Below are 72,089 nucleotides of genomic sequence, written 5' to 3' on the forward strand. Positions count from 1 at the left end.
TTCCATTTTTTTTTTCTTCTTTCCCCCGTTTTCTGTGTATACGATTCTAGAATGTATTGGTGTTAACGTGTGTTACAGAGTATAGTAAAAAAAAAAGGGATCAGACGCCTAGTAATTTTATTATCATTGAATGCTGTTAAAATGTTTGTTTTTGTGATGTCAAAAATGTATATGTCATATGACTTATGAAAAAGGACAATGTCATTGTCCTATTTGTGCGCACGCCAGAGAATGAGCGCTTGTTAAAACGCGCAGAGTTAAGCAAGGCGCATTTGCCCAAGGGAGAAATCTTATTGGTTAAAACGTCTTAGATGCTACTTCTAACAAAAATTCCTATTGGATATGATTATTTGGGTGGGTGTGGCTATCAGGACTTACAACACCGTTAAAACGGTTCTCAGAATACCGATTTACGACTGTTTTAGCGGTGTTGTAACTCACAGACTTACAACAGAAGTTACAACAGAAGTTACAACATAGATAAAACGGTGTTCAGAATACCACCCCTAGCAACGGGCATCACTGACGGGGCAGGGAAATCCCAAAACTAAGGATTTCAGTAAACATGGATTTTTTTTTCTGTTGTCATAGGGCTACTCCTGAAATTTTCTTAATTTGAAATGCGCTGTATAATTACTCTGTATGAAATATGAATTTACACAAGCAACAATATTACAGGCCTTCAACATTTAATCGGAATGTACGCGTTTTTGTCGTCATCCATCAAACCAGGGAGTTGGGATCAAACCTCCTGATCAAACATAGTGCATGTTGTACATTATCATCATGATATAGCACTTAACAGTCATCAAACTATATAGTCCCCCTTCATTAAAGTCATTCGATTGAATGAATCTCAATTCGATATCTTCATCCAACAAATCATGATACATAATACAAAGTACACAATTTGTCAATTCATATTGTTTACTCTCTTAAAAAAAATCGAGTGAAAATATTCACTCTTGAAGGAGTGAATACAAAAAAGAGATAAATTAAGAGTGAAATTGGAGTGAATTTTGTGTGAAAATGTTCATTTTCACTCGTTTTAGAGTGACCTCAGGGATCACTCCAAAAGCGTCGAGTAATCGCTGCCGTATGAGGTCACTCCAAAATGAGTGAAAGTGAACATTTTCACCCAAAATTCACTCCAAATTCACTTTTAATTCAATCTTTTTTTTTTGTATTCACTCCTAAGAGTGAATATTTTCACTCGATTTTTTTTTTATTCTTTTTTTTTTAGAGAGAGTAACAATCTTAGAAAAATACAAGAAGTACAAAGAAGTTCCTTACAAACACAAACTAGAGTCTACCATGCGTCTAGGTCATCGGATCGTCCATGGGGCATGCTTTCAGCCAATGTCCAATCATGTTACATGAGGAGTGCTATACTATATTGCTGATAAAGTTCGCATCATTTCAGGAGACGGAAGTTGATCTGGGTCAGTTGCGTATCAGCTGTACTAACCCATCGTGGAGAGAGTTTCGCAGTGAAGTCGGGTAATCATCCCTCCCTTTGAAGCTGAAGACTTGACAATGACTGTTAACTGTTCTAGGACAACTCTACTCCTGGACAACTACCCCGGACCCTTCCCCTGACCCCAAACCTAATCCTAATCCTGACCCTAACCCAAATTCTTACCCTAACCGGCTAACCCTAACCCTCACCATATAATCTTTACTCTAACCCAATCACTAACCGGTAGTTGCCCGTGGGGTAATATTGGTCGGGGGGGGGGGGGGGGGGTAATTGTCCTGATACGGCTGTTATAGGTCCCGTTTACCTTTGGGAGCAGTGATTTTAATATCTCAGTATATCTCAATTCAATATATCACATTTGATGCATATGCGTATAGGTTTGTTGTACCACAAAACATCCTAACATAATATATATATATATATATATATATATATATTTTTTTTTTTTTTTTTTTTTGCAATAAAGCCTAAAATATAAGGAGATTTCAGTATTTTTCTCAATAAACCGTAACTGTAGACGGTTTAGTCTGGAAACATTTTTATTATAACTATTGTTCAAATTTTGTATATTTGACAATACTTAACATCGATTTTACTGATTCTACAGTGGTTGTTTCTATCCCTGAAGATGCAATAACACATCGCCGGTTTAGATAGCGGTTCATGGCGGTTCAGCAAATCGCCGTGCTCCGCCAAAGACCGTGTTTACACCGTACACAAACCGTGGTCATCCGTCGCTCATCCGCCATGAACCCCGAGAACCGCGGGGAACCGCGGGGAACCGCCAGAAAAATTAAACATGTTTAATTTTTCGTGGCGGTCTTGGCGGTTTGAAATGGACCGTGTTCACATCGCCGTTCATCGTGTAAAGAACGGCATCCTCCGTGTTTGCACCGAAAGATCCATGATAATACCGTGGTAACACCGCCATAATTTTCAAGAAAAGAAACAATAAACTTCAGAGAGAATAATGGCTCCGGCGACACTTCGTGGCGGAGCAATAAAAAATGGAGAAAAAAAAAAGCAAAGATGAACCCATAATGCAAGATCGGGTAAATATATTGTTCCCTTACTTCTTTAACACATATACAGCAACAAATAAAGTTTAATGTTCAAAAAGTTGTTAGGTATGTTGAATAGTACATCATTTACATTAAAAGGTAAATTCATGATTTTATTATACAAATGATGCACAGGATAGAGTGTGTTAGTGAAGGTGCGGCGCGCTCGAGAGTATTGACAATGGTGCGACATGCACGAGGCGCAGCCGAGTGCATGTCAATACTCGAGAGTGCGCCGCACCTTCACTAACGCCACGAAATAACCCTGTGCATCATTTGTTTTATAAAATGGGTCGAAAACTAACAGCATTATTCACGTACCTTTGTGGGTCAATACCAGTCAGCTACATGTAGCACTCCCTCAAAAGCCAAGATATCCGAAGTTCGTCCCAAACATTAACGCACGTCGCACTCGGAAATCCCGCACATAAGTACTGTACGTACGTATAAGAGTATACGTACGCCACGTACTGTTACGCACAAGAAAGGCCGCCGGCTGTTGTGGCAGCCCGCGGCCCGAACTAGAAGTTGTTTACAGGATTGACAGCGCGTATAGTGGCGCGTGACGCACTTGTAACAACTGATTGAGTGCGCACTGCTAGTGTAAACATTGTGACGTACGTCAAGCCAGGGAGGTGGAAGAGAGACTCTTCTTAGTGCATACCTGAAGAAATTAATGCACGCACACGTGACTCATTTCAGCGCTTCCAATTGGCTACATACCTATGAACCCATTTTATAATATACAAATGATGCACAGGATAGAGTGTGTTAGTGAAGGTGCGGCGCGCTCGTGAGTATTGACAATGGTGCGACATGCACGAGGCGCAGCCGAGTGCATGTTTGCAACCGTTGTCAATACTCGAGAGAGCGCCGCACCTTCACTAACGCCACGAAATAACCCTGTGCATCATTTGTTTTATAAAATGGGTCGAAAACTAACAGCATTATTCACGTACCTTTGTGGGTCAATACCAGTCAGCTACATGTAGCACTCGCTCAAAAGTCAAGATATCCGAAGTTCGTCCCAAACATTAACGCACGTCGCACTCGGAAATCCCGCACATAAGTACTGTACGTACGTATAAGAGTATACGTACGCCACGTACTGTTATGCACAAGAAAGGCCGCCGGCTGTTGTGGCAGCCCGCGGCCCGAACTAGAAGTTGTTTACAGGATTGACAGCGCGTATAGTGGCGCGTGACGCACTTGTAACAACTGATTGAGTGCGCACTGCTAGTGTAAACATTGTGACGTACGTCAAGCCAGGGAGGTGGAAGAGAGACTCTTCTTAGTGCATACCTGAAGAAATTAATGCACGCACACGTGACTCATTTCAGCGCTTCCAGTTGGCTACATTCTTGAACCCATTTTATAATAAAGCTTAACAGCTTTTAAGATGGCCAGCAACGTGAACCTAATAAGTTATACACAGAAGACTTATGTAAATAATATGTTGGGTTCTACTAAGTCTTTCGTGATTATGTATGCCTTTTTGTAAGACTGCATGTTGATACAGATAATATAATGTTGAAACTTAAGAGAGGAGGGGGAAAAGCAATGTTGAAACATGAAAAAAAAAAAAAACACCCACCATTATGTTACGTGAACCTGTAAGTAAAAAGTAAACTATGCACATATACTGTATATGTTTCTTTGATAATGTATAATTTACATACTTCTTTTTATTGACTGTTGTTAAAGATATTATCATCACCATGACCGTTCATATAGTAGCGCATAATACCTTTGGCAAGGTCTCTATGCGCTTTAGAGGGGGAACAAAAAGATAAACAGGAAAAGGTAATTTCAGAAACAGTAACATGCTGCATAAGTCATCATCTACAATCACTATGTTACTATTTTAACAGATAAGTTTTTAAAAACATTTTGGACTTATTGATGGAACTTGCATCACTTGGGATGCTGTTCCACAGTTCTAGTACGGCATAAACTACGTTTGCCATAGTAGTTTGTTGTAACGGATCGAGGGTATCACATACAGATTCCCCTTACGATTTAAGAACTCTCATAGGCTCATATTTCACAAGGAGCTCTGAAAGGTAAGAAGGAGCAATTTTGTGAAAACATTGATAAACAAGCAACAAGATTTTAAATTCAATATGCGAAATAATTATGTGAAATTTAATTAAGAAAGAGTATAAAAAGAGAGATGTTGAAACAAGCAAGTACATCACTACTCGATGTACTTGCTTATAAACCTGCAAATGAACAGGAAACTTTGGAAACTATGTTGGATTCTGCTTTGATATGTATGTCTTTTTAATGACAGTTGATACAGATATTTTAAAAATTAAAGGAGAAAGAGAAAAAGCACGTTGAAACTTGAAGATAATTGCTTGTTGCATCACTTATATCAATCTGTAAAACACAGGAGGTTACAATGTTTCATAATTTCTTAAAATTGTGTTTACCTAACAAAGCAAAACGCTCCTTGTTGAAACCCATTGAGGACAAGTGAAAGGGCTCTAATTGCATCCAACTAGATGGGCTTGGTATGGACTCCTCCACCTTCCGGGGAGATCCGTGTTACTACCAGTGACTACCGCGTCAATCCGCGTTTGCTCCGTGTTCAAAACGTGTTGAGAACATATAGTCACATCGCGTTTAAGTGCTTTCCGCCACCATTGGGACACGGTTCACGGCGGTTTGAGAACCGCCATGAACCGCCATCTCAACCGGCTATGTGTGATCGCCCCTTTAACTCATATTTTAGAACTACAATGTATTTTAAAGCACTGATGCTGGGTTTTGGTTTCGTCTGCAAATGGTAAATTATGCCTTTAACATAGGTGGACTTCATCGGGCCTCTGGACCCTCTCTACTCTGTCTATAGTGTCAGTTTCTCCTAAATGAGTATAATTATCGCACTGTTGAACGTTGTCCATTCAAGAGGAATTCCAGTCTGAAAAGAAAGTACAAAAATCTAACGAGTACAACAGTGAAAATTTGATCGAAATTGTATGAAAATTAGGGAAGTTAAATGAAGTTGTGAGGATTTGCTTATACTAAGCATTGAGTAATTCGGTGCTTATTTACGTCGATGTAGGACAATATTGTCAATCAGTTGCAAACATAAAAACAACTCGACATTAATTTGAATAAGTATACCCGCTGCATGCTATCATACGGATTATAAACAGCACTGCATGGCTGTCTGGCGGAAGCTCGGTGGTTTAGTGGATAAGACGCCTGTGCGGTGATCAGTACGTCGTAGGTTTGAATCCTGCCTGAATACATGTCCATGATTTTAATCATGGCTACCACTAAACACTGATTAATTCGGTTTTTATTTCCGTCGATGTAAAGAAATTTGTAAATCAGTTGCAAAAGATATCGGTACAATTAATGTGAATATGAAAATGAGTGAGCTGATGATGGCATCACCTCAATTTTCCTTTTATCTTGTAAAAAAAATGACATAAATTCAGTGTTGCTGCTATTCAAGTGTGAATTATAACCTCCTTGCTGAATAACTTCAAAATAATGATCAGCTATAGATATATCAAGAGTTGAAACTGGGACGTAATTACGTTTGACATAATCACCATAAAACGTTGGAAACCTCAAGACCCATCTCAACCGAAACTGTACTATCCCTTTAAACTCGACTCAGAGCGTGTGATTTAACTCGGGTGGAAATCAAGAAATATTAGAAGATTCCGGAAAAGTGTGTGCAGATGAGATCTGGGGATATCTTTATGTGCAAAGAAGATTACCTTCGATTAGTTCTGGACAATAACATATTTAAGGATGGTTCTCATGGATTGAAAAAAAAATAATTCCATTGCGTCAACAGTCGAATAACATTTTTGGTGTTTGTCCAAACATAGTAAAAATTTGTTTTGATTGTCATAATTTCACATCAGTAAGCTGGCAGCTGAGGATAGTCGTAAGGAGGAAGGTGACCCTTCGGGGTGGCGATGTTTTTTTTTGCGTAAGAATCTTGAAATTGATTTAGAAAAAAAGCTGGCACGGTTCCTTTATTATAGTTGATAAACCTGTTATTAATTTCCTGGTTCGTACAGCGACTGTGTGATCTACAACCTGCACTTCCTCGTTTACGATGAACAGCTATAGCTGTTGTTCATAACGTTCGATGACTATGAATAATTTGAGAACAATCTTCAGGAACCATATCAATTAAACACAATTGACCGCGCACAGGTCGAGTGACAAACATGATTATTTTCCCCGCAGCTCATCAGGGACTTGAAAGAAAATATTCCTTGAAATCATAGCCCTAATAAGTGTGTTTGTATTCCGCCTCTAATCCTTTCACTTTCATTTCTTATCTGCTCGACTTTTCGCTGTACGGTAAGGGTAGGTCTCTGACTAACCTCCTTATTTGGTTTGTTGGAGTTTAAGTTGTTGGTGTGATGTTATTAGAGAAACGCAGTCTTGCACTATTTATCATTTGCAGATGAAAAAAAAAAACAGTTCTAGTGCTTCAAAATAGTTCTAAAATGTGAGCTAAGGATATAAACAACCATTGTAAAATGTTAATCAGTATAATTAATTATTGTGAGTATTGTTAAACATACAAAATGTGAACAATCGTTTTATCAAAATTGTTGCTAGAATAAACCGTCTACAGTTATGGCTTAATGAGAAAATTAGTGATATCTCTTTATATTTGCGGCTTTATTTCCGGATTTTTATATGGTATACAATGGATAGGATGCGTTGTGATACAACTGAACTATACAAATGCATCGATGTAATGTGATAATTTGAACATTTTCTAATCACTTCTTGCTCCAAATGGTAAACAGTGGCTTTAAAGTAAAAAATGAAAAGGGCCTCTATGGGAGGATGTCTTGTGTGTGTGTGTGTGTGTGTGTGTGTGTGTGTGCAGTGCGTCCTCAGAATTGAAATACATATGATACCCAATAATAATAATAGAATAATAAGGTCTTATTTACCCATCAGGGTAGCCTCTTCAGTGTTGCCAGTGCTCTACCTGAGGGCCCTGTTGTTATTATTATTACCATAGCAATAATGAACATAAGAAGTAATATGAGTGAAAAAAAGTAACTCGGCCTAAATAATGGAGGAAGGCGAAGCGAAAGTTGACGCAAGAAAGTGGGAGGCGCTGTTGATCGCGGATATATGAGCTGTATGTTTTTATTCTCCCGTGTTACTTCTTTCCTGCTCAGACCGAGGGTAGACACCTAGGCACAATGTTGTCTTGCTTACAAACAGATGCAAGTTGTTAGACAAGACCCTGCTTCGACTAACGGTTGTCATCTAGCATACCGTTCTGGCAGAGCAAACTCCAAGACTCCGTTGGTAGCTAAAAGTTCCGACTTCAATCAGGATTCAAGATGGGACGGTGCTTGAGGACTGCTGAAATTTTCCTGTGCTTCTCCCTCGGATTGTTTTGGAGAGATGGCGCGATGGGTTTCAACCTAGACACAACGCGCCCGCTATTATTCAGCCATCCAGACAGCCACGGTCAGTTCGGCTTCGCTTTCACACTCCATCAAGTTGGAAACGACTTCAAGTAAGGAGGCTTTCCTTTACATACTTTAATACTTTTTTTTTTCCCCGTCAACTTTCTTTTCTAGAAGACATGAGGTAGACCTTATGTTTTGTAAGAATGAAATGGAAGCAGGAGAATGCCTCTGCCAACACAGAAAAGTGTCTGTTATTGTAAAACTTCATTAGGGTCTATTAGTTTTACACATTACAAATTACACTTCAGTTTACTTAACTGCATACGGCAAAGCCAAAGTAAAAGGAAATGTCTCATTATTTCACGCGAATTGATGTCACAATTTCACGCTCTGAAAACAAACAGACAAACAAGTAAACAACAAAAACACAAAAATATGCAATAAGCCGCAATGTGACAACAGCAGAAGAAAAAAAAAATCTAAATAAACTTTAAATATCGCTTTCGATCAAATCAGGAAGATAGAAACGTAGAACCTTCAGTGTATTCTAAATATTCTGAAATGTATCTTTTTTTATGTAACATGACTTTCACTACACATAGAGTTATTTACAGAAGTGAGATGTTTGGCGAGCCGAAAAACTATGCACTGTATTCGATGACGCCGGAAATACCACATAATCAGGTGTCTTTCGGCTATCAACGAGCAATAATATAACTGTACATAATATGGCTCTATACTACACAGTCTTCTTTAGCGTATAAGCGCCTATGGATGTCTAAGAGAACGTTACGACAAAAACAAGTTTTTAGCTTTGCCAAAAAGCCCTAAAAAGATTAGAACGAAGGCGGAGAGAACAAGGAAATTTCGAGAGACTGAGAAGAGAGATTGTTGAGAGATTTTAGTGCCATTTCTGTAAGATATTTCTTCCGCCTCATTGCAAGAGAGTCCTTGGTTAAAGGTCCGATGAACTTCAGGATTTGACTCAGTTAACGAGGACTTAATTCAGAGAGTGTGTTATTCCCATATACCTGCCCGATTTTGCAGTTTCAGACGATCAGTGTGCTTTTCACAAGAGGATAATCCTTAAATACACTTAGGTCAGCAAAATCGAAGAGAGGAAAAATCGATGTATCAGTACAAGGGCCATGGCAGCTGGGGGGGGGGGGGGGGGATGGAGTTTCTGAGCCCGCCCCCTCCTCCCTCCTCCCTCCCTCCCCCACACACATACATTCTTTCGGCTCTTACCACCATCACCACTACCAAAACCTCGAAAGAAAATGATAGCAAACACAACAAAAAACCCCATCACTTTCCCAGGCCAACGGTTCTGCCCCAGTCGGAGGGAGCGGGGGAGGGGGTGAATGGCAACCACGATCACTGTCCTTACCAGTCCCCCCCCCCCCCCCCACACACACACACACATACACTCAAAAACGTTTTGCGCCCCCTGATGTTGTAAACTCATTTAGGACTATAAATGATTTATTTATGTGATACATGTTGAAATAATTGCTACGCAAATACTCTTACGAAAAACCCTCAGAAGAACAGGTTAATGGTATAGCCTTGTGCAAAATATACACAAGGTTAAATCTGCTTTATCACAGTTCAACAGTGGGCCAACTACATCTCAGTACTTTAATATGTAACTTTCGCTTGATGTAACTCGATAATCTTTCACATACGTAGATAGGGAAATTACAATGTGACGGACACCATGGGCATGCAGTTAAATTGCGATTTCGTCATCCGTTCAGTTTTGTTTTTCACGTATGAACATCCTTCCGAAGCCAAAGAAAGGCATGAATCGTCTGGCTCTTCTGATGAAGAGACAATCACAATAAACAGGAAAAAAAAATCAAAACAAAAAGACACGCAGGTATCAGTTTGTGATCTGAAAAGTTAACAGGAAGAAACCAAAGAAAACAAATACACACGATAAAAACTCCTCATACTATATACTTTGTGTAAAGTACAGATGACTTTTAGATGACTCTTAGTATAAGACTGTTCATTCCTCTGAACTGAACATGCCCGAAAAGAACGTTTCACTATGTGAGCATGGATATCAAGTAGTTGTGAAGGGAAGATATTATGATGTCAAACAATGAGCAGAATACTTAAAGGGAATGCAAACCCAAAGACGAATGTGAATTGAGTGAAAGCAGTAACATGAGTAGAACACATCAGTGAAAGTTTGAGGAAAATCGGACAATCGATGCAAAAGTTATGAATTTTTAAAGTTTTGGTGTTGGAACTGCTGGGTAAGGAGACTACTAGAGGTTATGACGTATGAGTGGACTACAATATAAAGAAAAAATAAAGGGAATTAAATAAAAATTCATTTTTTCATGAAAATTACACATTCCATCAACTTGATACTGACATATGTTAGGGGTAGCACTTATTCCCCCTGCTTTCTGAAAGCGGTTAATCAAGTACTCTTTCATTTTGCCAGAAAAGTGAATTTTGTGGAATTCCTTTCATATTTTCTTTATATTGTTGTCCACTCATACGTCATAACCTCTAGTAGTCTCCTCATCCAGCGGTTCCAACACCAAAACTTTAAAAAGTCATAACGTTTGCATCGATTGTCCGATTTTCCTCAAACTTTCACTGATGTGTTCTACTAATGTTGCTGCTTTTACTAAATCCACATTGTTCTTTGGGTTTGTGTCCCCTTTAAGCCTCTTCTGGTGAACTTACGTCCATTTTGCACCGAGATTGAGCGACTTACTGATCCATTTTTTCCGGAAGGTAGACAAGTGCAGAAATTACAGCGAACAACAGGATTTACGAAGTTTAAGAACACTTCACTTCACTGTGCATAAGCATGGAAAATCTGATCAGTGGTTGTTGTTGTTGTTGTTGTTGTTGTTGTTGTTGTTCTTATTGTTGCTGTTGTTTCAAATTCTTTCGGATTTATCTTTGCAAACGCCTCTCAGAACTTCACAGAATGCGCTTTCAAGTTTAACTTGCCAAAACGGCCACTTATCATAGTGGCTTTAACCACTATCTCCTCTTCACTTACCGAGAAACGACGAGCTGTAGTTATTTAATAGGAAGAGCAAACATGGCATAGTATAATATTTGAAACTCAAATATGATGTTCATTTCTTTTAATTGTTCTGACAATAAAAAAGTAGAAGACGTTCAGGTAAACATGGGTAAAGTTAACATGTTTTATTATGAACGATGCTGAACTCCTTTTTATCAGCTTTATGATCATATTTACCTGGCATATTAATATTTCTGTTCCCCTTGTGCTAAACTAAGTGACAAAGAGGTCCTCTTTGATAAATACAGAGGAAGAATATACATTTTTCGCAAATATCGCAAAAATGTACATAATATACAAATTATAGGAACATAGGTCGTACTTCATGGAGCAAAAAGTTAATAGAGGTGGTAATAAAACCTTTTTAACATAAACTCAGACATCTAGAATACTCGTATAGATGTTTTCAGTGCTTCGAGAGTAATTATATAATATGCAAAAGAAAAAATACAAGAAAATGAAGATGAAAACAAAATACTGGAAGACCCCAAAATATTTATCAAATATCTTTGATATATTTCTTTCTTTATTTGATATTCCGTATGAACAAAAGTTGTAACCATAAAATGCAACTCTCAAAATCATACTTTTTATCCCCTACTTGATTGATTAATTAATTACTGCAAATGGTCTGCTACGACGAGGGAACTATTGATGGTGATGACGATGTCTATACTGTATTTTTAGAATAACAAACAAACAATAGTTTCACAAGTTGCACGCTCACTTTCAATATCACACTGTACACTTCCTTGTTGGATAGGTTCCAAGCACTATAGCAAATCAGACATGCTTTTGTTTGTTTGTTTGGTTTGTTTGTTTTTGGGTTGTTGTTGTTGTTGTTCTTGTTTGTTGTTGTTTTTTTATAATAACATGCATCTCTGACTTTGGACCTTAATAACTGATAACGGCGACGTGTCCAATTATCTAACAATGATAACTTTCAAAATGTCATATCTGTGGCTGTCAAATGATCAGTGCAGTCAATAGCCTCTTACTCACCATTGATAGATATATTTCTGTGAACACGCACATAGAGTTAGGTACAAGTTTTAAAAAATCAACAACTTTAAAGGGATGGTACAGTATTGGTGAAAATGAGAATTGGGCTTTTAACTTTTTGCGAGATACCAAGAAAACACTTATGATATAGTACAGAGCATACCATTTTAAGAGGAATTCAAAGTTTATTTGATGAAAATCGGGTTTGGAATGACTGAAACATCCAAAAACAAAGTAAAACAAAGCGATCGTAATAAAGTGTGGGTCCCACACTTTATTAGAATTGCTCATTTTTGGATATTTCAGCCATTTCAAAACCAATTTTCATCAAATAAACGTTGAATTCCTCATAGAATTACATGCTCTTTCATATTTCATAAGAGGTTTCTCATTATCTCACCAAAAATGTGAGAAACCTGAAATTAGGTCTCAACCAAAACTATACGATCCCTTTAAAGTGAAATTTGTTGAACATGATACAGATTCAACAGAAATCTGATTAGGAAGAAGGAAGTTACTGAATTTTAAAGTTCTACATATTTTCGTCGAACACAAGGAAAATGGAAGAGGCTATATTTTTCAAATTCATGATTTTCTTCCAAATTCATGAAATTTTCACAAAAATTTCACAAATTCATGATTTTCTTTTTTATCATGGCTACTACTAAAACACTGATCAATTCAGTGCTTATTTACGTCGATGTAGGGCAATTTGTCAATCAGGCTATATTTTTGTTTAAAAAAAAAGAAAGAAATGTTTTAGTCAGTGATTTAGAAAGTAATACCACATTAAACTGAAAGTAATCTTTGCAATCAGTTATAAGATGACTACAATGATTTGATGATGTTTGATTATGTTATTTTTTTTTTACATTCCATGTCCCCTCCTAAAAATGAGGGTTTTATGGGGGGATTTCAGGAAACTTGTTAGGTGATGACATCACCATACAAGCTCTGTCAATTTTAATTTTAACTATACTATCACAGATTTGATCAAAACCCTACTACTGAGTATTCTTTCATCTGATTCCATTCAATTTATAATATCCAACCCTTATCTTCTTAATGTCCCCGAACCAAAATGATCATACGGAGATATAAAGAGCCTGTTGTTTTTTTTTTTTTTTTTTTCGTTTTTTTCTTTTTTTTTTGTCGGCAGCTTCCTGCAGCGTAAGTAAGGAACAGATTCCCAGACTCAGTGAAGGATTGTTAGACTGTCGCTGACTTCAAAAGAAAACTAAAAATGCACATTTTGGACTAATACATTTTCTTAATGATGAACATGCTGCACCTGTATATTATGTGTCTATATGTGTCACTTAATATCACTGATTTGAAGAATTCTCACCTATTCTATTCATCTGATTTTATTCTGTTCATTAAAGCGAACTCAAAGTTTATAATGTGAGATATGAGCTGAGACCTTATAGGAAGCTTAAGGAAGTATCGCCACGATCGACAAACTCGTCATGATTATGTTTATATATGTGTGATATATGATCTATGTGCTTGATTATATTATGTATCGAGATACTCTCAAGATAAACTATGATAACAATAGTAATGATGTACCAATTTCTAAAGCAAATACATTTTCCTTCAAAAGCTTCTGATAATGTTTGACAGTAATGCGCATTAAAATGGGGAAAACAAACAAGCAAACAAACAAACAAAACGTGTTTGGAGTCTTGATTAAAGACTATAGTTGGGAAGTTCCAGATTTCTAACGGCAAATCATTCCACAGTTTAGGAGCTGTCTCATCAAGTCATTTTAATTCTATGTTAAGATTGTAAAAGACGAGTGCCCATAGAACTTTGCAGATTATGAGTGTGTTTGTGAGGACTAAGTATTATAGCAGTTCAGTTGTGTAACAGGGGCTTGACCAATCAGTGCCTTGTATACAATAAGCAAGATTTCAAATGATACTCGTTGCTGAATTGGAAGACAGTGTAACTCTCTCAAAAGGAAAAAAAAAATGATTATTTTCGAGGACAAATCGATCAACATATTATTTGTTCTTCTTGAATTTGTACATCGGTATTTCCGTGGCTCATAAGTATAAACGCACACACACACACACACACACACACACACACTATAATATATATATATATATATATATATATATATATATATATATATATATATATATATATATAATAAGTGCATCGGTATTTCCGGTCGGGACCCATTCTCCCGCTCTTAATATATATAATATATACATATATATCTGTTTTGAAACATTCATATATTATATTTGTATTTTCAGATTGATTGTAGGAGCACCGAGAGCCCAGTCCCAGGCTTTCCAACCTGGGCGGGTGGACCGAAGTGGCGCCGTGTACAATTGTCCGATTGACGCGGCTTCGGCGGAGAGCCCAGCGTGCGAGGAAGTGGTGCTAGACAGTGTTGGTGAGACACGCTGCAAGCGATTGCAAATTGGCTTTGATAATGATTACTGTCAAGAAGACAAAACAGAACGGAAGAAGTTCCATCAACATGGAACAGAAGATAAGAAAGTTATAGAAATGTCATAATTATGTTTTCACGGAACAGTAAATAATATGCAAATTTCATATGTTTTCACGGAACAGTAATATCTGTCATAATTATATTCATTATGCAAATTAGCTGAGGTGATGATGTCATCACCTCTCAACGTTCCCACCGAGTTATGTAGGAAAATGTAAAACCCGCATCACACTGTGCGATTTTGTCTCGCGATAACTCGTTTCAACGGCAACTCTGAGCTATTGACGCACCCTTGCTCTCCATTGCAGGGTACTAATACTAATAGTTCAAAAGTCGTCCGCTGTTATATCGCGCACCTCTTCAGATTAGGGAGGTGGAAAGACTTCATGTTCTTTCCACCTTCCAGGCCCTGCTCAGACTGTGTGCAATCTTCTGCGGTGCGACATCGCATCGCAAGAAATCGCACATTGTGAGGCAGGATTTAGAATCATGTTGAGGAGCGACAATTTTTCAATTACTTTGTACCACACTTTCCCCAATATGAACTGTAAGCTTTTCGTATGACAAGCGGTTTCATCGACCTATCAACTTGCAGGTTCAACCAGGACGACGAATGCATCCCGCCAATGGTTGGGCTCTACAGTACACAGCGCGGGAAACGGAGGACCAATTGTGGTTAGATGATTAGTTTGATTTACTTGAACATCCTTCCCCCTTTTTTTCTATTTCTCTCACTCTCTTTACCTCCCAATCTATCTATCTATCTATCTATCTATCTATCTCTATTATTATTTATCAAATATTTATCAAGGGTAACTATCAAATGCTAGCATTTTTGCATCCTCCCATCCAATACTGTGTTCTGTATCGAGGGCGTATACGTGTTCCACAAGACTGCGAATGAGAGGGGTTGTTTAAAGGCTAAAGGCTCTTTTGTGTATCTTCAGTCGATCATGTAGAGTTCTGCCAGTTTCACCAACATAACAGCTAGAAGTTGTATATATATATATATTCTACCACGTGTTACTTAATGTCTTCAAAAAACATATCTAGCTTCCTCACATTGCGGTTAAATTTCTCTTCTTTCTCTTCCTCCCAAGAAGAAGTCTTGAAAGGAAACCACAGAAAATCATCTGAAGTTTAGTGAATGTCGTTTACTGTAGAGAAAGTATATATTTAAAAGCAATGCTTTTGCATTTCCCCCCAAAACAACAACACAAAGTCCAAAACAAGAAGTGAAGTGGGTTCGTATAGGTTCCCCTGCTTGTTTATGTGCTAGACGGCATTGTCGGGTTGCGAAAGTAGGTGTTCTCTTTCACTTTTGAATGATTAAGTATGGTTTAGCTTCATTATCTTTTTAATAGTCAACCACTAGCTCTTAATAATCACACAACTTGAAGCCTGGAGCACTGTTGCCATTGCCCAACGGAAACCTTTAGGTGAATTAAAGGTAAGGGGTTGGACCCACATATTTATCGCAGACTGGCTAACATTCTTGTAGTCTGTAAATTCATATGTTGATATTTTGAAATGGAATTCCATTCCTTCCTTATTATTGTTAGAGTCAACAGATAGGGTATATGTGCAATATTGGTCTTTTCAAGTTTAGTGGCATGAGTTCGCAGTCCGTTTTTTTTTTTCACCGATATGTAATAATTCTCAGCAGTAGCCTTTAAGGGGATGGTATTGGACGATGATTTTATCGAGCAAAATTTGAGTCCACATGCTCTATAACGCTAACTGTCATTCATATTAGGTCTGTAGGCCACTCTACAAGAGATTGGGTTCGGTTGGAACAAGAAGGGAGTACAGGTACAATTTCGGTGGCTGCTACATAATTACGGAAGACCTCTCCGATTTTTCTGCCTTTGAACCTTGCCAGTATTACTGTGAGTATAGACCGCAACTGAAATCATTTCATTAAAAAGAAAATAATTCTGAGATACCTGAGAGATGTGTTTACGGATGTATTGTGCATAGCTTGAGGGGGAAAAATGTTCCCGATAACCAGATTATCTTGCTCATGGCTTGCCGACTTACAGGAGAAACAATATGGAGACTGTCTTCGTTCATGAGGAACGGTGTAACTGAGTATATACTTCATAATGAGGTACTGGCATTTACGCATGCACATTCAATGCATTCGTAAACCGGTCTGTTCCATTTATGTATTTAGAATGTTGTTATATACAGTATGTCCCCTCCCCCCCCCCCAAAAAAAAAAAAAAAAAAAAATCGGATTTTTGCCTTGATAACTTGCAATATGATTAAACTGTCTTAACCCTATTTCAGGGTCCAAAAATACATGTATAACATCTTACCTATATTTTGCAGAAAACCCCTTTCAGTTTGGTAAAGTTGTCACAGGGAAATGTGAATCTTTGTGAAACATGTCGTAGATGTGATTCTTCCAAGTTTATACTCGGATGCTCTTTGAACTGGATATTAATGTGTGAACACAGTGGACAGAACTTGGAGGGAAGGGATTCCTGACATGCTCTACAAAAATCCTCATATCTCTTTGACCACTGAAGCAAATCGGATGGGATTTTGTGCAAGACGTGGGGAATAAGTTATAGTTTCAGACCCTAAAGTTGTATTTAGATTGATTCACTATTTTAAAAGTTAACATTGCGGAGGGTCCCAATGCATTTTTTTTTTGAGGGGACATACGATAAATGAATTGTGATTTAAAACTCAGACGGATGTGGACAGTCAAGGCTATGAGCTGTTTCATAATATTACACACGAACAACATTAATGACTGCATTTGTAGGCGACAGAACTGTATATGCAGATTATCTTGGGATGAAGAATTGGGAAAAAGGAATCACAATCAAATTATGTCCTTATCGCGGTGAAATTCTATAATGTTTAAATTCCAATTGATAGATAATTGACTTTGACGCGTTTTTATCTTCTGCAAGTGCATTGGCTTCTGCAAATTGTCTGCATGACATGTCAAGGGTTGACAACACTATTGTTACATTATCACAGGAGGAATTATTGTATTGCTAAGATTTGGGCCGATTTTACGTAAAAAGAAAAAAAAAAGAAGAAAAAAAAAGGGTAAAAATTCATCTTGCTTACTACACCAAGGAATTTCTTTTGAAATTCATTGATAGGCCTGATACTATGTCTGTGTGTGTATAAAGGAATCACTCGAAGAGTGAATGATCCCTGAGGTCACTCTAAAACGAGTGAAAATGAACATTTTCACTCAAAATTCTCTCGAATTTCAGTCTAAATTCACTCTTTTTTGTATTCACCCCTTCAAGAGTGAATATTTTCACTCGATTTTTTAGAGAGTATATGATAAAAATATCAACTATGTGGAAGTTAAATAAGTATATTTCATTTCATTTCAAATTTCATATATATACATATATATATACATATATATATATATATATATATATATATATATATATATATATATACATGTATATATACACACACACACACATATATATACATATATATATATATATATATATATATATATATATATATTTATATTATATACATGTATATATATATATATATATATATATATATATATACACGTATATATTCAGTATCAAGCATACTTTCAAAAGAGACCTAAATTTGTCATCTTTTCTGTGCCGCGCTTGATAGACAAATGGCTTGAAAAATTAAAAGCATAATGGAATGCTCAGAGATGACCAAAAACATGCTTGAAATTGATGTCATACATCGACTTCCAACTCTCGATTTGGTGTAATGCGCTCAACCACACAGATTGTGACACAATACATGGTGGATGTATCTAAGTTACCGAGCTGTGTTATGCCTCCATCAAGACACTTTTTAGTGAGACAGAAATTGGTGTTAGTATTGTTTTCCTATCGGGATCTAAGTGCAATAGTACACCCATTACTCAACAACTATTACACCTCAAACTGTATAGTGACTTTTTTATCAGACTTTTCTCTAATGTCATACAATGTGCAACATTATTAACACAGTATTTTTCATTTTATACAATTTTACATTCCAATTGATTTCAAGAGAGAAATACAACACAAAAATTGATATACAATTTGAAATGGAAAGAATGAAAACCATAAGGAAATATGATTTGCATGCCCAGCATTGAAGTTTGGTGGATTTTGTACCACATTTCTCTTTCGTGTGATTGTATGGACACAGACCTAGATGTAGATGATAATAACAAACTTCTTTTTTTTTTCTTTTTTTCTTTTTTTGAACATTCGGATTGCTTCCATCAACGTGAAAACTGGATGTACTTTGATATACCGGTATATCACTACGCTTTAACATTAAATCATGATTATCTTAACAACATACTATCATTCAAATATGTACGTGTGCAATCAATGTGACGGGATCATCACATCAAGCAGGGCTATATTATGCGGTAATGATATACAAATGTAAACGTATCAATATCATATATATATATATATATATATATATATATATATATATATATGTGTGTGTGTGTGTGTGTGTGCGTTCTCTCAAATTAAACACTTCTACCTCTAACACTGCATAGACAAATCATGATCAAATTCTGTGCTCTACATTTACTGTGATTTCGCTTACCGTTTTCCGCAGATGGTTCAAGGTTTCGGTTTTTGAGCAGCTACTGTGAATTTGGTTTCAGCGCTTCAGTTCGAAATGTACGTTTTTGTTTTCTGCTTTGCTTTGTTTTTTTCAAACAAAATGCTGAAAGTAATGGTATGTAATTTCCCTGGAATAAAGTGAGGATAATTGTTATGGTATGATTCTGAAAATGTTGTCATGGCGAGCCATATCTACTCATAAAGTTATAAATATCATAGTTGTAGTAGTTGTAGTATATGCTTCTGATCGTTTTATTGGATTCTAAATATTACCAAATTTACTATCCGTCCAGTAAGACCAAGAGATTAAAACAAATCATTAAAATATCTGGTGAGCGGATTATATTGTTTAGCTTGATAAGTCACTACTGACTGATGTTAAAGATCAACGTTTTCTTTTAGAGAAAAAGATATGTTCTTTCTACAGGGACGTGATCTTTTGGAATGTTCGTGTTTTTCGGAATGTGTGTGTGTGTGTGTGTGTGTGTGTGTATTTGTAATAGATAAGATAGCATTAATAAACTATTCAATTTTTGGACAGTGTTGGATCATAAGTAATGACCATGTTTGCCCCTGTACTGCGTGCACTAAAGCAAAATTGCTACTTGATAAATGTCGAAATTCTTATGTACCCCTTTCACAGAATAAACTCGTGTATGGTGCCCCCGGATCCCACATTTGGGAAGGTAAATAGAATGACATAACAATTATTTCTGGAAGAATTCTATTGACTAAGGATTAAAAAACGTATGACGAGTGTAATATAAAGTATTCTGCAGTTACGAAATAACGCAAGTCAAAGCTGACATAGATTTTTTTCAGTGATAGTCTTAACAGTGCGCAATTGCACCAACAATAGAATAAATAAGCATAACAATTACCAGATTGAAGCATGAGGCCTATTTAGTAGTTCAAAATTCTTGTTTATTTTTCGTTCTATTTATTGTAATGACGAGAACAAGCAACTGAGAAGTGGAAGATTAAGATGAGGAAGAAGAATTGTAATATGCCTCATCTTACTACGTATGTTGCAGATTATCCGGTTAATAACATAATTTACGCTAATGATAATTGCAATACAGGATACTTATAATGCTCCAATTCCACATGATTAATGTGGTCAAGGCGCGGTAGGAAAAGTGAATTATGAAATACTAAAATCATTACACATGTACATGAAAAATAATGAATGAGACAATAATGATGAAAAAAAAACATGTACAATTCTAACGGAAAGCGGTTACAAACAAATGAGTCTTAAGGGCAATTTTAAAGGAGTCAACATTCGAAATGTCAGCTTGAGACAACCGATTCCACAGGTAAGGTCCAGCATGTGCAAATGACCGATCCCCTCATGATTTCTTCGTTTTTGGAACAACAAGCAATCTACAATCGGATGATCTTAAACATCTGGGAGGATTATAAAGAGTCAGCAAATTAACATTGTACTCTGGGCAGGCCCGCGTGTATGCAATGAAAAAAAAATAATTTAAATACAATGTGAGATTCGACGGGTAAACAATGCAGTGAGGATAAAACAGAGGTATAATGTGAGTATTTCTTCTGATAAGGGTAACAATACGGGCTGCCGAATTATGCAATTTTTGTAACCGTGAAACTTAAGATTGTGGCAGCTGAAACATAAATGTGTTACCAAAGTCAAGTATATAAAGGGCATTAGCTATTTTTCTGTGGCTGAACGAGTTAAATACTTGCGAATAATGCTAGTTTGACTTTGTCTATAGGTGCTGCCTGGCGCACAGACGGCACCATTGATGACTCGTCGCGCTACTCTTTCATCCCACGTGCTCACACAGCGCGATATGCTCGAGAGTTTTACCTCGGTAAGAGAACAGCCATCATTTTGCAATCATTATACAGCTAAAGGAAGCCAAAACCCACATAGCAATGTGGATTTGGTAAAAGCAGTAATATTAGCAGGTGCACATAAGTTAAAGTTTGACAGCATTAAAGTGTAGCCTAGTCTCCTTATCCAGCGATGACGTCAACGAAACTTTAAAAATTCATAACTTGTGAAGCGACTGCCCGATTTTCCTCAAACGTTCCCTGATGTGTTCTACTCATATTGTTGCTTTCACTCAATTCACCATTTATAATTGAGCATTGGTTTCCTTCAGAACACAATTCTGTAGCAGGATGAACTGACCTTCACGAACAGGGGGAAAATAGACAAGCAGAAAGAAGAAGAAGAATTAAAATCTCCGATAATCTACAAAAAAGTAGAAATTTTTTAAACTTAAGATGTTTTCCATAATGTTATTTGTAACTGACACATATGCAAATTGCCTTAGATGGTCATCAACTTTTAAGGCTTACCCAGATTTGTAAAACATTCCTTGAAAATAATGTCGATGGTCTATGCAGCCCATTTTCTATAAACTTGTCATCAAGATAGCTTTATATATATATATATTATATATATATATATATATAATAGTAATAATAATAATATATAATTACATTGTAATATATATACAGTATACATATATATATATGTGTGTGTGTGTGTGTGTGTGTGTGTGTGTGTGTGTAATAGCAACAAAGGTTATTTCATACGAAAGATTCTCATTTGTCCTTTTTTATAAAACAGCAAAATTAAATGGGGCGCACTCACCTCCATTTTTTCATTTTTATACCCCCGCCAAACGAAGTTTGAAGGGGGTATATAGGAATCAGCGGACGGTCGGGCGGTCGGTCGGGCGGTCGGTCGGGCGGTCGGGCGGTCGGTCCGTTGCAAATCTTGCGTCGCGAACTACTTCCTCAGTTTTCAACCGATTCCCATAAAACTTGGCACAGATGTGTGCCTTGGGTTGTAGATGTGCAAGACGTATTTTTTGACAGTACCCAAAAGTACGTTGCCATGGTAACGGCATATTATGGGCAAAAATGGGTACAAATCTTGCGTCGCGGACTCCTCCCACAGTTTTTGATCAATTTTTATGAAATTAGGTACAGATGTTCATCTGAATATGTTAATGTGCAAGACACATATTTCCGCAGTGGCAAAAAGTGCGTTGCCATGGTAACGGCATGTTATTGGTAAAATATAGGGCAAAATGCTTCATGGCAAAACTGCTTCATCAGTGTTCTTCCAATTCTCATTGAATTCATATTGAATGTTTGTCTTAGGATATAGGTCAGCATGACACATTTCTTGACAGTGACAAAAAGTATGTTGCCATGGTAACAGCTCACATATTATGAGCCAAAATGATGGAAAATTTTGTGTTGCAAACTACTTCCTCAGTTTTTGCCCAATTTCCATGAAACTTGGTACAGATGTGTGCCTTTGGTTGTAGATGTGCAAGACGCATTTTTCGACAGTACCCGAAAGTACGTTGCCATGGTAACGGCATATTAATGGCAGAAGATCAAGGAAAGATCTTGCGGATTTAACTACTTCCTCAGTTTTTTGACCAAAGCTTATCAAATGTTGTTTTGACCAAAGCTTATGAAATGTTGTTTGGCGGGGGTATTACCAGTCGCTGTAGCGACATTTCTAGTATTTCTTTTGTTTTAAACAACTTATGGGCATCGCCTCACTGCCTCTCCAATGTGCATATGAGGTTGCTACTATAGCACCACCGTTTTGTCTCCCCCCCCCAAAAAAAAAAAAACGAGAAAGAAAACAAAACAAAACAATTAAGACTTTAAGCTAAGCATATAGTGCCTACATCCATTATTCGAAGTCCAATTTTATGGAGACTGATTTTACTTTATTTTCGGGGTACAACAATGTAAAGAAAATGTACGGAGCATTCCACACATTTTCCTGTTTGGAGGAGTGGTAGAGAGATTAACAGAGGAACAGTAATGTATTACTCCTAGCATATTTCAATTTTATGAGAATTAGAGTTTTGAGGATACCTCTGGTTCATTTTTCTATCTCGTTGCGCTGTTCAGATATCATTTATTGTTAAAGTCGTCTTATCCAGCTATGACTGCACATGAATTGAACCAAAACTTCACAAAGAAATAATGCAAAGCTTTTGCAAGGGTCTTTCCATACTCTCCTCAAACGTCGCATGATATAAAAGTTCCACAATATTTCTACATTAAAGTCGTCTACACGATTAAGTTAATGTTCCCTTAAAATGAGACTTGTAATGTGCATTGAAAATGTATACGTCTGACATATGCCATTCGTTGATAAATGTCCACAGGGTATTCCGTGGCTCTGGGAAACTTCAAAGGGGATTCGGAGCTGGAATATGCTATATCGCAACCTCGATACAACTACGGATACGGCAGGGTATGAAGCATTGTGACTAAACACGAACAGAAACTGTCGTCATTGCTACATCGTCACGTCCTTATATAGAGCAACTGATGCGAAGGATATAAATCCCCACTGCTTTGTCTTTAAAGGGGATGGCTAGTAACTGATCAATGGAAATAAGTGGGAATGCTGGGAAATGATTGTTCCAATTCTTGTGGGATTCATTTCAAAATACATTATATATCTATTGTTGTGTGAAAATTATTTGCTTCAGAACGGTCTCATATTCAAGTAATGTGCAGTTTAATACCCCGTTACTGTACAGGCATGCTAACTTGAAACCATTAAACTGCACATTACTTGAATATGAGACCATTCTGAAGCAAATAATTTTCACACAGAATGTACTCTTAAATGAATCCCACAAGGACTGGAACAATCATCCCCCAGCATTCCCACTGATTCCCACTGATCAGTTACTAGCCATCCCCTTTAACAAGGAACGTCATCGCAGTTTGAATACAAGAGAATTGAAGAGATGTTAGGCTGTATTATGACATCATCCCAAGACCATATTTGGATATGACACTGCAACCGTAAGAGTCATCTCGGGATGTGACAGTGTAGAATTCAACCACTTCCTTAGTTCATATCCCATTTTAGTGCCACTTGTGCTAATGTGTTGTCTAAATTTCTTTCAATCAATACGATTTCCAATTTGCAATTGAACAGTGTTGAATATGGAGTTGATTTTCACGCGTTGGATGCATAGTGACCAGTCCTGTTTGTGAAATGTTAAAGCTTCATCTGTTGGCAATGATGATACGACAGGAAAGATGATGTTCGTTATTCCGGAAATCCACTATTCCTAAACACACAAATTCCGTAGACCTTAACTTTCGTTAACCCGAAAATTCTAGGGTTCGATTCATCCGAAAATTATATGACATTTTTTTCGAAGGTTGGAATATTCCTACGGTTCGTTTATCCGAAAATGAAATATGTATACGATATGTTATTCCGAATGTTCGTTAATCCAAAAATAATATACGGTTCCTTACAGGCCGAAGGTTCGATAGTCCGAAAACGAAAACAAAATAAAGTGCATACTGACAGACCTTCGGTATATCGAACTGCACCGGACAGAAATATGGATTCGTTATCTCGTTTCTACCGGCAAATATATTCCACGTTAAAAATCCATGACATGTTATAGTTGTGGTCGTGAAAGGGTTAATGATGAAGCATGATTCGTTGTGACCTGATGAAAGAAGATTACATAATGACAAAGGAGCCATACAAAAGTGTTGTTTGTGCTACATGCATGGCAAAATCATCGTAAAAAATATGGTTGCATATCAATACAGAATTAAGAATGTGATATGAATGTGACGTGATATTTTTTAAAACTTTTTTTTTTCATTATATAGTTCAACCAGTCAGACCATCAGATTGAATGAAAAATGTGTACCATTGCCTCACCGTATGCCGCTTAGACGACAACGAAAACATTTATCTTCATGTCCGCATATAGCTATATTACACAGTCTTTATCTTTATAAATTTTACAATACAATTTCGTTAGTCAACTCAGTTAAACTTGTAGCTCATCAATTATACGGCAACCACCCGCTGCAGCACAATGTTCCTCTATACCCATGTTTCTTTTGCCAGGTACTCTTGTACGATGAAAATGGTGAATACTATCGCCAGCTCTCCTCATCAACTCTCGGCACGTATTTCGGCCACGCCATGGCGGTTTCCGACCTCAACAACGACGGGTGAGAAGAAACGTTCGGTCTGCATCCCTTTCAAGTTTTACACCCCATTCATAAACCGGTCCGGAGGCGAAGTAACTCTTAGGACAAAAAATAAATAAATAAATAAAATACCCGAGCTAAAGTTAGTCCGCTCTCGGGAGGTAGTCCGCTTTAGGCCCGAGCCATAACGTCAGTGTAAATGGTATCTCGATTTTTAGCTCGGGTCAAATACCCCCATTCCACAGAGATTTTCTCTGATGGGCCACTCATCGGAAGCAAAGTTTATCGCTTCCGGCCACCCATCGAAGTGAATTGTGATCACAGTCCGATGAATCCGGCTTGTGTTGGTCGACTATCCGGTCAGTGTCAGACATGTCGGGCCGTGATCCGATGAGGCCAGATTGGCCAATGAAGATCACGCGCCACACGTCTTAGTCGACTAACCAAGTCGGATTCATCAGACTGCGATCCGATACACTCCGGTGGGTGGCCGGAAGCAACAAACTTTGGATTCCGATGAGTGACCGATGAGAAAAAAAAAAAAAAATCTTTGTGGAATGGGGGTATGACGCTCGCAGGAAGCACAATTGAAAGGGGGGGGGGATAAGTTTACAATGACAAGTACGCTGGTCTCGCACGGAATATAGGTGGTCGATAATGGCAGTATTTATTATTATGAAAACTAATTAAGCTGTACATGAACTGGTTACTCGCTGTAGAGTCTCAGCAGTCATTATTATTTAGCGGTAGTCGCTTTACCTTCAGCTGGAAGTAAGCAATTTGTAACATCCTTTATTTTTTGTGTTCATTAAGTCTTATAAAGCGCATAGTCTTCTTGATCTTTTGGATGAATACATTATGGAAGTATAGATTATTGTTATTCTTATTCATCTATATTATCTTTCAAAAGAATAAAGAAGAAAGCCAACATCATCATTGCCGAAACACTTAAATTGTATGACATAAATTCTCCAGATAGAGTTTGAGGTTTTTACGACAACATTGTCAACATTACAAACAAAAAAAAAACACACAATACGAGCAATCACTACATATTTTCATCGAAGAGATGCATCGAAGAGAATGTATGAGAGAAAAAGTGACACAGGCCTTAGTGGATAGACTTTGACACGGAGGTCCCCGAAGTGCGAGATCTGTCGAGAACTTTCGTCTTACGACATGATGTTTTTACCCACGATGTAAAAATGGGTAGGCCCTACCTGGCTTTTATATTTTGGGGTACATGTTATAGTGATGACAGGGCCCTCTGGAAGAACAGTGCTAACACTGATGAAATGCCCTTGATGATTAAGTGCATATTATTGCCTTTTGTTGTTGTTGTTGTTGTTGTTGTTGTTGTTGTTGTCGTTGTTGTTATTATTATTATTATTATCATTACTATTATTATTATTATTATCATTATTATTATCATCATTATTATTATCATTATTATCATCATCACCATCATTATCATAATTGTTGTTGTTGCTGTTGTTTATACTACTATCATCATGAAATGTTCATAGCAACCACCGTTTTTCTTGGGCAATTTGAAGTGTAGACCTATAACTAACGACAATCTCTTTATTGGTACAGGTCTGAAGATTTGATCATCAGCGCACCGCTGTACACCGATGCCGACAGAAACATCGCCGCTGGGTGGGAGGTTGGCAAGGTTTCGATCTATTACAACGACAAACAGGTATAATACATGGATCTTCACCCTTCGGCCCGAAGGGTGAAGGAGGCGTTGTGTACCTAGATATACATCAGTCGGTTTAGATCATGCGATATTGAACGCTACTAAGTGTTGAATGGTAAAGTCGGCTATCTCGCATTTCACCTGTCGAACTTTCCAGTACGATCTTAACTTGTCACGACATTACATCGGGCCTTTTTTGCCAAATGTCGGACTCGTGGGCCTTGTTGCCTATAGTGTCAGACTCATTGGCCTTTTTGCATAGCAAGACCAGTGTCGGACTCGTGAGCCTTGCTTGCCTACTGTCAGATTTATGGGCCTTATTTGCCTAGTGTCGAGCTCTTGGGCCGTATGACTCGTACGTGTCGGGCTCGTGGGGTGACCCCAAAGGCAAAAATTTCAGAATTTCCTGCTGCTCTCCCCTTCGTTTCCGTATCGAACCGGCATCCAGACGGTATCGAACAGACATTAAAATTAACAACACTTATTCCGAAAACGACTCTATGCGGTATTGGATCAAGACATCAAGAGAAGAGCACGGGCGTTTCCTGTTCGAGAGAACGCAAAAATAATGCGTTTTCATGGTGGAACCGCAAAGGAAACGTCTGTATTCCAAAAATTAAAGAGAAGAACAGATCAACTTGTGATAAGAGTTCTGCGGTGTGACCGACGAATTAAGTGTTTCACCTTCTCCAGAATGACTTTGTCATTTAACATTATCAACCCGCCACATCGTGTCATACGTATATAGGCCTATCATCTGATTGCGAATTGTTGAAATTTGAACAAAATATCAGACTTTGCGATCTCCTGTTATTCCGCAGGGTGGATTCTCTGAGAACTACGGCATTGCGATCGGGACTCAAGAGGGTTGCCGCTTTGGCTACTCGCTAGCAGCGCTCGGAGACATTAACCAAGACGGCTTCAATGGTAATTATTACCAACCTTCAGTGATCAAAGGACATTTTCTAATAAACTGAGTGAAATCAATTAAACAGACCATTTATTCATTTATATTTTCATACTGAACACTGAGCAAACCAGTCAAAGTAGACTACACGTACACATCATCGTATATACTCTAGATCACATGCATGTTGTTATATGTGGTATATTCATTTTCCAAGCACCTGGATGCTAAGAACACAGTGACATTACCGATATTATATATCGTAATGACTGCCAGTTAAAATCCTCATTTATTGTACACATTGGTATATGTGGATTTCACATTATCAATTCTGCATTACCTCATGTTGTTTTAGCTGTGCTTTCTTTGTATGTTTGTTTCTTCACTGTTCAGATTTAGCCGTAGGGGCGCCCTTCTGTGGTGACGGTCAGGACGGAAAAGTGTTCATCTACCATGGATCGGGTGTTAATATTCCAATCGACCTTACACCAAACCAAGTGAGCAAAACAGTTCCTTTATTTCATCCTCTCCTCAAGAGAAAATAGTACATGAGACGAAAATCTTCATTGAATTTGAACACTGTAATGATATACACAAACAGTCAAACCAAACTTGAACAGGAGTATAATTGGCATGATTGGAAATCGCTGAGGAGTTGTGGCTGACTAGGTATGAGACTACGCGGGCTTTCGAACTTGAGGTCGCGGGATCGAGTCCCCTGGCCGCAGTGGTGGCTTTCTGTGTCAAGACATTATCCATATTGCCTAATCCATTAAATATTTGATCCCGTGGTTGTTTGCAAGCTTGCTTTCTTTAGGGGAAAAAACCGTAGGCCTAAACTAAATGATAAGAAAAGCATTGATTGATTGTGCATCGGGAGGATGATCATTGTAGAGGGATACGCGGGGGATACGGCAGTCTAAAAGAAAATGCCTTGCAATGGGGTAACAACTTCTCCTTACACAACCTTGCAACATCAAGAAAAAAAGGTAGTAATTTAAAGATTTGTTTTACAAAGAAATCCATTAACAATTTCGAGCAAATCGTCGGGTCTACGCCATAAAAATGCGTGTACATTATGCCACTTACGGAAAACATAAAGAACGAAATCACTGATCATCTCATCCACGGATTCATTTTCATGTTTTCTAATCCGTTAACTTTCGTTTCACTTACCAGTCAGTCGGCTGCTGAACGCTACATCCTGTGTGAATTACTAGGAACTACGAGAAAATAAAAACCGAACTTTCATTTTTCAGTACGTTTTTCAACTTAAAAAAAAAAAAAGGAAATAAAAAGATGAGTGACCCGTTTACTTCTTTCCTCATCCAAGAACTTTCGTCTCACTCGCCACAACATCCGCGATATACCTGATTATTCAAGTTTCTGTGTATGTCCTGCATGTAATAATAATACCGCGGTTAAACTATACCTTGCACTTTGGGCATGGGAATCAGAACAGGAAGATGATTGAGGTAGGGCTAAAGTCTGTTAAATTTTAATGACTAAAACACTTCAAATATATACTAAAAGTTCGGGGTTTTCCCTGAAGTTCCACAAGATCCCGGCCCCTTGACATTTGCTCGGCCATTCACTGCCAGTGTCGTTTCAAACGTGACAAAGTAGATCCCTTATGACATATTTAAAGGTCGAAACTGAAATAAGATTACATAGATGATGTGTTTTTAGTGCTGAAAAGAGTGTCATCATAATGTTATCTTAGGGAGGGTACAGTTTCGATTGAAATGGGACTTCAGTTTTCCAACATATTTTTTTTCTGATGATTTTTTTTTTATATATTAGAAATATTTTATGAGATACGACAGAGAATATAATTCTGTGAGGAATTCAAAGTTTATTTGAGGAAAAATGGTTTTGAAAGAGATGAGATATCCAAAACAAAGCAATCCTAATAAAAGATGGGACCAACCTTCTATTAGGATCGCTTTATTTTGCTTTGTTTTGGGATATCTCGGCCATTTCGAAACCAATTTTCATCAAATAAAGTTTGAATACCTCTTAGCTCTTTAACATTTCAAAAATTGGTTTCTAAGTGGACCAGGTTTCCAACTGGACCCCATGGAAGACCAGCTTAGCATAGCTGAATATGGGCTATCCAGCCATCCTCTCAGATGGAAATGAACAAACAAGTATCTAACAAAAAGTTAAAGGCTGAATCTTCACCTCAACCAATACTATACCATCCCTTTAAACTTTGTTTCCAGATTCTGACTCCGTCAGAGACTCAACGTCCATTGAAATACTTTGGGTTCGCTCTCTCTGCTGGACTGGACGTCGATAGAAACACTTATCCCGGTATCGAGTTTCATTCATATTGAAATAAATATATTGTGTAATACGTGATATACATATACCTATATATATTTCCGAAACTCCGCGGTCTGTTAGGCGAACAGTCAAATCACAAACATGTCATTAATAATCGTTCCGAGTGCGTGACTGTGCACTCTAGTAGGTCAACTTTACAAACTATTGGTTTCGGTTTCAGATTCAAATTGTTTCCTTTTTCCACTTGTATAGAAGTGAAATGATTTTGACAGATTAACAACGTTTACATAGAAATATAGATATAAGTATTTAAACAATTGATAAACAACTTTACTCCGAGTAGTTCCAAAAACATTAACGCGAGGAGTTAGAGTTGAATTTCATTTGTTAGTGAGAGTTTCCTTGAATTCGTATCGTACATACACGCATTGAAGTACACTAAAAAATGACTGATGATAACATTGCATGATTAATGACAATATCATTCTCTTTAATTGCTGCTGTTGTTGTTGTTTTTTTTTTCTTCTTCTACTTGTGTAATTAGACCTTGCTGTTGGGGCTCATGGATCTCAACGGGTAATTCTTTACCGGTGAGCTTACTTAGGTGTTTATATGTGTTCATTTAGGGGATCAGTAAAATTTAGCATGACAGTATTTCGCCATCCTTACTACATAGAACAATAATCAGTGAGATTTTTTTTCAGTAATCATTCCTGTGAACGTGGAGGCAGATTTAAAACTGGGAGGCTGGATGTTATGGTCGTGCATGCTAATATTGTATTGGTATGTCGCTCCTACGGCAATAAAGTTGCGTGACCTGTTGAATCTTTTGAATTAGTAAGTTTATCAATTGATATGTGTTATTGAAACTTGCTTTTGCTTCGTCGGTTTGAGTGAAGAGATTAGCAACTCGCCAGTTGTCAGAACAACTATATTGTCCAACATACACCAATACCTTATAAAATTAGTTCATTCAAGATGCATAGTATGGGGAAAATAAGTTGGTGACCATTCGCAAAAGGATGCTAAAGATATAATGTTTCCAGAAAAAAAAATATATACCCAACCAATTTACTCACACATATCTAAACAGCATGACTGAATTTGTAATTACAAGCCCAACAGGTTTACAGCACAACGAATTTGTCGTTATTGTTTGGATGTTTCGTTCATCCGACAATTTCCCCCGAACAAACAAACAAACAAACAAACAAACAAACAAACAAACAAACAAACAAACGAACGAACGAAAATCAACTAGCCTTCTTATCTCCTCTGGCATGAAGAAGAAGGAAACAAATAACTCAATCATTTCCAACAAGGATTAATGTGTCTTTGTTCGTTTCTTTATGTGTTTGTTTGTTTGTCTGTCAGTACGTTTGTCTGCTTTTTTCCCCACTGGGATACTTATTATTCTACATCAAACATATCATATTCATCTAAACACATAATACATCATAATATTTCAAATAAAGTACTTTGAAAAACAGACAATGAAATATCGTGACTCAAACCATCAATATGATACATACTATCAAGAGAACTAGGCCCTGTTTCGTAAAGCTGTTCGTAAAGTTACGAACAACTTACGAGCGACTGGTGATCAGTTCTGATGTGCTATACTTACCAGAATTTCCATAATTCAGCAGAAGAACTGATCACCAGTCGCTCGTAAGCTGTTCGCAACTTTACGAACAGCTTTATGAAACACCCCCAGGTGTCTAAACTGACGTTTGTCTGCTTGATTTTTGATTATTACTTCTTCTTCTTGCAAATCTCCCCGTACAGGACCAGACAGATTGTGATGGCCGTTGGAGAGTTGTCATTCTCCCACTCTTCTCTGGACCTCGGGGTCACAAACTTTCAAACTTCCTCTGGGCAAGCAGTCGCAGGGTACTATGCTAATCGAAGCCTATAAATATTCAGTTTTAAGATACTATAACTTATATATGCCATCACTGAGTTAAAGTCATCATATAAAACAATGGATCATTGAAATGAAAAGTGCTCGTTTTTTGTCTGGTATTACTGACATAATATGTGAAGGGTGTTATCATTTGCCTGCTTTCTGAAGAAGGTATATTGCTCTTGTATCATTTAAGAAAAATGAATTTTTGTGGAATTTTCTTTATATTTCTTTATATCGTTGTTCGTGACGTCACGAATTTTTGGTCTCTTCATCCAGAGATGGCGGCACCAAAACTGAAAAATTCATAACTTTTAAAAGAAAGTGTCAGGATTTCCTCAAACTTTGCTGAAGTTTTCTACTCATTTATATTACTGCGTTCACTCAATCCACGTTATGTTTGAGGACGCCAATACTTCCAATTTGAACTCTCACGAGAAACCATATCCCGTTCTTCGAAGGACGTTTCTAATACTCTTTGAAAGACAAAATATACAGCGTTTCGGAGGTGTGTATTTTTTCTCTAGTTTTCCCATACATCCCTTCTATTTCATTCCTCTCTATTTGTTTCTCGTACAGGTTCAGTATTGACGTCTGTATTCAGTATGAAGGACAAGGCTTGCCCGGTGAAATTGGTATGAATTGGGAATTTGTCTATATTTTTATGGTTTCTCTGAATAGTCTAGACATTTTTGACAGATCTCTTTGACTTATCGTTGTGCACAAATACATTTTATCCTGCAGTATTTGAAACAAAGTCTATTATATACTTTTTAACATTACTTAGTACTCTTTTAGGTGAAATGTTAAAGGGAAGATAAACCCCATGAGCAATGTCGATTGAGTGAAAGCAGCAACATTAGTATAACACATCAGTGAAAGTTTGAAGAAAATCGGACAATCGATGCAAAAGTTATGAATTTTTAAAGTTTTGGTGTTGGAACCGCTGGATGAGGAGACTACTAGAGGTTATGACGTATGAGTGGACAACAATACCAAGAAAATATAAAGAAAATTCTACAAAAATCAATTTTTCATGAAAATTACAAATTCCATCAACTTGATATTGACATATGTTAAGGGTAGCAATTATTCCCCCTGCTTTCTGAAAGAGTTTGGTCCATTGCTCTTTCATGATTCTAGAAAAGTGAATCTTTGTTGAATTTCCTTTATATTTTCTTTGTATTGTTGTCCACTCATACGTCATATCCTCTAGTAGTCTCCTCATCCAGCGGTTCCAACACCAAAACTTTAAAAATTCATAACTTTTGCATCGATTGTCCGATTTTCCTCAAACTTTCACTGATGTGTTCTACTAATGTTGCTGCTTTCACTCAATCCACATTGTTCTTGGGGTTTATCTTCCCTTTAAAGACGTTTAACAAGTATACTCATATAGTTTGATCTCAATGTTATTCCGGTTTTGTTTGTTGTTGTTATGCCTCCGCCACGAAGTGGTGCCGGAGGCATTATGTTTTCGGGTTGTCCGTCCGTCCGTACGTCCGTCCGCATTCGTTTACGCGATAACTTGAGTAATGTTGACTGGAATTTTACCAAACTTGGTCCAAGTATAAAGTATGATGGGGCAATTACTTGATTAGATTTTGGGTGAAATCGACCAAAGGCCAAAGGTCCGGGGTCAAGGTCAAATCATGAAATTGTATCTGTTTACGCGATAACTCAAGACTGGATCAAGCAAATTTCACCAAACTTTGTCCAAGGATGATGTATGGTGGGACAATTACTTGATTAATTTTTGAGTGAAATCGGACAGAGGTCAAAGGTCAAAGATCAAGGTCAAATCCTAAAATTTATCTGTTTACGTGATAACTCAAAACTGGATGAAGCAGCTTTCACCAAACTTGGTCCAAGGATGATGTATGATAGGGCAATTAGTTGAGTAGATTTTAGTGACATTGGCAAGAGGTCAAAGGTCAAAAGGTCAAGGCCAAATGCTAGAAATGTTGCTTTTTCCCCATATCCATGAAATGCCCGAAGGTATTTTCTTGAAAATTAGTGTAGACATGTACTACTGCATAAAGATTCTCCAGAGAGAGTTTCATGTCATAAGGTCAAAGGTCAAAAGGTCAAAGATTAGGCGAAAATTTTACAATTTCACTTTTCTCACAAATGGTTCAATGTATCTTCATGGAACTTGGTACATACGCATGTACTGACTGGCAGGGATTATCTAGGGAATTTAGGGGTCATGGGTCAATAGTGGTCAAAGGTCAAGGTCAACTCGTCAAAATTTTACTATTTCCCTCATATACTAGTATATGCAATGCTTGCATTATTATTTCTAAAACTTAATATACATGTATTACCTAATGGAGATTCTCTTGGAAATTTCCTGCCAGAATAACGAAGACATTGTACTATACACCTATTAGGAGAATAATGCATTATAGCGGAGGCATCAGTCGCCATAGCGACATTTCTGGTTTTTTTTTTTTTTTTTTTAATGGGAGTGAAACTCAGTTTAATTTCAGAAATATCTCAATTATAGGGAAGCGTTGTAATTAATGTAGAGAATTCTCTCTTCTCTCCTCTTTCTTCCCTGTCTTTTGTTCTTCGTAGACTTGTACTGTTACAGTCTTCTCTCCTCTCGGTATTGTCTCGCGTCTTATATGTGTGTGGGTAATGTGTGTACGAGTGTGTTGTCCTTGTCATATTTTCCCGGTACACGTGGTTCAGTGAACAGTGTCCGGGCATTAGCATTGATATTCTTTTTTTTTTCCCGATCTGCGTATCTCAATATAACTACATGTATATCTTTACAAATGACTTAAATAATCTATATCAAATACAATAGCAATAAAAAACCCTCGAATAATATATCATTTACTCATTATTTATCTAGCGATCCACGTCCCACAAGCTTTGCTTTTTAGTGGATCACTATTTTCCATAATTGAATCTATTTCCCGCACGCCCACGAAGTATATATGCATTGTTCCTCCTAATTATTGTATATATGTAAATATATGTTATATAATTTATCTCGGATACTACATGAATCTTTTGCAAATGTTTGAACAATATCATTTCATGACATGTATACTTTGTACTATGCTTTGATTTTCGTTGATTGGAAATAAACTATAATTGATTGATTGATTGAATGTATCACTTGGCTAGTTTCGCTTGTAACTGATACTTTAGACACACATTTGCAATAATACTACTGCCAGAAGATAAGATGAAGAAATCCTTTCTTCTTCTTTTTTTAGTTTCAAGCACATCGTTTCTTATTTCTAGATTCTCTCGTTCGCGGTATAGGGTAGCATTCTCTCGGAATCATGTTCAGCTTAGCAGGCTAGCCAGGAATAAATATAATTGACGTGTCGTACTTCAACACCAACCAATGTTTTAGAACACTTTTGCAACGATGTCCAAGAACACTGTTCATTTGATGAATATTTGCTCTTACTAATTCTTTTTTTTTTTTAGAGTTCACACAGATTAAGCTATGAAAGTTCCCCTACAAAAGTAAACGAGTCAGAACACGCGAGTATAGTGTACAGGTGTATAGCCGAACGATGTTCCCGTCCTGTGCGAAGTTGGGGGAGAAGATTGTCTTTGTATGACACTCAAGATTATGGTGTCAGGCGTTTACATTATTTACTTGAGTTGTCTCGGTTGATTTTGTCTTTTGTCTTTTGACATCGCAGAATTCCAGTACGACATCCAGCTCGACGTCGCTCGAGAATTGGCCTTGCGTCGGTCATTCTTCGTGGAGACTAGTCAGTCATCAATCCAGAGAACCATGCGAGTCCAGATCGACACACCATCCTGCAATGTTCTTCATGCGTTCGTTGCTGTAAGTTGTGATTTGTTGCTTGTTGTTGAAGTTGCTGGTTGCTGGTCACATCTCATTGAACCAAAGCGCTACGGTTCCTCTTAAAAAGAAAAAGACACAAAAAAACCCAACCCCCCCCCCAAAAAAAAAAAAAAAAACATGTTGTAATTGGCAATACCCATAGGTTATGTTTTGTTGATGTTGTTGTTGTTGTTGTTGTCAGGAACCCTTTATCAACGTTGTCAATGTTCTACCAGAGGGCCCTGCCATAATAATTATTATTCCCCTAATGTTGCCAGGTACCCATACGTGCGTGTAGTATATAGGCCAACTCGGTTCTGCGTGGAATAATATTCTTGCTTTATTCCTTCACTTCAGTCGGGTTGTTTTCTGCTCATTTTTTGATACAGGTCTATGATTAATGTTCGGGATCCGAGTATACAGTACTCTAGAGAAGGATATACAAAATTACAGAAGAAACAGAGTTCCTAGGGGAAATGATACCAGACTGAGATAGATTTATTAACATATATATCAAACGTCATTTAAATGTTCTTTGATAATTTACATAGCAGATATCATTTTCTATAATCTGGATATCGTCTAACAAAATTACCTGTAGTTTCTTCAGTTTTTCTAAGAAAATTAAGAATGAACTTCTAAAAATGGGAAAAAGATAGTGATACACTGATTGTCAGGTACGACTTCAGTGGAAGAAAATATGATATACTAAATGTTGACGGACAGAAATTGAAAACGGGTTTGTGATGATGATCTAGTTGGGTAATTAGTGTCATTGCGGAATGCTGATGAACGTGACGTGATTATCAAGCATTATTATGTCATCACTAGCCATCCGATGATGGTTTTGCTGGCGTAAATTTCGGAGCGTTTCGTTTTCTTACTCACGTTAGCCAACGATACGGGATAAGCAGACGCCCATATCGGTCTCCCTCGACTACCGACTCGTCGACAACGGACAGGCGACCGCTAGTACCGTACCGCCTGTTCTCGCGGAGGAGGTCAACACACACATCGTCAGTTCGGTACTGTCGCATTGTCGCATATGCCTTGTTATTTTCAACTGGTGTCGTGTGCAGATGTTATCATGATTAGAAGCATAACGCGTAGCAGTCCGTGTCTTGGAAGTACATGTTAATCTCCGTGTATTATGTGTATTATGATCATGATTACCAGTGTCTTAAACACTTTTTGTCATCATTGTCTGAAGTCCAAGTTTTTCATGCACTTATATGGGACTACAAATAAAGCAAGCTTTCAAATATTCAGTAGGTCGCCCAAGGACACAAGTTTTGAATATTTATATAATATTGATTGGCCTCGAGGGAGATACCAGAAAATATTGCCCAAACTGAAAGTCTTCGACTCGGGCAATATTTTTTCAGTGCGGGCAATATTTATCTGGTATCTCCCTCAAGGCCACTCAATATCATAATTATTACCTATCCCCTAGGTAAATTAGGAAAATATGTGAATACAGCTATACACTATGATATAGATCAAGCCACATTTGACTACCTGTGGATCATCACCAACATGTCGAATAATTGAAAAATTGTTCATCAATGTATATCATTCAACTCCAACTTCAAAGAGACATATGTAGTTGTAACAGGCGAACTTCAGATATCTGAACGCTTTTACACTTTATTTTTGCTTCTGTTTCAATTTGGAGAGTTGTAATAACTAATGGTCACTGTGCAGTTATTGAGCACAAATGGACTAGTCATTGTTTGACGCGTCGTGCTGCTGGAACTAGTGGAAGTGGTCGACCTTTTATGAGTTGATTTATCGGCGTTCTTCTGCGGGGCGTGTAATCGACACGCAGCGACGTCCCTCTTCGTGGTCGATCGGAATGTTTTTATGTAAAGCAGGGCGGTGGGAAGAGAGATTCCACTCCTTCTCTTCCCACCTCCCTGTTTTACAGTGCACTCCCGTTATAACGAACACGGTTATAATAAAATTCTGGTTATAACGAAGTAAAAATTTGGGCTGCAATGTCATCCACTCTATGTATTTCTATTGTTTATTTGTTCGGTTATAACAAAATTCCGATGTAACGAAAGAAAACTGCCGGTCCCGAGGATTTCGTTATAACGGGAGTCCACTGTATATGTAAACCCCGGATGCTCGTGATATGCTCTAATGTCGCCCGCTGAACTCCCGACCCTGCAAAATGCCAACTGTAATTGCCTCGCAAAACTACCTCGTATAGGTAATAATTATATAATATTGACTGGCCTCGAGGGAGATACCAGAAAATATTGCCCAAACTGAAAGAATATTGCCGAGTCGAAGACGAGGGCAATATTCTTTCAGTGCGGGCAATATTTATTATAATAATAATTATTACCTATCCCCTAGGTAAATTAAGAAAATATGAGAATACGGCTATACACTGTGATATAGATCAAGCCATATTATTTTGACTAACTGTAGATCATCAACAAACTGAAAGAATATTGCCCGAGTCGAAGACGAGGGCAATATTCTTTCAGTGCGGGCAATATTTATCTGGTATCTCCCTCAAGGCCAGTCAATATCATAACTATTACCTATCCCTTAGGTAAATTAAGAAAATATGTGAATACGGCTTTACACTGTGATATAGATCAAACCATATTATTTTGACTACCTGTAGATCATCAACATGTCAAATAATTGAAAAATTGTTCATCAATGTATATCATTCAACTCCAACTTCAAAGATACATATGCAGTTTTAACAGGCGAACTTCAAACATCTGAACGCTTTTACACTTTATTTTTACTTCTGTTTAAATTTGGAGAGTTGTAAAACTGATGGTCACTTTGCAATGATTGAGCACAATGGACTAGAGATTGTTTGACGCTAAGTGCTGCTGTAAGTGGTCGACCTTGTATATATGAGTTGGCTTTTTAAGCTTCTCTTTGAGAACACTTATTCTTCATGTAAAAGACAGAATGGTGGTCCTGTTAGGATTTTGTTTATTTCAAAGACAGATATTTTTGTTTTGGATGTCTGTGAAAGTATTTTCATTTTGAACAATCGTTTCGGTTCAATAAACAAGTCACTGTCCCCTCCATCAATGATTTAAAAAAAAAAAAATCCTTAACTGGTTCCAATTCATTTTATAGTCAAGGCTTCTTATCAAAATAAATGATTCTCACAAAGATCGCCGCCATATTTTTTTCATGTTATTGTTTGTTTGTTTCTTTGTTTTTACCATGCACCTGCAAGATTGCCTTCGCCAGGGAATGTGCTGGTGCAACCTGCTTTCCAGATCTAGCTGTAACGGCATCCAGGTAAGAGAAGGCTGTCCCCAAAAGCCTGAACGCTCAGTCAGTATATAATCATGTCAATCATCGTAACAGGTATTACCCTTCGAGTAACCTGTCTGTTTACACTCGAAAAAAAAAAATAGCTCCGCAGTCCTAGATTTCATCAAATTGTTTCCCTGTCAGTTAATTTTCATCATCTATTCATTTATTCATCAATCTGTTCATTCCTTTACTCATTCATAAATTTCATTGATTACAGTGCATACAATAGTAATATTATTCATAAATGAATCTTTATGACATAATCCATTTTCTTTTATTTCTCAGTGACGTCACTGAGCTAACAATAGGTGAAGCTCAAGTCATAAATCTGGATGTCATGGTAACCAACAAAGGTGAGGATGCTTTCCTCTCCTTTCTGCGCATACAGGAACCAAACGGTGTTTATTTCGTGACTGCGGGAAGATTTAGTACGGTAAGATACTTTTCATCAATATCCTCATAAAGTTTCTCTACATTTTTCTCAGTTACCTAAAACATTTCCAAGTACAGTGGACTCCCGTTATAACGAAGTCCTCGCGACCGGCAGTTTTCTTTCGTTGTATCGAAATTTCGTTATAACTGAACGAATAAACAGTAAAAATGCATAGAGCGGATAATGTTACGGCCTGAATTTTAACTTCGTTTTAACCGGATTTTCGTCTTAACCGTGTTCGTTATAACGGGAGTGCACTCTAATGACGCCTGTGCACTTTGCTCGCTATTGATGAAGCACATGACTGTATACGGTTTCGCGATAAGGGCGCGCGACGCTATAGAGCGGGTTTATAGAGAAGTAGAGTTACGCATAGATTCTACACGAGAGTTCAGAATAGTTCCCCCTAGTCGTCATAACAACAATAAAGACCAATAGGCCGGGATTTGAATTACAACAACAATTGTAAAGGAGTGGGACTACATGATATTTCCGTCCTTACATTTTGACGTTCGCCCATCAACATCATCCAGGAGCGTTAAAACCACTTTGAAAATATTTCATCCTTACCGGTTGTTTGCATCCGTTTCCTTGCCTTCGACAGCAATACTCCTTTCTCTACTTCATTAATTTTACATGATTGCCGTAAAAAACAGGACATTTTTCTCAACAACTCACACTCCCGTCGCAAGCAATTGGTATCTCACACTGCCGCTGGGTCCGTGTATGGTATACTGCACGCCTATGTATGTGAAAACCCTGTAGAAATAATTCGTCGACATCGACGACCAGGGGGAACTATTTGACGTGACCTTTGTACCCCAGTATCGCAACTCTCTATAAAAACCTGCTCTGCTATCGGCTATTAGCATTTCTTTGTAGGTAGCATACATGTTGGAGCGATGTTCAGCCGAGAATATGAATATGCTTTAGGGTTAGAGCTATAGAGTTTACTCAGTTTAGGATTAGGGTTAGGGTTAGAGTTAGGGTAACGTTAATCTCGGTGTCCTAGGGTAATCAACTGAATAAACTCTAACCCTAGTCCTAAAGCATATTCATATCGGCTGAGCATCGCTCCAACATAATATTATGCTACCCTCTTTGTATATTGGGACTTTCTCGGTAATAGGCAAACGTGACGAAAGTCTCGCACCCTCTCACGAGGACACAACCATGCATGACAATAGAAATTGCTCCGGGAATGAAATGTGTGTGTTTTTTCAACAAAATAATAAGTAAAGTTCACACAGTCACTCATGAAGGTGCTATAGTGACGGGCTGCGGATTCTTGCACCGAGTATTTGAAAGTCTTAGGCACAAAAGGCAGAAATTAACTACGGAAAGTAATCACGATCGGAACAGATGAATCATATATCATCCTTTCCGTTCAACCTGTACAAAACAATATAAGAAATGAAAAGTCTCGACCTCTACGATAGCTTCCAGATGAATACTATTTATTCGTAGGAATTCATCAACCCCAAATCAGGGGGCCCGTGTCGAAAAGTTGTATGCAATTATACAAATGATGCAGGATAGAGTGCGTTAGTGTAGGCATAGCGCACTCGAGGGTATTTACAATTGTGAAACATGCACGAGGCGGAGCCGAGTGCATGTTGCACTACATTGTAAATACCCGAGAGTGAGCTGCGTCTCCACTAACGCCACGAAATAATCCTGTGCATCATTTGTTTTATAAAATGGGTCGAAAATTCGAAAACGAACGAAAAACTAACATTTTCAGCGTTTTTCACGTACCTTTGTGGGTCAAGACGTCCGAAGATGTTCGTCCCAAACATTTACGCACGTCGCACTCGGAAATCCCGCACATATGGGGGGTTGGGTTTCCGGACACAAGTTCCCGCATGAAAACTTACTTATTTTACATAGAATATGCACCTTTTACCTTAAAGACTTGATATAGACTCCTCATATAGGCCTACTAGACAACATACTCTGAAAACGGCGTGAGAATTAACCTGCTAAATCGCCCGGATTTGCCCTTCAAAGTGACTCCATGCCCGCGTCCGGTCCCACAACGCTTGGTCTACTGTACTGTACGTATAAGAGTATACGTACGCCACACATGTTATACATAAGCAGCGTTTACACTTTGGCGAGTTGACATGGCGAGCTATGGCGAGTTAAGGCGAGTTGCCAAAATGAGGCACTCGCGATAACTCGCGTGAAGCTCACCATGTAACTCGGGATAACTCGCGACAACTCGGCATGGCTCGGCGGAGCTCGTTCAAGCTCGGGACAACTCTCCTTGAAGTCGTGAGCAGTCCCAAAATTTTTGAACATGTTCAAAATTTTTGCTAACTCGCTGTAACTCGTGCTGAACTCAGCTAGACTCGTTATATACTCGCGGTACTCGCAATAACTCGAAAGAAGCTCGAGATAAACTCGTAATAGCTCGTAATAACTCGCCATATTTGAGTATACGCGAGTGCATTCCGAGTTTACTAGAGCGAGATACGAGCACTGCGATCGTATTACGAGTGAAGGAGAGGTGCCCGCGAGATTAGCGCGAGTTCAGATCGAGCACCCCGAGTTACAGCGAGTTTCGTATGAGTTTAGTCAGATTGCGTTGCAAATGCACATTGACATGCCAGCTGAATAATAAATATCCAGTGTTCTATATTTTTCCATATATATTTTAAAATGAGAGCACATTTTAATCGACCCACCCATGTACACGTACTTTTAAAACGGCCATTGTCACTGTATTATTACAACTAGCAAAAATAGGAGAGGAATATGCCCTCACCCAAGAGATCCAAGAGTTGTGGCCATTCAGGTAGTTAAACACCGAAAGAATAATGTCATTCAAACAAGGGTAGAAGTAGAAGAAGTGCAGGAAGAGAGAATGGAGACGGAAGAGGAGATCAATGACGAGCAGAGACAGGTAGAAGAACAACTGAGACACCAAACTAGACCAGGTCCAAGCTCAAACTACTGAGCATCAGGCCTCGCCTGTCGAACTGGTTGGGGAGGAAAATGAACCCATTTTTCTCCACTCGCATGTTCTCCGTCTGGCACGCCAGGGAAGACGGGAAAAAAAAAAAGAACAAAGAAGTCCACCCCAAACAAGAAGTCCACCCCTAAGAAGTGCACCCCGAAGAGACGAAAAACACCTCACTGCATACACATTCACTGAAGAGCAAGAAGTAGAATAAGCAGAGTGGTACAGAGACCACGATTGTCTGTATAACAGGCGACTAAAGTCATACAAGGATACTGCAAAGAAGACAACGCTAATCGAAGAGAAGGCCAAGGAGTACAATCCGGTGTGCTCCGGTAAGTGAAGATGAATATTAATATCTATTATTTAGGGGGGGGGGTCTGGCGGCAAAACAGAGTTTCGCTAAATATATTTTGTTGAATTCATTACCATGATTATTACTATGATTATGATTGCCATAATTATCGAAAATCCTGTAAACAACTGACAACATGACATGCATAATATTTAGTCCTGAAAATTTTGACCCCCACATTTCGTTTATCCCGTTAGCTAGCTATATACTTTACTGTATGAGAAACAAGAATTTAATAAAGTTATTTGTTTCTTTCCATTAATTTATGTGATCTAAATTCCCAGTGTTCGATTTTTTTTTTTCAGTTGAACAGCTGAACAATTTCCTCAAGTCGATGAGGACACAGTACAGCCGTCTGACGAACCCAAAGTCTGGAAAGGGGACCAGAGACACACCTTACAGTGAGAGAGATCAGTGGATTCTCAATACATTCCGCGTCCTAGAGGGACATATTGTGAGGATGAAAGGGAGAACATTGGGAAGGGTAAATATGCATTTGATTTTATTAAGATCTGTAATAAGCTACATTTAAACAAAATATAGAAATTGCCATCGTGTGTCTTTCTTGTAAAAGATGTTGATCGAGTGATTTACTTATTTTTTGCAGACCTCTAAAGGACAAGTAGCATCCCAACCAAGAGAAGACGAATTAAATACTCTCCCCCCGACCAGGATACTGAGACTGATGGGCATGATGACAGCAGTGAGAATGACCAGACCACTCAAGAAGCTGATGACCCCCAGCAGAGCATGAAGCTGGTTCCTCTTACACCAACTTATCAATTGTTGGCAAGGGCAAGGGCAAAATGAAAGGGAGGTGTACAACCCCCAAGGTGGCCTCTGAAGAAGCCAAGGACAGAGAACTGTTGGAAAAGGTGAATGTGTGAATTGTTGTAAAGAAAAGAGAGTACGGATCGAGTAATACATGTATTTTATGAACATTTATTTTTTAATACAAGTACATGTACGAATAACAAAAATGACTAATCCACCATATTGTTAGAGGGTAAAACTCAGTTCGTGTGTTTATCATGATAACGCCATGATATAAAACCGGTGAAAAGGATACTCAACACGTATATCCATTAAGGCCACTGCAACATTGTGGTTGGTCGATTTTTAAAAATATTCTTAAAATGAGCTACATGGCCTGTCTAATTATGTTCAGATTGATTAAAACAACCAAGAATATGAAAATAACGAACGACACACATTCACTACCAATATGTTTATAATCTTTTTCATTATTATCTGCTACAGTAATAATTCCAGAACAGTGGGGTGAAGTGTTAGGTTTTCACCTTTTGAAGCACTAAATGATTCCTGTGAAGCATAATTTTTTCAAAGGTTAACTTTTACATCCCAACATTATATTCTGAAAACATGTCAGGACATGCAGCCCAGATTCTTTTTAATGAAAATTGTAATTATCATCTGCTAGAATAATAATTCCAGTACAGTTGTCCATGAGGTGAAGTTTTAGGTTTTCACTCTGGAAGGACAGAATGCTTACTGTAAAGCATAATTATGTTTAATGTAACTTTTACATCCAAACATAATATATTCTGAAAGCACTTTGACATGCAGCTCATTTTTTAACTGAACATAATGTTAAATACATGTATTACCTCTAACATCAAAACAAGAGATTAAACACGTAAATTGCGACTGACCACACAGAAACCTTATTTGTTTGAGTTAACTCCGTCAAAGTAAAATTATATGCATGCTTTCACGATAGGCATTTCTTTAAATTTACATTTTCGTCAACCAGTTGTATCCGAGTAATTGGAAATATTTAATCTCAATGTTATAAAGGAGTTACTTACTTTTAGCATGTGGATTTCAAACTGTTCTCAATTTCGCTGATATTGTAGTTTTGTATATATTCACCTACATAATTTTGTTTGAATTAATATGGCAGATGTTAAGGAATAAAGATTCGCAAGTACATTTTAACACTCGATATCAAAACAAGCTTTGAACACTAAGGCCCGAATTCACGAAGGTGGTACAATGAAACCATGGTTTAAACCATGGACAAAAACCATGGAGCGTCAAGTGTCGCATGGAATATTTCGTTACGAAATTAGTCATTTCATCGATGAAATGATTATTTTGTAACGAAATGACAACATTTTATTACTAAATGAACATTTCGTCCACGAAATGATAATTTCGTTAACGAAACGGTCATTTTGTCGACGAAATGACCAATTTCGTAACGAAATATTCCATGCGACACTTGGTGCTCCATGGTTTTTGTCCATGGTTTAAACCATGGTTTCATTTGTACCACCTTCGTGAATTCGGGCCTAAGTGTTGCAGTGAACAAAAATTTTGATCAGGCATTGTCCCATACACTAACATGAATTAAAATAACGCACAGAATTATTACTAAAATTATTCAGTTCTTGGGGTTTTTCTGGGATACATTAATAGGTGATTAAACATTATGATAATGAACATTGTTCTGTATCAAAGAAAAGGAACAGTAAAGTGTTACATTACTGTCATTAATCTCAAGATCTCAAAATATGTTTTATTACGTGTGCAGAACATTTTGGTTAACTGTAATTTTTTGTTTTTGTTTCAGTACTCTCGAGATAATTTCGTGATACCGTATAATTCCTGGTTAACTGCTCAATAACTTACTAGTTTTGTGTAACATGGTGAAATATAAACGATGTACCCTTATGAGTATTGAAGTGACTGGTATCCTTTTATGTTATAGCTCCTCCAGCGAGCAGATGAGGTCAGAGATCTACGAAGGTCTTCTTTCGCCTTGTCATAACCCCCGCAAGACCGTCCAGGTCTTCACCAGCTAACTCCGCCATCAGCGTCTCATAGTGTCCGTACTAAGGCCTCCTCAACAACCAGGGTCTTGTCCAAAACCTCCTTTGAAGCATTTTGGTCCTCTCTTGAGCATCTCTTTTTCTGCGGCGCCTCCTTGACAACAGGGTCGCACCAATCGTGCAGAAGATCAGGGTCTCTTCTTCTTCAAGCAGAGCGAAAATGCTTCTGGCAATCATCTTTGAGCGCCAAAAATGTGCATTTCCCGCCCCTCGATCGTATAAAACTCTTATTACTCGTAATAAAATCTTGACAACTCGTTTAAAGCTCGCTTTAAGTCGTATAAAGGTCACTGCAACTCATACTAAGCTCGGTATGTCTCGTTTCGAGCTCGGTTCACTCGTACAGCGAGCGTAGTGAACTCGGCGTTGAGTCTTATATCACTCATGCAAATTCCAGGGGAAAAAAATACATTTCGCGCGAGTTTGTGCGAGTTGACGCGAGTTGAAGCTCGCACAGCTCGCGCACGACTCGCGACTCCAACTCGCCAAAGTGTAAACGTTGCTATATGCACAAGGGAAGAAAGGCCGGCCGGCTGGCAGCCCGAACTAGAAGTTGTTTACAGGATTGACAGCGCGTATGCATGCAATTCAAAGGAGCCGCCGCGCGCACAGACGATCGGCAATAGGATTTAAAGGTACTAGCCCACATTTGCAAACCCACGAAAATCAAAAATGCATAAAACAGGTCCAATATGACTTCAAGTACAAGTTATAACAGTAACATACCTCACCTGTCGCTCTTTGTCTATACCATTCGATAAAAGAGAGAAAATCATCGTTTTAAAATCAATTTTCAAACTGGGTCAACCCGACCCAAAATCGAATTACGAGCGCGGGCTATAGCTACGTACATTGTACATGTAACACGTACGTGGACCGGAGCTAGCGAGCGTTATACGCATGCATACGGATTACGGTGCATTTTCATTTATTTTTATGAAAGTAATGGACTAATTGGAACGAAATTTTGCACAGGTGTTACTGCAATCATACCCAAACTCCATGCTAACTATGAGACCAATTGCTGCAGGTTTACAAATGTGGGCTAATACCTTTAACACGCAGTGCTGTGCAATGGGACTAGAATATCCAAAGCACACGTGACTCATTTCAGCGCTTCCTATTGGCTACATTCTTGAACCCATTTCATAATATGGCGATAATTTCATTTACCCAGGCTATTGCATAACTACTCTCAGGTGGTTGATGCTGTTACTCGGCGTGTGCAATTATTGCAACTTCAGTTGTGTGCTTTTGTACGAAGCAGTCCACAGGGGAGGTGCCATAAATGTTTTATTCTTAAAGCGTAATAACACTGGTTTTTTTTTTATGAATAGGGTTCTCAGTTGATGAAAACTTTCAAGAAGCGTATCGTGGTCAATTAATGTTGTGTTCTCGTTGTGTTCTTGTCGTGATAACTAATTGGGTGTTCATTCAGAAAAGAATGGCATAAATGGTGACATATCCATTTTATGAAAACTTAGCATATTTTTTGTCCGTATTATGTTTCTAATATTGAGAGATTTTCCCCCTTGACACAGGGAGCAATTGCATCTTGTACCTTCCATGCCCCATCACGGGTCCGGACGTGTGACTTAGGAAATCCAGTCGGCGCAAACACATCTGTAAGTTTGTTGTTGTTGTTGTTGTTGTTGTTGTTGTTGTTGTTGTTGTTGATGATGTTGTTGGTGATGATGATGTTGTTGTTGTTGTTGTTGGTGGTGGTGGTGATGTTGTTGTTGGTGATGTTGTTGTTGTCTAGATTGATAATCGATGAACAAAATAATGTAGATCCATTTAGAATTCAGAAGGCATGCCAAATGTCGTGCAAAAACAAGGTGTTTAGATTATTATTGTCCCACAACATGTCTGTTCACCGAAACTGCTGATAAATTAACTAGAAAGCTTACCCACTTAAATAGGAGATTTAAAGTCAATAAGTAAAAGAGCCAGGAAGACAAGCAACTACTAGTACAACAATGCGAGGGGTAAAGTGTCGATTAAGGGTAATGTATAAGGGCTGAAAACGGTACGGTGAAAAGTGAAAAAAAAAAGGTGAAAAGTGAAAAGCAACTTGAACTTGAACTCTGAAGTCTGTATGAAACATTTTACATGGTGATAGTGGTGGTAATAGGAAAGGTAATGGTAAAGTAAATGGCATTGGTTTCATATAGTGATAATGGTCACCTTTTTTGATAATGGTTTCGATAGTGATAATGGTCACCTTTTTTTCCACGTAACATTGCTGTGTTTTAGGTTGCTTTTGAGCTCCGCTATCAAACTGAGTCGTACAGCACCTTCGCTGAGAATGTTTCTTTCAATCTGACAGCGCAGAGGTAAGTCCAGAGAAACGAACGATAGAGACAGCGAAAAATTTTTGATGAAGAACATATATTGAAAACGCAGGGGAGAATAATCATTTGCAAATTCTTTCATAGAATTGCGAAGGGATGACTCCATCACTTTATCAAATTTCTTGTGTGATGTGCATAGTGACCGTAATATTCTCTTCAATGAAAAATTCCTGTTCGCTGGTCTGCATAGTCATGTGACCACGCATAACATCGCTATGTTGAACACAAATACCGACTGAGAAAATTGTGCCATACTGTGACGTCATAGTCATGGTATATTCATCGATAGTCTGAAAGTGAAATTATGGATTCCTCGTTGACAGGGGGAGCACTATATTATTCGGGGCTGTTCCTAAAAGAAAATAGTCCTATTCCCATCACCTCGGAATCCATCATTTCATGTAGATGCTCACAAAACATGGCATATTTTTGTTACATCATAGCTGCGTGATTCCCTGTATGAGTCGTTATTTTGTAATCGACTTAAAAAAAAAGAATCTGCCGTTCTGTTTATTTGAAGTTACTTAATTGATTATACAAGCAGATTAATACGGCATGTCACTTTGAGCCATTAGCGAGCTTTAGATCTGCGACGCGAACGCTAAGACGACGCGAACGCTAAGACGACGCTGTTTGACCAAGAAAAATATGGTTTTCTACACATGCGCGGGAAAGCTGTTTCCACTGTCCAGCTCAGAAGGAGGCGTCGTCTTATGTTAGCGTTCGCGTCGCAGATCTAAAGCTCAATGACTGTCTGCTTGGAACCTTTCCTTCATAACGCGACAAATGATGAGAGTTGTTTCCTTCTATTAACTCATTTTAAATCCAGTAATGTTATTATCTTTTTGCCAGTTTTGATGCCGAGAAACCGGGATCGATTCATGACAATGAGCGAACGACTAACATTCCAGTGTACGCTACCGCTAACCTCACTCTTCAAGGGTAAGACTTGCTTTAAATGTCACTCTTTCTTCAAACACAATACATTATTGATAAGGCATGTAGTAATTGGTCTTTTGAGCGAGACTGTGGAAAACTTGGATCTGGACTTTAACCAAAGTTGGCAGCAGTCGTGAACCTAGGGAGAAGATCTTAGTGAATATAATTTTTTGTGTTATATGAACTGTCCCTTCCAGTTGGATGAAAGTCAATTTGACACATGTACCGTACATGTATTTTTAAATGGAAAAAGATAAAATATTGAATCGAAATCTAATTGAATAGTACTGACAAATCATGATGGCGCCCCTTAGGGAGGGGGGGGGGGGTAGGATCTGGGACCCAAATTGTTCATATCATAATTCATCCCCGACTCAAGATGTTGAAAAACAAAATGGCTTGCCTTTAGTTGAGTGCAATGAAAGCGAAGCGCAATGCTCATTTCATTAGCATCAGCTCTTTCAAGAAGGGACCATTTCCCAGTTTCTTAATGAAATATCTTTTACCGGCTTTCTACTCAGTTATAACTTACGGACATGCAATCACTCCAAAAGTAGGAAACTGCCTGTTTTTAGAATTATGGTAATGAATTTGAGGCATCCTGTTTAACTTATATCAGACATTATTATGTTCGCACTTTGCATATACACTGTACGTTGGTAAAAAGCGCTTTGTAAGTTGTTTTTAATATCATTTCATGTTTACACTTTGTATATCTGATCTATTACATTTAAAAAATAAAAGCGGAGTACATATTCCATGGACTTGTCTACTGACAAAATACGTGTGGGTTAATATCATTCCTTCTGTCGTCTACTTGAGGGAAGTCAAGTGTTCATTCATTACGCTAGAAAAAAAAATATGTGGAATTCTCGTTGTCATTGTAATATCTTTCTACGACTGTCACGTCACCAACTCTTGCAGACTTCTTATCCAGCTATGACGTCACATGGATTTGACCCACACTTTGAAAGTTCATAACTTTAGAGGCTTGTCCGAATGTCCTTATTCCTTAAACTGCACTTTCTTTATTTCGATCGGCTACTACTATGTCTCAATAAATCCACACGTATATTGTGTTTCATGTATGATCCCCTTTTAATTTGGTTGATCAGCATGTGCGCGCCTGTAAAATGGCTGCGACTGGCTGGAATGCTCCCCAGGGAGTGGAGAATGAGCACTGTTAGTGCTGGTTGGAAATAATGTATCCAGTGACCGGGGTAATAATAGTCTGTAAAGCGCATTGAAACCCTGAAGTGTGTGAAATGCGCTATATAAAAACCAGCTATTATTATTATTATTATTATTATTAATTTCACGTTCTTTCTGTTTTTTTAATCCTTCATTATTTTCACATCCCTCCGCCACCATCTTCAGAGCGGCCGATCTCGACAGACTGATTGTACGAGAGACGGATTATCCGTCGGATCGCAACCTGTCCAGCGAGGCTAGCATTGGGCCTCAGATCGTTCACGTCATGGCTGTGAGTGTGTTATAACCCAAACAAACAAACAAACAAACAAACAAACAAGACACATGCTTTACTGATTTCATTCAAGTCATACATAAATAAAAACAAATTCGTTCTTGGTGCAAATAAAAAAAATACAAACACAGTTTACGACAGGATAATCATTATTTTGCACACATTTTATTTATTTTTATCTCTTCTTGTTTGAACGCCAGCTGAACAATGCTGGTCCGAGCGCCGTGGGGCTCACGTACCTGACCATCCTCTGGCCAATGAGACTGAAGGGCGGAGCGGACATCATGACCGAACCGGACGTTACCATGGATACAGGCCACACCTGCTCGCGCAGAACTTTGGAAAACGGACAGAATATGGTAAATAATGATACAGTATTTCCAGCATGTGCCATAGAATGGGGAATATCAATACTTACAAACTCTCCGAAAGTTCGCACAAGTTTATGTCAGGGATACTTACACTTTTTTTGGTTCAGTTGGCTTTTGCACTAAAGATAGGCCTTATTCTAATTATCTTTTCTCCTATAGGAAGCTCATGTCCTACAGTCTTGTTCACTTAGTTTCCATTGCCGACATCGCTTTCCTAATGTCCACCTGTTCTCCCTGGCATGTATTATAATCTCGAAATCATTACTCATGAGGATTTTCATCATCTTTTTTTTTTCGTCAAAGAGCAAACAACAGGAAAAAAGCGTCGTAACACTCATACCCCTTTTCTCGATACAGGAGAATCTTATCTGCCGACAGCTATTACCCATACATGAAATCAGTTTATCAATTAGATTACAACTGTGTTGCTGATTTAGGTTCTATCTGCAAAACAACAATAACAACCTAAACAACAGAACCACAATGCAACAATGAAATCCACACTATGAAAAGCAAATCATAGAGACTATCAAATCGTCCGTATACACCTTGTTAAGTTAAACTTGTAGTATTCTGATAATGATCAATTTATCTGTATTGCAATTAACTCTATCACTGAACTCTGAAAAACGAACTCAATATTCACTCCCCCCCCCCCCCCCGAAATCGGGTTACACAGACGCGCGAAGAAGGTACCACTGCTTCAACGGTTGACGCCGACAACAACAACTCCACGCGGACAATCCTCCACGTTTCGTGCGACGACGACGAAGTCGAGTGCTACGAATTAACCTGTCCAGTCGCTTCCATCAATACCGGATCGAGCGCTGGGAGGGGTAGCGTGGTCGTCACCATTACGAGCACCGTCGTAGCTGACGCAGTGTTGAACGTGAGTAGTAAATAGATGATTGCATGCACTGAGAATCTCTAGGTCAAATTATGGATTTCAAGGTGGCAGGATTAGCACCTTTTTTTTTGAGGGGCGCAACCCCGAAAAAAAAAATAAAGTGCTATTTCTGCCACCGTATGAATCAATAAATCCACTGCTGGCTCCAAACAGTGTACAATAACTATATATTGCATTCCTCCAACAAATCTTTAACAAGATGTTAAATTGTTTAAATTAAATTCTTAACATATTGCAGCGCCGACGATCAGTGTATCGCCGTGGACGTTATCTTTACACAGGAGTCTATGATGCCAATATATTGTTTTCAACATCATCAACATCATAACAGTGTTATAGTTCAGACACATCGTGGCGCTACGTGGACCAATCACTAAAGAGGATTTCATTAATGACTGATAAAATGTTTACTATCGTGTTCACCGTTAAACTATCAATTTATGTTTGTTTGATTGTTTGCTTATTTGTTACACCCTCCTCCCTCTCCCCCTCTCATTCTTTTCATCGTGTACCATTTAGGATACCAGGCGGGGTCAACATCCAGGATCAGAATTATACGTTTCAATAACTAAATCAAATGTTTTATGACTTGTGTGTGGTTGTTTTGTTGTTTGTTGGTGTGGGTTTTTTTTTCAAATGAGAAATAACAACGTGACATCCACATAGCACAATCGGCTAAAAAAATGTCTGTCTTGGTGTAACGCATTAACATTGACATTTTATTGCTTACATACAATAATATCCCTACTCCCAGTTGATTCTATGAAATATGAACAAAGATATGAAATGAAGCAATCAACTATCTTTGATTATATATCCCCTGAAAAATTGTTAAGAAATTGCGTCTAGAACCATCACACGGTTGCAACAAACGGAGGAGATTTGAGCAAGCTTATTGAGCTGCGGTTTAATTGCCCAAACAAAGAAACTGCACTCGTATGATAATAATTATGTCAATTTCTCAGTTAACTGGAAACGGTGCCACTATTATGATTATGAAATATCATTGCAAATCTATGTCATAGAGATGAAAATTAGTGATAAATGAATTGATAAGGCATGGAATAATATGCCGACAAATGATAGGGATGATTGGATGTTGATACATGAGTTTACAATAGATTGAGTATGATTACTGCTGGTGTTTTTCCTGTCTTTACTTACCCCTTATCGTCACCTGATTCTAATCTATTTCAGTACACCTCGGTAGACGCTTTTAGGATCACATCCACTGTTGTGGCTCTTGTCCATGGATCGTTCTATCCAGGAATCACCTTTTCTCCGCACCCCAGCGTCCATCCCATTAACGTGAGTTAAATCCCAACATATTCAATGGTATACCCTGCACTGTGTTGTCATGTTAGTAAGTCACGTTCAAGAAAACATATTACTGTGGTTTGGTGTAGCATTTTTTTTTTTCATACAAAAAGTTCATACAATATTTAACAGAATCTAATTTTCTAATTTTATTACTGATTCTCCAATTGGCTACATATTTTCAACAATCGAAGTTCCTGTTCCTCTGCATATTCATGTCAAATTGACCAATTTAGTTTAATTTCTTTCTAATTTTATCCACTTTTGATTAATTTCATCTTTCTATAGTGCAATGTATGTGAAGTGCAATTCAGAAGTGATCATTCAGTGATGAAAAGATGATAATTTCTTCAAGTTGACGAGATTCTTGCGTCGAATTGTTTTTATTGCAACTGATTGACAAATTGCACTAAGGATTAGTACCAGTGCTAAAGCTGTACTTCTATTACTACTAATAACAGATATAATCAAAATTAGTTTTAGTAATAGTTGTTGTAACAGTAGTAATAAATATCGTCATTCGTATTATTTCAAAATCCTCACTCATAGATGTAGGCCTATATTTTTCACTTTTTATTTTTCATTTTAAATTTTTTCGTATTTTTCATATTATGTATGACAATAATAAAGCAGCAGCAGAAGAAGAAAAAGCATATTCATAAAATATCAACAAACATTAGATGACATGTTGTGTTGTTTCATCGCTCGAACTCACGCTCATACAGGTCGACACCTTCGTCGAGTTGGAGTTCGCTGAGACGATCGTCTTGAAGAAAACCACTCCCCCGTATGTCTACATCGCATCCATCATCGGTGGCGTGATAATCCTTGTTGCCATTGTGATCGGCCTCTACTTCGTAAGATGAGATTTAATTTTCATATAATTATTTCCATCCGGGTACTAGTATCTGTTTAATCCCCTCGGGTCCGCTGTATACGTTAGAAACCGTCGACGTCATCTAGGCAGTCTGTTTACGAAAGAGTTAAACGTAGGGTGCACAAGAGATGCACCACGTAGTACCCCGGGGTGCCGTCATACCGTGGGGTACCGCGTTGTATGGCGCCATCCCGTGTTCGGAAGATGTATATTTTACACATTACACACTTCATGGCTGTCAAAATGTTGTCAGATTCATATTTGGTACCCCAGGGTTAACCAACAATCGCGTCAAGTGATTAAAGGGATAGTACAGTATTGGTGAGATGAGAATTGGGCTTTAACTTTTTGCAAGATACCAAGAAAACACTTGTGATATAGTACAGAGCATACCATTTTAAGAGGAATTCAAAGTTTATTTGTCTGGATGAAAATCGGGTTTGGAATGACTGAAACATCCAAGAGCAAAGTAAAACAAAGCGATCGTAATGAAGTGTGGGTCCCACACTTTATTAGAATCGCTCTTTTCTGATATCTCAGCCATTTCAAAACCAATTTTAATCAAATAAATATTGAATTCCTCATAGAATTACATGCTCTTTCATATTTCATAAGAGGTTCTCGTTATCTCACCAAATAATGTTAGAAACCTAAAATTGGGTCTCAACCAAAACTATACGATCCCTTTAAGGTTGTATTCCCCGGAATGTCTCTGGCATTTTCATCAGGAACTCTGAAGTGAGTTATGAGAAGACTAAAACATGTCTTGACATCATGCATGGACAAAGATATGAAAAAAAAAAAAGATATGAAGAGAATTCCACAAAATTTCATTTTCTTTTGATTAAAAGTACACATTCGTTTGACGTGTTACTACCATAATAATGTAACGGGTAGTATACTATTCTCCCACCTGTCTAAAATAGGTAAGTCAAGTGCTTTTTCATTATGCTATGAGAAGTGAAAATATGTTGATTTTTTTTTTAAAAACATACATTCTTATAATCGCTTAGTGTCTGTGTGTCACCACACAGGCAAGCTTTCCGCCATATTTCGGCTAAGCTCCTTGGCTACTGACCGGTCTAATGTAATGGTGATCTAACTTATGAGAAATACAAGACTCCGATAATGATAGATAGTACATAATGAAATATTTTCGCGTCCAGGTAATGTTACAAATGTTTATAAAGTTCTATGAATTTAATCATTGCGTCATTACACTAGTTACGTTCAGACGGTGATCGTTAACCTCGAGGATAGGTATCTTCGAGCACAAGCCCTGGCCCCCTAACAATGACCCGCGTTCACACATTGTTATCCTCGAGTTAGGCTCACTGCCCCCCCCCCCCCCCCCACTACGCTTATTTACAAGTTCCTATCAAGTTCTGTCCACTCGATGCATAACTACGAATGGGGACACCCCGCGTCGAGTCCAACCCTGAGATATCTCGTGGATAGCTATCTTCGAGTTAACTAAACCCTTCAAGTTAGCCACCTGCGAGTGCGTCTACACAAGCTCAATCTCGAAGATAGCTATCATCGATGTTAAGGATCACCGTCTGAACGTAACTATTGCTTACCTATTCTAGCCCCCGCTCGTCTCATTTTCATATCCAATTAAAGGCCGGATTCTTCAAGAGGCGCAAGCTGAATTCGGATCAGAGGAGGAAGCTTCGCCAGAGTATCCGGCAGTCTCGTCTGATGGCCAAAGGCAAGATATATTCACCCATCCAAGATGGAGATCCGGCAGACACGGTGGAAACCGCCAGAGATGAGGACATGGTCAAATCCGGCAAGGATGGAGATCCCCAGAACATCGGTGAAAGTGTCAGCAAGAGCGACGATGATATAATTTAGTTAGGCCTACCTGGTACTTTGAATGAAGTTGAGTAATATGAACTCGAGCTTGATTGTTGTTCTTGTGTTTTCGAGTTGTATTTTTCGCTCTTATTGTTTTTGTTCTTTTTCGTATTTTGTTTTTGTTTTGTGTTGGTTTTATTTGTTTGTATGTTTGTTTGTTTGTTTGTGCTTTGTTCTTTGCAGCTGGCCTTGGGATACTTCTTGTCTTAAAATTTCATTTTGCATTTTGGCTTCAACAATCAATTCAGAAGCTTTTCTCCACACGATGGGGACCTGAGGTGGACGAAAAATGTGTTGGCCAATGGGTTGTCTTTTTTTTTTCTTTTTTTTTTTTTTTTTACTTAGTTCTTGGTGAGTCTCTCTGTAGCCTAAACGGGATGATAGATCAATCTTTATGCATGTTATCATTATTTTTATGTATGAATATGCAATGTATATAGAGAGAAAGAGAGAGAGACATCTTTTATATGCCTTTTAGATTTGCAATATGCTCTGACGCAGTACTATTGTTAAAATATGAAATTATGAAGTATGCAATTACAAATAAGTGTTTCTCAATGGAAAGAGAAAGAAATTAGAGGGATGGTATAGTTTTGGTTGAGATAGGGATTCAGATTTTAAATTTTCGCGACGTTATTATAAGCGAGCTTATGAAATATGAAAGAACATGCCATTCTAAAAGGAATTCAAAGTTTATTTGGTGAAAATTGTTTTTGAATTGGCTGAGATATCAAAAAAAAAAGTAAATCAAAGTGGTCCTAATAAAAAGTGCTTATGGGTCTCGTATTCTGTGAGGACCCTTTTTGTTTCTGGATATCTCGGCCATTTCAAAACCAGAGGTTTCTCACTATCTCACGAAAAGGTTAGAAACCTGAAGTCCCTATCTCACCCCAAAACATGATTTTTCGAGCTTCAAAGATGTTGCGTGTTGATTATAAATGATAATGATAAACAATAATACCCAGCAAACAAAATACTAGCAGCAGTGGAACTCTCAATGTGCTCACTTATTAAATTCACACTCATTTATTCACCAATATGGACTTTCACGTATGTATTATATTGAAACAGTTTTATTCATTAAAAAAAAAATGATATTCCAAGTGATCACATTCAGCTGTAAGCGTTGAATAAGGCACGTCGTAAGTAGCTAATAATGAAGTAATTGAAATGGTACATCTTTACAAAATGAATTAAAAAAATATATACATGCTATTAGCAAGTTCGAACTTAGCTCATGTCATGCATGTGCACGCGGTTAAATTACTTCTTTTTTCTCATGTAATTAGGCACTTGAATACTCATTTTCAAAGCGACAAAATGCATAAGCTTGCCCGACGTGAGAATGTTTTGAATTCATCAGTCATGTTAAAACAAAGGAATAAACTGCGTGGACCGTCAGGTGACAAGAATGGTCCAACAATTAACATTTTGAAATGCATCAATTGCATTGAAAATGTGTTAAAAATCTTTTTCTGTAAATACCACTTTTGCTGTCAAGTGGATGTGCTGGCAAGCACCATTTATAATGATTACTCGAATGATTATTAAATCAGCATTACATTGTGCTTATCCCAGTAACTGAAAAACCAACATGCCCTGCATGTTAGTACAAAATTTGATGACTTTTTTTCTGCTCATGTTCAGTGTGGAACTCTAAAAACTCGTTTATTCGGAGATGCAGTCGGCGCATGCGCCACTTTCCTTGCATGGTATTTGCCTGTGGGTCAGTATAAGGATTCTCAAAATACTTCTGTCATATATAGGTTTTCAGCATTACTCTGAGAATTCACCAATATGCAAAATTCTTTACTTCTTCAAATAAATATTTCGGAGGTGAAAAATCTTGTTTCCATTTTACTGCTTTCGAGATTCGGAATATCATTAACTCTTTGAATGCCGACACTTTCGTCCATGCTGTGAGTATAGTAATTAAAATGTTGAGGTGGCAAACCATGTTGTTGTTGTTGTCGTCGTCGTTGTTGTTGTTATTTCTATAGGAGTCCGTCATGATCATTGTCCATCAATAAATAGTTTTAATACCAAACACTTCAAATACACAACAATTTTGTCCACAACGTTGTGTTTAATTTTTTGTTTGTGCATGGACGTAGACTTTCTGCCAGCTGATAAATGTATTTTATGGGTATAGCATAATTTGTGTGCGAACGTGTGTGTGTGTGTTTGTGTGTGTGTGTGTGAGTAGTAGAAGTAGTAGTAGTAGTAGTAGTAGTAGTAGTAGTAGTAGTAGTAGTAGTTGTAGTAGTAGTAGTAGTAGTAGTAGCAGTAGTAGTAGTAGTAGTAGTAGTAGTAGTAGTAAGTAGTAGTAGTAGTTGTAATAGTAGCAGTAGATAGAGAATGCTGCGTGTCCCTTAAAAGACTGCTGGGTATTATGAAGGAGGATAGATGAATGGATAGTTCAGAAAATTGTTGTTGTTTTACTTAGAATTTATGTTTCACCGTAAAATTTTACGGTCTATTATAACGCAAGTCCTTGTGAATATCACTACTCAAAAATAGTAGTGCAGGTTCCACTACAAAAATCATACAGTTTCTATTGCATTTCTACAACCCCTGATACAAATTGACCATCGCCGCGATCTCCTCGATACCACGATACTGTTAGTTTTTTTATGTTTTTTTTTATTACAAGCAATATTTTTATTTCGATTCCATCATCCAGCCTTGATTACAATTGAACATTTAGTTATTTTAAACATATTACAAAATATTAAAAAATAATTCTTAGGGCTATCATTGTATCAAACTTCTAATCGTTATATACCTACTACACAAATAATACACAGTAATTACGTTCATACACTCGTCAACGCAATAATTATAGAATAATGGAATCAGTTCAGTTTTATAGTACTGTTTCCCTTTATCGATGACACATGACGTGTTATAGGGTGATTGCTATGTAATAGCGATACAATTGAACCAGACAAAATATAAAGAGGAACTCCTCGGTATGTAAACAGAACACGAAAACAAACCTTCACATTTTCGTAAGCATGGTAACTGTCCAGATATATCGGCATTCAGCACAAATTCTTCTCTCCCTCAAGCGAAAAAACAAACAAACAAACAAACCAATAATTATAAACTCTCTATGAACTGTAATAGTTTAAAAGCGATAAGAAAAAAGCTTAGATCAGTAAAACGCATTGTCTACCAACAGCTTGGTTCGGAAAGTTAGGAAAACAAACTTGATTTTTTTTTCTCTCTTTCCTGTTATACGACTATCGTAGGTCTTTTATGAGCATTTACAATGAAGGTGTATACATACATAAGCGAATAGGTAGTGCATAATTATGACCCCATTAATAGGTTTGTCGTCTACCGACCTCGGCGAAATCTTTGTGATATCCATATTCAAATTACAAACAAGCCGTGAGAGTTGATTGAAAACTGTTGAAATTGACAAAATTGTCGTGTAATCTTGACCTATTGTGCGTTATTGTAAAAGAAAACACACAAACACACACACAGTTTTGATTAGTGATAGTCTACATTAAAGTTTATTATGTTGTTATGTCCATAAGTCATGAAATGTCTGAAGATGTTTATCGTAAATAATGAGAGTGAAAATGTCGCAGAATAAAACAGAGACTCTCATGTGGCCTGGTTTTATAACACTGCATTATTAGGACTATGATAAAAAGAAAAAAAAAATGATTAGCCCGCTGCATGCCACATTAAAGGACAAGTTCACCTTCATAAACATAAGGATTGAGAGAATGTAGCAATGTTAGTGGAACACATCATCGATTGTGTAGTCACCGCTGGATGAGAAGACTACTGCAGTGGATGATGTCACATGCGTACAGCAATATAAGGAAAATATAAAGAGAATTTTATAAAATTTCATCTTTTGAAAAAAGTGCATATTCCCTTGACTCGTACCCAACACATACTTACGGCTACAGATTTTGACTCTTTCGTAGTATGTAACGTTTGTCTCTTATGTCACTTTGTCTTGTACCCTGACTCTTTTTTTTATAGTTTACAAAATGCCCTGTACCAGACACGTAGTTGTTATAGTTTGCTTGTAGAACCAGACAGTACAGAATTGTGTATCAATCTGGAAGCATTGTTAGACGATGCCTTTGATGTAATGAGACACCCGTCGGCTACGACGTTTGCTTTCTACAGGTAGCCTCATTAATTTGTTTGTTTGTTTGCTCTCTTTTTTTTTCCTTTTTTTTTTTTTTTTTGGTCGTCGTTTCTATACCATTGGCCAATGGATCCTCACTGTCCTTGTTCCCCGCTTCATGAGGGCAATTCAGAGCGTCAAATTTCCAAAGCTTCCGAAAAACCTCTTTACCCCCTCCCTCACTCTTTGTTACTTCAGAAAGCCCTCCCTTCGGTACAGTGAAGGTCAAAGTGATCGCGCCGATTATTCAGGCAATGAATGGGCACGTCGCGTCTTGATTGCCCCCCTGTTGAAAAGTAGGAAGGCGAAGTTAATCCTTCCATTCTTTACCTATAATACGGCATTCGTTGAAAGCTTACAAGCGCTATCATAGAATGGATAGCTGGCGTTTACTAGTATATGGCCAGTTACGGGGCAGTTTATTACTACCACTGCATGCTGCCATCAGTATACGTTTGCCATTGCTTATTATAATAAAAATATTACAACACTTGTGGCGCCCTATCAATATCGCTTGTGACGTCACACAAATGTTTACAAGGTACTTTGTCTCGTAAAATGTATAATTAGATGTTGAGCACTGGAAAACGAGAACCTATACGTCCAACGTAGTCGTATGAGAGTTTTTTTTCCTTTGGCGTTTGTGGTTCCAGAGTTCAAGAGTCTATAGTACTCCGTGTCGTGACATAAGGAAAGATCCGACAACAGAACGCAGTTTTAGGTACATACATGTAGTTGCCTTTTATATGCTCAGAGAAGTATAAGGAAGATCATGCTTCATTTTAGGGGAAAAATACCCCCAAAAAAGACTCACCTAAAATAAATATGCTTTGTTTATCAGGAGGTGTACAGGAGCATATTTATTATCATTTATCCAGCAATGATGATAGAAGACGAATTAAAATAGCCCCATAATATGCGCGCTTATCAGAGTTATCGATGACATAAAACGCAGTTGGTGGTAACATGTCTTTGGATGATCACTATAATAAGTTAAAAGCCGCGACCTATACCCCACACCGACAACCTCACCTTTCAGGGAGTCAGAATACCGGATTCGCCTGAGTAGAGTCACTCTATCTAACCTGCCTTTCGGGATCCCTCTGTGTGTTCTCAAATACCTCTTGATTCTTCTTTGCTCGTCGTAAATGTGTGGACAATTTGATAGTAGTCGCCATTACGTTGTTAAAAAGGCAAGACATACATTCCGCACGGATGAATTAAAGGGATGGTACAGTATTGGTAGAGATGAGAATTGGGCTTTTAACTTTTTGCGAGATACAAAGAAAACGCTTATGATAACGTACAGAGCATACCATTTTAAGAGGAATTCAAAGTTTATTTGATGAAAATCGGGTTTGGAATGACTGAAACATCCAAAAACAAAGAAAAACAAAGCGATCGTAATAAAGTGTGGGTCCCACTCTTTATTAGAATCGCTCATTTTTTTTGGATATCTCAGCCATTTCAAAACCAATTTTCATCAAATAAACGTTGAATTTTTCATAGAATTACATGCTCTGTTATATTTCATAAGAGGTTTCTCATTATTTCACCAAAAAATGTTAGAAACCTGAAATTAGGTCTCAACCAAAACTGTACAATCCCTTTAACATCCTTATGCAACCTCCACACACATGCACCATCACTACCACTGCTCTGTGCTCACCAATTTACAGTTAGAGAACGTGATTTAATGGCCAATCTACTCTATACGTCAGAAATATTAGCCGATGTATAGTGAGTTAACAGATTGTTTATTCAGAATAGGAAAGAAATAGAAATATCAAAAGTTATATATTTCTGTACATTCCTGTAAGCACCATTCAATACTAAAAAAGCACTCGGAGAGCACAGACCTCCGCCAAACCAGCGACTCATTTCCACCCTGAGACACGAAAGGCGCCATTATCTGGAACTAGAAGATTCAAGATGCAGAAGAATACCTACACATTCTCCGTGACCATTTTGATGCTATAACAGTTAAGTTGAACTCGTTAAAGTTTCTATCTGTGTACTGAGTCATGTATCCCCAAGGATCAACTTTCATAGAAACATGCAAGGAGCTTTTAATATACGACATTATGACCTTTAATGTAGGCCTTCATAAAAATCATCCACAGTCTTAATACAAACCGTGTTACCCGTTATAATTCACGTTTTCATCCGGGTACTCAACCTCCTTCACCACCCGCTAACTGCGTTTTCAAGCCAATTGTACTCCTCTTCCCTTTTTTCCTTTCTTTATATGAGTGCCGAGAAAGCTTTATTGTTTGCAATTCAACGATTATGGTAGGGGGACGACACGGTGACTGCGTTCAATCTGGTGTGTCATTGTGAGCGCACTTCAGCGGGAGAGCTGTGCCGATTTTTGTTTTCCCCCGAATCTGTCGCAGGACTTAAGAGCTTCCGCATACACCACAGATCTTACGGATTGCCTTTTCTCACTAGTGTGGAATGGACTTCATCAATATCATGTATGTTTGTTATTTGTTTGTTTTTCCAGTGTTTGATCATTATGATCAACTTACAAGGGGTCCGTGACAACGTAAGTTCTACCATTGCAGTGAAATGGAACCCCAAATTAACTGTAGTTCATGGACAGCCGTAAGCATGGAAACAGTGAATCTACGTGACATTGCTGCAGCGGAAATGCTGCATTAACTTGTTCGCCATTCACTCATTTTTACGATGCAATTTTTGCTAAAGGAAGCAGTAAACAGCGTATAAACATTTTCTTTTCATTGACACAATTTACATCTCGGCAGACGACAAGTGGATATCGATGGATAGCTTTCGGAGCGACGCCATCATGGCCCACGGATCCAAAGGGGAGCGATCGGAGAGCTGGGTCCTGGCCCATGGCAAGAACTGCAGCGAGCAAAAGCTGCTCGTGAAGCGGCTGAAGGACATCGACGGACAGCGGGCCAGATCTCTCCGCATCCTGGAGACGGAGCGGCGGTTCGTTCAGCGGGAATTCGACAAGATGAAGAGAGAGCGGAAAGACCCGAGTCGTTCCGGATCTCGCCGTGACGATCGCTCACCCCCGGCCGACGTGGACGCGCGGCGTGAGAGAGATGATAGCGCGGACATCCAGCGACGCTTGGAATGTTGGTCAGCATCATTGCGGAGGTGTGGCGATGAGGAGTCCCGTCTCAACGTGGCTAATCCCAGTTTGCCATCTTGTCCCGCAGCGGGAAAATCAAGCGGGAATGGAGATAGAAATAGTGATCGAGACAGTTCCAGTCGGTTACGGAACAAACATGACAAAGATAAAGTGCTCTCAAACGTGGGACCACCCCGTGCAAAGACTGTGTGTGGCGAATATCAAACCAAGGCCCCAAGTAGTGATCAATGCGAAAAAATGCCCTCTCCGTTACCAAGGCGACGTCATAGACGAGTAGAAAACGATCAACAAGTCCAGAATCGAGTATCGCGTCTGAAAGCGCTATCACGCGTCCCAGCGGATTTCGATCTACGTCGAAAGAAAGCGAGTGTCTCGCGCACGGGAAAGCCGCAAATATCACTCAACTTCTTTCACGACCAGAGAAAGAACAAAATTATAAAGAGTTCCTGATTTTTAATATCATTATTTCGATTTGAATAACATGTTTGAAAATACCAGCGCGTTCATTGCGGAGATGAAATCATGAAAGCTTCATTTGAAAAGATTTGGTTAAAGTGGACGTTCGTTCTTCCCTTATACATTCGTTATATAAGATGAGTGGAAACCTTCGGGGAAAAAAATAATCGCTTATTTTGCTATCTTTCCTATAACATTTCAATTTGCATTTTGAATGTTTCTACAGATAAATAGCGCTATTTACATGCTGTTTTATCATCGTCATCATCATCATCACCATCAACAACATCACTTGGTATGGTCCTCAGGTCTGTAGTATAATATATTTACCATTTACTGCACGCATTGACCAAGCCTGAGATTTTTTTTTTTTCTACAGCAATATCATGTTTTTCCGTTGGATCTAAGAAAGAGTTCTGCAAGGATGGTCAAAAATGGGAGTGCACTGGTAAAGATTCTTGATGAGGGAGTTCTTTTACTTCTGATTTTCGTGCCTTCACAGTATTCAGTCACACAGCTGTACTTCATTACAGTATTTACATTGATTTCATGTTTGAAAATTAATGATGATGTATCTCCTTCGATATCTGTTTGTAACGTTTTTTGAAAGATAACCTGATATTGTATATCTATTTCTGTTTGTCTCTAAAGGGAAATTGAATGCAAAGAACCCGGAATGAGCTTTGCTGATGTGGCCAAATTAAACGTTATCATCTGAAGAAAGTTATTACTAACTAAAATTCATATTAAGAACTCATATCTAAGATCGTGTATTACGAAGAGCTCTCAATATCTGGAAGGTACTGTACATGTATATGTTCTGAATATTCCCCATTGCATTTTTATTATCTATTTTTCACAAGAGGCTAGGATGGTCAATCTTGTTACTTTCACATGAAGATATTATTATGCATAACGAATGCCTATGCTGTGAACGTCATTATATAACTTTCTCGATATTGGTCCATTTGCACGCTACACTTAATATTTTCATTATTTTTTATGCTATGTTGCTGTGCTTTTAATGACAAAAAGAAACTCAGAGGATTTGGCAAAGTATGTTAGTAAAAAGGGAAGTACACTCGGATAGTTGTTGCGTTCACTCAGTTTCCATAATCAACGCACGAAGAGGTCTATGATCCTAATAAACCGAGGTCGTACTGGGTCATATAACGTAACAGGACTCCACACCGCTAGAGTTGGGTGAAAATATTCGCAGGTTATGTAAGGTGAGCACTGCGTGCGTTCTCCAGTATACAACAAAAGCAATGTATATAGCACGGACTAATGTGCAGAGCTAAAGGTCATGTACAAATAAAGGCAATTTTTCTCGCTATATGAGCAGCGAAATTTTACATTGACTTGTATGGGAGAAAATCGTGGTCGTGGAAATTTCCTTGTAACATCCAATATGTGTAAGTTTCATTGTATCAAATCCCCCCTGTATTGGACTGACCTTTATTGCCGATGAAGCCTGAAGTCACTCATAATTCACACGTCTCGCATTAAACACTCAAAACAAATGGACGTGAACTAAGAAAAAGGTATATTTTTGTGTCTGTTTTCCACAATTAGCACAGTTATATGTATATGAAATAACCATTCTGTACACACACACTAATGCACACGCACATACACACACACACACACACACACACACACAGAGTTAAAGATCATTCCATCAGTCACGTATAAGCCTATTGTGTAAGTGTGTGTGTGCGTGTGTGTGCATGTGTGTGTGTGTATTTGTAACTGTCAGTTATGGTAATGTATAGTAAAGTTAATGACAATTTCAATGATAAAATCTGCAATACTTACCATGACAGCGACGAAAATATGATTAAACGGTATTGATGTGAATTCACTTGACTGAGTATACTCAAGGAACATTATAGACTGTATTGCATTGAACATGTTACTTCTTTATCTTGATTTGCATGAAGTAGGCCCTACTGAGGTAAAGAAACATCTTTGCGGTTCACTAAGATTCCGAACAAGTCATCACTTTTGCATCCATAGGAATTTATTTCAATCTATTCTGAATACATTATGTACATAATAATAATGCGTATGTATTATACTCATTGCAAGGCATTTATATAAACACAGCATACAGATCAAAACATTTAGTTAAAGCATCTTATCATAGACTCTATACTGTACGAGTAGAGGGAGTACACACTGAATGCAGTTACCGAATTGATAAGCACAGCCTCGTTAACATGTCTGGACCAGCCCAGTACCAAACAACATTTAAACCATGGGGAGAAAAGTTAATTAAGAAAATGAAATGAAAGCTTCAGGGGGTAAACAATGGACAGTGTTGATTTCAGAGGGATCTCACTTGTATTAATAATTGAAAGGTGTTAAATATTCGTTCAACGCGTCCTGTGAAAGACTTTGAATGACTCTTTTTAGACTATAGATTGAAACAAGAATGAAGAGTACCTTCTCTTGAAGGAAAGCGAACAACATATTTTATACTTGATATATTTGTTAACCGATTTAAATCTTAGTAAAATATGATATTAAAGAAATGGTCAGGTGTACTTTTTAAAATGTGTTTTAAATATCTCATTTTACCTATTATCCCCAAGAGAAAGATTTTTTAGTGATAAAAGTTTAAAGAGCACAAAAAATAACAGTAGTGCTCGACTACGCAATTGGATGCATTTTGAGTAGTAAAGTAATCTTCTGGCTTCACTTAGCATTCTCACAGAATATCACCCCCCCCCCCCAAAAAAAAAAGAGAAAGGCAATTATAGTATGAAGTTAGATTCTCAGAAAGGAATGACGTCATAGAATGTAATCAATCCCAGCATTAGGCTCAATAATGTAACACCGCCATGGGTTTTCGATATATAAAAAGAAAGACGGAAAATACCCGAACAGTGAAAAAGTAAGACTTCTTTAATAAAATCACATTCAATATAATATTACATCATGATACACTTTTTAACTCATAAAATGATTCGCAATTCCATGTATACGTGATGTAACACAGTGATGCAATGGAGATAAAGAGTAATGAGATAATGATGAGGTAATGAGATATATTATGAATAGGATGCAGACGGTATCAGGGTAATACCATTTATTCGCGACTTTTTGTTTCTAATGGAGAGTTGCTCATCAAACCAGCGTATTAAAGAAAGTTTTTGTTTATTTAGTGTTCCCCACAATTCTGTGCGGTGAATTATTATGATTCCTTTAACACTTAAACAGAGTTAAAATCGCAAAATCATAATCCTTTTTTTGGCAATTCTCGCATGGAATTTACAAATATCAATGACATTATTGCACGTATTGACGCTATAGTTACTGTTCATCACCACTACTCTGCTACAATACTCTTGCCTATACTGCAGTTATGATTATGTAAAGAAATGCACGTATACATCATAATTGTGTATTTTCAGGTTAGTCGACAAGTGCGCCCAGAACGTCAAATCATTATTCCTCTTTTCTGAAAACATCCACAGAAGATAGACCTATACTTGCGATGCATTTTCAGACTCTATATAGTTATCACTATTAAGTCCATTGAACTTGGGAGAGAAGTGGAGAGGGCAAAACAACAACAAGCCGTTGGTGTTTTCTTTTCAGGCATTTAGAGACTTTACCTTTCTTTTTCTGTAATATTATATGAAATCTTGCTGCATATTCAACGCGACTATCTGCACAACTATGTAAGGCAACAGCATTCACTTCGAAATTCCCACATACTTTTAAACTTGATTGTGTTTCGATTTTCCAACAACTTGACTCTCTATAGACATTTTTTCTTGATTGTGCATAATTATATGATAGTCACCATTTTAAGTCATGCTATTGTGATGTCAGCAACCACGTGACAAGACAAGAGACCACGGTGGCTGTATTGATGCTCACTGCATATGCAACCAGTGGTGGTGGTGCGCTGCTCCCCAGGTTGCAGCCGTTGGTGGCGCAGCAAATGGTGCGCAATTCTTCGTCCAGTCCGAATCCTCGCCGTATGGAGCTGTTCATGCAGTCCGCCTTACAATTTCGCTCGAATTTCGTGATCACCCTATTGACCTTGGTGTACTCAATCTGCAAACACATATTAAGAGCGCAGAAGTGATTATTGTTAACATATTTCGTGATTATATCATTATGTTTATCATATACATTAAGTGTTACATAAAGTGCTGAATATTGACGTTGAACGACATTAAATGATCCGTGAAGCAATTCATAGTAAACTGCACACACAAGCACACACCCACGTATGTATGTATGTATATATACATACATATATATATATATATATATATATATATATATATATGTATATATATATATATACATATATAATTTTTGTATGTAATGACATTGCTGTTATCAGACTGATAGTAAGACTTGTCCACATCAGTGCAGGACCAGGCAACCTCAACCTCTGTTTGGTTTAACAAGTTATTTAGGCAATTCTTACAAATTCTAATGTCTGTTTTTTATAAGTGTTTGGTCCTTTACACGGTGAATTAAGACGGTGGGTGAATTAAAATGAAAGGGGAAAACCCCATTGCGACATGTGCATTGTGTGTGTGTGTGTGTGTGTGTGTGTGTGTGTATGTGTGTGTGTTGGAGAGAGAGAGAGAGAGAGAGAGAGAGGGAGAGTCGGTGTGTGTGCGTGAGTCTGTGTATTGTGTAAAAACGCTATAGTGTACAATGTATATCGACTATATTCGCGACGTGTTATGTTCCTTTTTCAGTGTGCGTATACTGTTTCTTTGGAGATACATTTGAGTTGTATAACTTCATTGTGTCACCTTGTAAAATGCATAAGATTCCCAACTCTTTTATCTACTCATGTTTTTTAAGTGACTAATACGTATCTATGAAATAAACATTTGCGCATTAGACTGTCCTTTAATCGGTTTGTGCCGATGAGCACAATGATGTCCATAGCAACAGCGAAAAATCAGTATAGCGAGAATGACTTGAGATGAATCATAAATGCACCAATCATATCAAAACCGAAAAATAAACAACCACTATATGTAGCTTTCATTATTCTATTCTTTTAACAACGTATCATTGCACTACATTGTGTCATGTAACTTCTATGTTCCCACCATAATGCTTAAGCTCCGACTCCCACTGATGGCAGTGCTGTTTATCAAGGTGATTATTAATCTTGTGCACGTTGTTAAACTAATTACCTATATCATATACACACTTTTCAAATCCAATTGTGTTACATATTTTTCAACGTACCATAAGGGCAATTACTCCCCGTTAAATACTGGTTATAGTGATAAGGTTGATAGAGGAAAGATTAGAGTTAGGGTTATAAATTAGGGTTAGAGTTTGGGTTAGGGTTGGGATTAGGTTCAGGATTAGGGTTAGGGTTAGGATTAGGGGAAGGGTCCGGGGGAATCGTCCAGGGGGTAATTGCCCTAGAGTCATTTTTCAGTCCCAGCTTAGATTCTAAACGTATTCTCACTGAGCAAAATCCCTCGTGATCTTGACATCTGCGCGGCGAAAGGCTTGCCTTAGGGTTCCCGACGCAGTCCGTTTCCGTGTACCGCAGTTTGAACTTTTCCGCGCAGTCGTAACAGGAAATATTGTAGGAAGAAGAACCTGCTCAAAAAGATAAAGACATTATCAGAACGCATCGTGATAACGGAATATTAAACCTATAACTGAGGCTGGATAAATTATCTGAGTCGAATCTGTATACATGTATTTTTATTTTGGAATAATATTGTTACGGTCCCAGAGTTAGGCAAATTGGGACTCCACTTGAAAGTTGGTAGGGCAAGTCTTATGGGCGGACACATTAACTGAGAACATTGTTTGTATCTGTGGTTCTTCCTTTCCCCTTACCACGGACGAGCCCCCTAGAGTTTATCACCCTCAAGTAGACTCCCTGTCCCCAGACCAAACCACAAATGGTCATTGGTAACGGTCACTGTAGAATACAGTCATTGTATACAAGAAGGTGATGAATGATGCTTTGATGTTGTAAGAAATAGTGTTGAGGACTATATCTTGGGGCGCTGACTGGAGTAAAAGGAGAGTCTTGGAATGAGCACTGGCTTGTCATAGTCATGTAATCTTGCGAGCTCGAATAAAAGACTACTTTTGAGACATGAACCATCGAAATGACTGGTTGCCTGGTTTCGTCTTGTGTCCTTTAGAGTTTAACTCTAACTGTCTTGGGCACCAACTCGGCGGTCCCAGCAATGGTGGCAGCGGTAAAGCGGTGATTATCTAATTTCAGACAAGACGCCATATCGAAGCGACACGGCAAGTTTGCATGTGAGGAAATGGAGGAGCTAGGACAATGCGATAGCCGGCGACTTGCTTGAACTATGATTACCAGTATGAGATTTGCTAAATAACTCTCAACTCAAGGACAATGAACACGATGAAGGTCCTAACTCTCATTCTGTTGATGGCATCAGTAGCTCTTGTGGCAGCCCATGCCCACAAGTGTATGAAATCATCGGAAAAAGGATCAATGGTTATCGCAAGAGTTTTCTCTGACACTGTGATCACAGAAAAGGAGATGGGGAGACATGGCCTTCTCGGGAAAACATTACCAAAGTCAACACAGAACACTCTTCCCCCCTTTATCTGAATGACAACAGCATCACTATTTGCAGCCGTCTAAACTCTTTTGGTAGCATGAAGGTGGTGTCCACCAAACACTTCCACTCTTGAAAGTCATTTGAAAGCATTTGGATACGATGGTAGCAAATTCAACTTCGTCATCAAGGATTTCATGATCCAAGGCGAGGACGTCAGTCATGGAGATAGCACTGATGGAGGCAAGGTGGCGACGGGTTCGATGATGACAACAACTTCTGCTGAGCCACTTCAAGTCTGGTTGCTGAGTATGGCAGGCGCTGGCAGGAACATGGACGGATCATATCATAACTTCGTCATCGCGACTAAGGATACATCTTTGTTGGACGGGAAGCACATCATCGGATAGACCCGGCACATCACCATGGCAACGAGGAGGCATCGACCACATACGACCATCCACATGACTATGAGTGCGACAGAGAATCAAGACAGCTAAGAATCGAACACTGGGGCCAATTAGTATATACCTCATACAGGCACATGAAGGTCTAACATTGGACTCGGGAATTGGTATTGTATGTGCTCATTCTCCTTCAAACATTGTTTTAACAACAAGTTATCGTCATTAACATTTAACATTATACACTCAGCCCTGGTGTTGTAGCTTAACTGTACACATGTATCCATATCTTTAATGCAAGGATGAGACATTTGTGGAATTCATTTCATTCCACGACTCGGACTGTGTACCATTGTCAGTTTATGTTATTTTTCGATATTCTGTAGAAACTGTATGGAAGATATTGCGCATAAGGTTAAAAATGAAATATGGTGAAATTGGCACGATGAAGATATAGATGAAATTGAAACCCACTGGTCAGGGTTGTCAATAAGATGATGAAGGTGCCTAAAATTAAGAATTAGAGGAATAATTCAATGATGCGCATTGGTGTTCTAATGTGTATGTTGTTAGTGGTAATTTGCCCTGCGACTCTGACAAAGTCGCCATAGCTGAAATTTTCAGGCAGCAATGATCCAACTTGTAACAGCATACATATAAGAATAGAGCGACAGTTTATCGAAAACATAGCGAGAGGAGTGTTTACACAGTTTAAGTGGAGTATAAGTCTTTCATGTCGATCACACAAAACTCTGGAAGATAAGCATTAATCGATCACCGTTGATCACGGTTTGGCAATAGTTGAAAACTTTTCCCGATTTCTAACGAATGTTGTGGGTGTAAGGAGGCAATATTGCCCTGCGTCTCAGAAAAAGACGCCTCGCTGGATTGAATTTCAGGCAGCAATTGGTTCCTGATCGTACGAAATTTGTTAGATAATGGCCGAAGTTGCTTTATTTGTCGTAACACGTAAACTGAACGATTTGTTACTAGAAAGATAATTCTCATAAATAATGTTCAGCTGATTGTGATTAGACAGATTAAGTCTCAGCCAAAAGTGGTCCACCACGATAGATTGAAGCCGTACCTTAGCAATAACTTTCCAGATTGGGTTCTCAAAGTATATACAAGTACACGTAGAGGTTCGCAGTATTTCATTTGACTTAAGCTGATGTGTGTATACTTGTAAACAGAGTTATGGTTATCAGTCGGCTCTGATAAACAACATTTTAATCTTGTTTTAGCTTAGATCATGCCCAAGTACTGCAGAAAGACTATGAGTGATGGAGAACTGTAAGGAGAACTAACACATTGGTTTTATTGGCTCTCCCTCCCTTCGCGTGCCCATTGCACACATTTTTTTTCTCTCTCAGTCAATGGACTGCAAAGGGTCACAGAGGCCATGGCAGATGTTTTACGATGTTTGGAGGATTTTTTTTTCTTTCTGCCGCCTCTGATTGTTGTGACTGGCCATTATCGTTGCGTTATGTGATTGTGGATGTGGTAAGAATGCATTTTTGTTTACTGCTTGATTAATGTCTTCTCGGTGCCTACGATACTGTAGTAGTATCGTAGTCATGATCGTTGTATGTGTCATGAGAACAGTAAGTCCTGTTCAAAATGTTTGTTGTGT

The 72,089-nt window shown here is 38.1% G+C and overlaps 1 protein-coding gene across 1 annotated transcript; it reads left to right on the forward strand.

Moving 5' to 3' along the window:
* The first annotated feature begins 25,099 nt into the window (after nt 1-25,099).
* Nucleotides 25,100-55,825, forward strand: LOC140243605 (integrin alpha-V-like). The gene is made up of 21 exons (XM_072323270.1): nt 25,100-25,128; nt 26,704-26,809; nt 27,631-27,736; nt 28,110-28,213; nt 29,942-30,032; nt 30,550-30,595; nt 31,794-31,898; nt 32,491-32,546; nt 35,586-35,734; nt 36,628-36,759; nt 38,955-39,019; nt 39,323-39,470; nt 47,187-47,270; nt 47,902-47,981; nt 48,852-48,941; nt 50,316-50,421; nt 50,625-50,783; nt 51,475-51,684; nt 52,900-53,010; nt 53,745-53,876; nt 55,520-55,825. The coding sequence occupies exons 1-21, from the start codon at nt 25,100-25,102 to the stop codon at nt 55,751-55,753; spliced, it is 2,343 nt and encodes a 780-aa protein (XP_072179371.1). The 3' UTR covers nt 55,754-55,825.
* Nucleotides 55,826-72,089: the final 16,264 nt, after the last annotated feature.

This window comes from Diadema setosum, chromosome 20, assembly GCF_964275005.1.
Source record: "Diadema setosum chromosome 20, eeDiaSeto1, whole genome shotgun sequence".
NCBI classification, from domain to species: Eukaryota; Metazoa; Echinodermata; class Echinoidea; order Diadematoida; family Diadematidae; genus Diadema; species Diadema setosum.

Bases quoted from the DNA above. Each gene is read 5' to 3' on its own strand.
- LOC140243605 (XM_072323270.1), top strand. From the start codon at position 25,100: ATGGCGGTTTCCGACCTCAACAACGACGG. The intron at 39,020-39,322 runs GTAAGAGAAGGC...TTTATTTCTCAG, and splicing joins CTAGCTGTAACGGCATCCAG to TGACGTCACTGAGCTAACAA. The intron at 48,942-50,315 runs GTAAGACTTGCT...CACCATCTTCAG, and splicing joins GCTAACCTCACTCTTCAAGG to AGCGGCCGATCTCGACAGAC.